General features: G+C 35.0%; 4 protein-coding genes across 6 annotated transcripts; 2 read left to right on the top strand and 2 right to left on the bottom strand.

Moving 5' to 3' along the window:
* The first annotated feature begins 869 nt into the window (after nucleotides 1-869).
* LOC123536195 (oxidoreductase HTATIP2-like) lies at nucleotides 870-10,320 on the top strand. Of its 2 annotated transcripts, XM_045319157.2 has the most exons (5): nucleotides 878-1,285; nucleotides 7,006-7,113; nucleotides 7,584-7,721; nucleotides 8,988-9,049; nucleotides 9,938-10,320. In XM_045319157.2, exons 1-5 carry the CDS (start codon nucleotides 1,124-1,126, stop codon nucleotides 10,149-10,151), a joined length of 684 nt encoding a protein of 227 aa, XP_045175092.2. In that variant the 5' UTR covers nucleotides 878-1,123; the 3' UTR covers nucleotides 10,152-10,320. The 2 variants fall into 2 exon arrangements, with proteins under 2 accessions (XP_053384877.1, XP_045175092.2); XM_053528902.1 differs by lacking the exon at nucleotides 7,006-7,113 and having other exon boundaries at nucleotides 870-1,285.
* A 6,438-nt stretch (nucleotides 10,321-16,758) lies between these two features.
* LOC128550249 (uncharacterized) lies at nucleotides 16,759-29,091 on the top strand. Of its 2 annotated transcripts, none has more exons than XM_053528896.1 (4): nucleotides 16,759-16,825; nucleotides 17,663-17,923; nucleotides 24,903-25,217; nucleotides 25,834-29,091. In XM_053528896.1, exons 2-4 carry the CDS (start codon nucleotides 17,785-17,787, stop codon nucleotides 25,896-25,898), a joined length of 519 nt encoding a protein of 172 aa, XP_053384871.1. In that variant the 5' UTR covers nucleotides 16,759-16,825; nucleotides 17,663-17,784; the 3' UTR covers nucleotides 25,899-29,091. The 2 variants fall into 2 exon arrangements, with proteins under 2 accessions (XP_053384871.1, XP_053384869.1); XM_053528894.1 differs by having other exon boundaries at nucleotides 16,780-16,918.
* A 249-nt stretch (nucleotides 29,092-29,340) lies between these two features.
* LOC123536045 (arylsulfatase B-like) lies at nucleotides 29,341-46,688 on the bottom strand. The gene is made up of 14 exons (XM_045318828.2): nucleotides 45,931-46,688; nucleotides 44,232-44,343; nucleotides 41,139-41,294; nucleotides 40,605-40,711; nucleotides 39,838-39,902; nucleotides 34,685-34,789; nucleotides 34,421-34,484; nucleotides 34,142-34,239; nucleotides 33,525-33,664; nucleotides 32,686-32,744; nucleotides 32,313-32,424; nucleotides 31,811-32,019; nucleotides 31,374-31,532; nucleotides 29,341-31,170 (listed from the first exon to the last, which is right to left on the bottom strand). The coding sequence occupies exons 1-14, from the start codon at nucleotides 46,082-46,084 to the stop codon at nucleotides 30,998-31,000; spliced, it is 1,713 nt and encodes a 570-aa protein (XP_045174763.2). The 5' UTR covers nucleotides 46,085-46,688; the 3' UTR covers nucleotides 29,341-30,997.
* An 8,889-nt stretch (nucleotides 46,689-55,577) lies between these two features.
* On the bottom strand, nucleotides 55,578-56,855 carry LOC123537404 (short-chain collagen C4-like). Its single transcript, XM_045321109.2, has 3 exons — nucleotides 56,617-56,855; nucleotides 56,302-56,373; nucleotides 55,578-56,095 (listed from the first exon to the last, which is right to left on the bottom strand). The coding sequence occupies exons 1-3, from the start codon at nucleotides 56,804-56,806 to the stop codon at nucleotides 55,611-55,613; spliced, it is 747 nt and encodes a 248-aa protein (XP_045177044.2). The 5' UTR covers nucleotides 56,807-56,855; the 3' UTR covers nucleotides 55,578-55,610.
* Nucleotides 56,856-60,948: the final 4,093 nt, after the last annotated feature.

Below are 60,948 nucleotides of genomic sequence, written 5' to 3'. Positions count from 1 at the left end.
TAAACAAATTAGGAGAAGAAATTTTAATGATGCTACAGACCAAGTTTGATGATAATCATTTCAGCAGATCATGAAAAGTCTATCAAAAAGCCTATGTTTTAGTTCTAACGATCCCTAAAAGAGGCCAAACGCCCATTTTTTGAATACCTTAAAATGATGGTACAAACCAAATCTGATTAAGATCCATCAAGCGGTTCATGAGAAGAAGTCCTTTAAAGATTTTTCTGGTTTAAACTCTAGCGATCCTCAACGGGATCAAGCGTTGCCATTTGGACAAACTTGCGAAAGGACATTGGCAGGATGTTGTAGACAAAGTTAAGGGGTAATTTTGACAAGTAGATTTGTTTTGTTAGGGTTAACCTCGCATCGATACATTTACAGATCATATGGCGACTTTTCAGCTTTGATGGTGGAGGAAAACCCCAGGTGTCCTTCCGTTCATTATTACATCACGGGCGAAGACCTTGGTAGAACCACCAACCTTTCGAAAGTCAGCTGGATGGCTTCCTCACATGAAGAATTCAACGTCCCGAGTGAGGCCCGAACCCACATAGGTGTAGCTCAAGTGATTCAAAGTCAGTGACCTTAACCACTCAGCCACTGAGGCCCCCAGTAGATTTGAGAAGAGAAAAAATGTTTATGTTAATTTCGGACTACGGACCATCCACCTAATTAAAAAAAAACACTCAAAGAAAATTATTTATATTATTTTTTTTGGCCGCTCGTTCATGTCCTGACACGGTAATCAAATTGTTACCTGACATAAAATGTGTATGAATGCTATCAATAATATACGGTTTAGTATTAATAAAAAGTCACGATTGTCCAAACGGAACACCGTAATATTATCAGTTACGGTACGGTCGATTATGCTATGTAAATGTAAACAGACACGGAAATATCTATGTCCAATGGCTAGGTCACAATGACACTAAACTTCAATCCTTTCGTTTGCATTTATAAGTAAAACTAATTCGTAAATATAATAGTAATGGAAATATTGATATGGTAGTTTAAAATTGCTCGTTACCTATTCTTATAGTTTTTGGATTAAAATGTGAAAATGACTGTAGGGTAAATATAGAATTAAGTACAGCAGAAATCACGTGACTGTGGTTTTAAAATGTCCTCCAGTGTTACAGCTTTTGTTTTAGGATATACGGGCGAGACAGGCAAGGCGTTACTTAAACAGTTGTCAGGGGATAATTACTTTTCCAACATTGTTCTTATTGGACGGAGACAGGTGGACCTTGGAGATCTTCAAATAGCAGATGACGGACGATTTGTAAGTTAACTAATAATGCAATCGATATTTGTCTTTATCAATTACTAGTACTTACTTGACCTCGATTTCAACAATAATTTATGTTGAATTAACATTCTTTAATTACTTCGGAAATTAAGTCTTTAAATTCCTTAATCTCTAAGCAGGGTAGATGTAAAACCATGCCGCACATCTTGACCTAAAGATTAAACGACCGCCATTTAATCTGCCAAGCTAAAACTGCCACTAGATTGCTATCTTCATTAGTCACCGGCCGACTATATTTGGTAACAGTCGCAAACCGTCTATATTTCCTAAGCTCTAGCACAAAATAGTTGACCACCAACTGCAGAACAAAACAGACTTCGGCTTAGCACTAGGATTCTGTCTCTGTTGGGGAAGATGTAAATTTAGATGATTTGATCGCAAAGTATAATCCTTTTTAATACGAATCATCAATAGTTAAAACTTTTAAAAAAAAATTCTGTGAAAATTGTATACAGTAAGCCATGTATTTGAAGACCATAGTAATACAAAGGTTTGGTTTCAAGGCTTGAACTACTTATTTTTCATCCATCTTTTCCGCCACAAGATTTCCCTTGATTTCTTTTGGAATATCAGACACAACCATTCAAATAATTCATTATAAATTATAACTCCAAGATATTTAAATATGTGCTTAAACTTAAAGAAGTTTCTACTGCCACTCGGATACCTTTAAGATCAATGCAAACTATGGACGGAATATTCACCCTGGTTTGCATTAGATTTGATAGTGTAGGTGAAAATCTTAAACTCTACTGAATCAGTTTATTTTCAACTACATTGACGCGTAGCATAAACATTGTACTTTTATGATATCGTTATTGACAAATATATTTATAAAGATTGTACTTAAAAATGTTCTATTTATGTATTTGTTATCTACGGTGTTCCGTTTGGATAATCGTGACTTTTTATTTAATACTAAACCGCGATGCACGATGGTACGATGACGAAAACGCGATGGCGCGATGGCACGATGATGAAACAACGATGGTACGATGGTGAAAACGCGATGGCACGATGATGAAATTGCGATGGTGCGATGGTACGATGGTGAAATGTCGATGTAATATCGCGTTTTCATCATCGTACCATCGCGTTTTCACCATCGAACCATCGTACAATCGCGTTTTCATCATCGTATCATCGTGCCATCGCGTTTTCACCATCGTGCCATCGCGTTTTCACCATCGTGCCATCGCGTTATCATCATCGTACCATCGCGTTTTCACCATCGTACCATCGCGTTTCCACCATCGTACCATTGCGTTATCATCATTGTACCATCGTGGTTTCACCATCGTGCCATCGTGTTTTCACCATCGTACCATCGCGTTATCACCATCGTACCATCGTGGTTTCACCATCGTACCATCGCGTTTTCACCATCGTACCATCGCGTTTTTACCATCGTGCCATCGCCTTCCGGTTAGAAATGCGTACTCCCGTGCACTTGTATTTTTGTCAACAATAGATGAATATATCTCAATGTATTTTGTGAGAAGAAATTCTGCTGTTTTGCAAAATGTTTTACAAAACGTTCAGTGCTCAGTTCATTAAAACTGTAAAATCTTCAAGGCCACGTTCTTCGTATTTTATGTATGCATGGAAGTAAATAATATAAGATTCTTTCACTGGTTGTAGGTGCAGATGGGAATATCCGGCCTCGAGGGTAACTGTTTAGGCGGTAACGAGGCTCTCTGCCGAGTTACCGCCTAAACAGTTACCCGAGAGCCGGATATTTCCATCTGCACCTATAACCAGTGACAGAATCTTTTTCTTGCATACCGATTTCAAGAAATGATAATAAAAATAAAATCAATCGAACGGCTTTCTTTTTAGAACTATTTCTTATGGCAATGTATTTAAGGTCAGAGACCACCAATTCAAAAAAGTACAGGGAACTTACTGGGAATGAGGTAAGTGTATACCTGGGAATAAGGTAACGTCTGTGCGGTCTGATTGGTCAGTCATGTAAACAAACCCAGGAAGTGATTATTTTTTCAAAATTGATATTTTTTCACTGCATTTACAGTATTTTATTATACATTTTGACAAAATTTACTAAATTTTATGTGTATTGAAAAAAAGTTTTATCAAACGAATTTCTCCCGCCATGTCAGTGATGTAAACAGGGGGTCATCTCATTCACACGAAAATTACTTAAATAAAATATCACTATTCATATGTTTTTCGTCCGATATTTTGGTAGAACTAAGATAGTTCTTGAAAAACTTGCAATTAGATATACATGTTTCGATGTATGGAAGGCCGTACACGCCATAATGTTACAATGTAAGTCTATGGGAAAACAATTGGTGGTCTCTTACCTATAATAGAGCTAAAACATGACTTTCGTCGGAAGTCATCACAGGTAATGTAGGCCTAAATGGCCACAAATCTGTTGTAAATGGTGTAGAAAGACGTTTTCGTGCAAAAATAAGCGTGAAATTTGAATTTTTTTTTAATTTGGCCTCTTTTTTTAACAGGTGTGCCCATTTTTATCTGAGCTTTTTGGACAAAAAGGATCATTTTTATCTCTGTAATGTTAGAGAATGATCAAAATTATTAGACCTTATTTCTATTTTTTACGGAATGAATCGTATTTCAGCTTCCAAGTCAAATCAAAAGCAGACAACTGAAATTTTCACGAAAAATTGCAATCTGACGACGACAGGGACTGAGCCTGGGCATATAAATCGACAGGGGGTGACCTCAGTAAACTGTCCATATCTTTCTTAAAACTGAACATTTCTTGATGAAACTTTGTAAGACATTTGGTATTGGATCATGTTTCACAATTTCGCTGTAAAATTGGAAAATTTGATACGAAACATTCATCTATAGGTCAGAGACCACCAATTCAAAAAAGTACAGGGAACTTACTGGGAATGAGGTAAGTGTATACCTGGGAATAAGGTAACGTCTGTGCGGTCTGATTGGTCAGTCATGTAAACAAACCCAGGAAGTGATTATTTTTTCAAAATTGATATTTTTTCACTGCATTTACAGTATTTTATTATACATTTTGACAAAATTTGCTACATTTTATGTATTGAAAAAAAGTTTTATCAAACGAATTTCTCCCGCCATGTCAATGATGTAAACAGGGGGTCATCTCATTCACACGAAAATTACTTAAATAAAATATCACTATTCATATGTTTTTCGTCCGATATTTTGGTAGAACTAAGATAGTTCTTGAAAAACTTGCAATTAGATATACATGTTTCGATGTATGGAAGGCCGTACACGCCATAATGTTACAATGTAAGTCTATGGGAAAACAATTGGTGGTCTCTTACCTTAATTAAACAAAGCGCGGGAAACCAACGTCCGTAAACAGGAAAGACGTCATGACGTTTCAAAACAAACAATAATGTTTAGTTCCAGTTTTGTTTTATCAGTTGCAGCGTAACGTTATGAATTTTTGATAAAATAACGTGATTTGAATCGAGAAATATACTATCAGGAACCAATAGGAACTGTCAAGGTAGTGAATTTTTATTCCGTTTTTTAAATAAAATATAAATAACTACATAAATCTTCTGCATATATGTAGTTCGTTATACGTCATTTACAGCACGAGAGTCATCTTACACCCCGGGGTGTTAGATGGATTTTTCCAGCACCGATAAAGATACCGGAAATCCCCGTCTGGTATGCAAGAAAAAGCTGGGTGTAATAGTGACATGGTATTATTCAAAGTCAGCTTATTCTTGTTAGGATGTAGAAGGTACATAGTGCAATGTGAAAATGAGATTTACTGACACATATAGGCCTACTGTACCACTGCGCATGACCACCGGAAGGCGATAGTACGATGGTGAAAATGTGATGGTACGATGGTGATAACGCGACGGTACGATGGTAATAACGCGATGGTACGATGATGAAAACGCGATGACACGATGGTGAAAACGCGATGGTACGATGATGAAAACGCGATGGTACGATGATACGATGGTGAAAACGCGATGGTACGATGGTGAAAACGCGATATTACATCGACATTTCACCATCGCACCATCGCGATATCATCATCGTGCCATCGCGTTTTCACCATCGTACCACCGCTGTTTCATCATCGTGCCATCGCACCATCGCGTTTTCGTCATCGTACCATCGTGCATCGCGGTTTAGTATTAATTAAAATGTCACGATTGTCCAAACGGAACACCGTAGTTATCGGGTCATTATATGCACAGTAATGAACAAGCTCAGCCATTAATAATATAGTATACTGAAGGTGTGTTCCTTTTGTTAGAACTCCGCCTATCCTCATGTTACAAATTTTTAAATAGCCAACATGTAGAACTTAGAGGACCCGAGCAAGTTAAATGTTCTCTATCTTGAGTTGACGGAAGTAACTTTGTCTAATGCTGTCAAATGCCATTCGTCTTCCGAAAAAGATTTACTGACTGCAGATACAAAACTTGAAATTGACCTTAAGTTCATATTTAAAAAGTACATTTGCATCAGACATGTAAATTCATATTTTTGTCAAAAATGTGCGTACTAAAGTTTAAACAGCTATGATAGCATGGACATAAGACATTAGAGCTTTCTTGCATACCAGACGGGGATTTCCGGTATCTTTACCGGTGCTGGAAAAATCCATCTTACACCCCGGGGTGTAAAATGACTCTCGTGCTGTAAATGACGTATTACGAACTACATATATGTAGAAGATTTATGTAGTAACATATATTTCATTTAAAAAACGGAATAAAAATTCAATACCTTGACAGTTCCTATTGGTTCCTGATAGTATATTTCTCGATTCAAATCACGTTATTTTATCAAAATTCATAACGTTACGCTGCAAGTTATAAAACAAAATCGGAACTAAACATTGTTATTTGTTTTGAAACGTCATGACGTCTTTCCTGTTTACGGACGTTGGTTTCCCGCGCTTTGTTTAAATACACTGCCATATGAAATAGTTCTAAAAAGAAAGCCGTTCGATTGATTTTATTTTATTTATTTTTTTTTTGAAATCGGTATGCAAGAAAAAGATTCTGTCACTGGTTATAGGTGCAGATGGAAATATCCGGCTCTCGGGTAACTGTTTAGGCGGTAACTCGGCAAGGAGCCTCGTTACCGCCTAAACAGTTACCCTCGAGCCCGGATATTCCCATCTGCACCTATAACCAGTGAAAGAATCTTATATTCTGTGACAACATCAGCGAAGATTAATAACGCTTTTAAGTGATGTATATAGCAAAATACAGGATGGCCAACCCACATGTCTTTTGCATACCTTACACACGGAGAGAATGTCCCGATTCAGGTGACATTTTGCCAATATTTTCCTTATTACCTGGCGAACATTCCTAAGATTAAGAGCGTCAAAGACAGAAAAAAGAAAGTTTTCCTCCGCACAAAACTTCAGCAATGAGTTATCAGTATTTCGCCAAAAGGCGAAAGTGTGTACGTTATCTACAAAGTTAGTCCACGAAAAGCAGTTGGGCGAAGTGTATGAAAAAAGTACTGAGAATTGATGGCAGACGCTTTGTGCGATGGAAACACTCATTTTGCTGTCTTCGACGCATTTCGTTTAATGAAAATTTGCCATGTATTAAGTATGGTCTCTAAAAGTCAAGTTCGCTGGCCACCCTGGAAATATCTATATATATACGATTTATCTGCGATTGTTGTAAGTAATACATATACACTGGTCATATATTTATTAGACACAACGAGTGATCGATTTTGATGAGGTGGAAAAATATGCAGACGACTTCAAAGGTTGTGATGTTGGCTTTTGTTGCATGGGGACCACGCGTGGCAAAGGTGGAGCGGTGAGTAGCGAAACATGTTTGGTTTGCATAGCCCTTCGTTCATTACAGAAGTCATGACCTACTAAGATCGCCACGGGAGTCTCCTAGACGTACAGAGACACATGAAGAGTTTCTTTTCGTCCCAAAGTATAACGCAATAGTGATACTTGTAGTTGTTATGGAGACTAGCATTTGATTTGTCCAAATATTGTAAAGTCTTTCTTTTCCAAATTACGTATGTAGCAAAACTTGAAGTACACGTGTGTTGCACAGATTGACCAGCCTTAGAAAACTATACTGTATTAATATTTTTTAGGACGCGTTTGGTTCATGATTACATAATTATTTGTCATTCAAATTAAGACTGCACATAACAAAAGATCCTAAGAAATAAAAAATCATTTAATGCGTAGAATATACGTATCTTCATACAGAACATATTCCATCTTGAATTAGATCTAGTGGTTGAACATGACGGGGTTACATTTCAGGCACACTTTGTGAAGGTGGACAGGGACTACGTTGTGAACAGCGCAAAGGTTGCTAAAGATGCAGGATGCTCCCATTTTCAAGTTGTTACTGCTTACGGAGCTGATAAAAATAGTTCTATTTTGTATAACAAAACAAAGGTGTGTTAACTCTATTTTGTATAAAAAAAATCTCAGATGTGTTATCTCTACTTTGAAAAAAAAAAAAACACAAAAAAAAAACAACCTAAGATATGTTAACTCTATTTTGTGCAATAAAATCAATGTGTGTAAACTTTAGTTTGTAAAATAGAACTAATGTATGTTAACTCTACTTTGCACAATAAACTATTTTGTAAAATAAAATTTAGGAATGTTAACTAGAGTTGAATAGTATTAGTTGACATGTGGTCATTAAGAAATCTGCAAACATACACAGTCCGCTTGTATAAATGAGCCGTGCCATGAGAGAACCAACATAGTGGGTTTGCGACCAGCATGGATCCAGACCAGCCTGCGCATCCGCGCAGTCTGGTCAGGATCCATGCTGTTCGCTTTAAAGCCTATTGGAATCGGAGAAAGTGTTAGCGAACAGCATGGATCCGCGCAGTCTGGTCTGGATCCATGCTGGTCGCAAACCCACTATGTTGGTTTTTTCATGGCACGGCTCAAATAAATCCACTTTGTTTGCCATATGAACTGGAAGTTTACATAGTTTATAAAAGGCAAAATGTTAATAATTTTCTAATAAATGAACCGCACGTCAGAGATTATCTTAAGGAAATATGTGTTGTTTTTTTTTCAAATCGGTATATTTGACAGAAATGTCACTAACATCATTAGTATGAAAAGTATATGTACTGCCAGTGTGTTTTAGGGCATCGAAACAATAATTTATGAACCTTTGCCTACATTTCGTATAATTAATACCCCAGTCACACATACGGCGCGGAAAGCTACGTCTAGCCACGGATAAAAACGTAGTAATCCGTATCTATCCGTATTGATACGTACCTGACACGTACCTAAACGTAGTAATCCATATCAATTCGTACCAATCCGTACGGCTCAGGTACGGATCGATACGGATAACTACGTTTCTATCCGTAGCTAGACGTAGCTATTTGCGCCGTATGTGTGACTGTGGTATAAAATAGTGTTTTAATAATTATGACGATACAAAATAACATTGTTTGGCGTAATATGATTATAGTTTTTCAAATCGGTATATTTGACAGAAAGGTCACAAACATCATTAGCATGAAAAGTATATGTACTGCCAGTGTGTTTGAGGGCATCGAAAAGATAATTTATGAACCTTTGTTTACATTTCGTATTATTGAAATAGTGTTTTAGTAATTATCATGATACAAAATAACATTGTTTGGCGTAAAATAATTATAGTAAATGATATATTACTACTTAAAGGGTGAAGTGGAGGAACAACTGAAGAATATAAACTTCCAGAGACTTTCAATATTCCAACCAGCGTAGGTTTTTATTATTTTATGACATATATTTGTTGTTTCATTTGTCTAACTGTTCTCTCTTTTATTTCCTCAAAGATGGTGGGATTGAAGTTTTTCACGATTAACGTGCGTTAAGTTCAAATGTGTACGTAACAAAACTCTTTGGAAATGTTTCATAACATGCATGACTCAACAAAAAGTGTGTTTTTGTGTACATATATTGCAGAAGAAAAATATTTTGCTAAAGTGACGTTGTCACTAAACTTGTTTACTAAGGTAGCTATAAGCGTGTGCATTGTTTTATGCCTAAGAAAATGTTTTATCAAAAGTAATGAAATAAAGCCATTACATAGTTGTGCTGTATTTACACTAGTAAAGTTTTATTTCAAAAGTGACATCGTTTAATGTTGATGGAAGACGTAGATCGAATTGGCTTTGCAGATAATACGTAAAGATCAAAGAAATTTTGACATTTCCGCAGGAAAAGTCTAACGTACTACAATTGTGTCTTTCAGCCGAGAGCCTCGCATCTCGGGCAGATGCACTAATGTAATGTGATATCCTCTGTATAATGTATGCTGCTCTTAACATTTACCCTGTTGAATTTCTAAAATGGACTGGTCTATCATTCAACTTGAGCAGTACCCTTTATTATTCAAAGGTGTGCTTACTGAAAATAAAGTGACTGAATAGCGAACAGTGCAGACCAAGATCAGCTTGCACGGATGTGCAGGCTGTCTTGGTCTGCACTGATGGCAAGGCAGAATCACTTGCCGCCAGCAGGCTAAAGGTTAATGAGGGTTTGTTAGAACTGATGTCAGAAGCTTCATTGTCTTCTATTCTAACATGTTACTTTTCTAAACAGTATTATAAATATTTCATAGCATTATTTTTTCTCCATTTTAATAGATTGTTGCTGGGAAAAAGAGAAGAAAGTCGGCCGCTTGAAACATTCTTCAAAGTTATCTCTTTTCCTTTTACCAAGCTGTTTCCAACACTGGGATCTGTTCACTTTGATGTACTTGCGAGGGCTATGATTTACAATACAAAGCAACAAACATCAGAAAAAGTAGAAGTCATTGATAATAGAAAGATACATGAACTTTCAAAGTTGGCAAAGTAGGGCATCGACTCTTGCCTGTCAACAAAGAGACTAATTCCTTACATGTGCAATGATGTATCAAATTAATAATAATGAGAACAATAATATTTTTAACATGAAAAGTTTGAAATTATTTCGTACACTTTGTATGTTATACTGTCCGCTATTTGAATAAAATGTTTAAGGTGAATATATAAGTTGGTGAATGTGTATATGAATAAAAGAAGATTATGCCGTCTGATCTCCAAGAATCTAAAGGGGCACAGTTGATGCTTCAGTAAACAATGAATAATTTGAAGGAATTGATAATTTCATGGAGGTCCGGCTAGGAACCATGCTGAATATGATGTTGTATTAAAGTCCGGTTTCTAGCATAGAATATACGTGGTAACAGATCTGAATCACCCAAGTGCAGGTACATTTGTAATACAAACCGACTGTTTCAGCATAACCTACGGTCAAGTTATAACCTAATATCTAGTTTAAAACACATCTCTGTTGAAGAATAATAATATTTAAAAAATTCAAAGGTATGAGAAGCTCTATGGAAGCATTTAGTACAACAAACACAGCCAGAACCGCACATGGCAAAGTAGGCCAGACACAAGCCGTAACGGTATTGGTAAGTAATAGTGAAATGATAGGTGAGTTGCTTCAAATATCCATTAATTAAATGAAATATAGTTAACTTAAAATGGGGATGGTGTAAAATATAGGGGGAAGGAGGAAGGGAAGTACGAATGAGGGAGGCATAAATGTGGGGAGTGGAGGTATACAGCCTGATGTATGGATCGGGGAGTGGGGGGGGGGGGGGGGGGGGGTAAATAAAAACGTCAATATACATAACATGAAACGAAAGTTTTTATGATATTTGTTTGGCTTAACGTGCGGCGCCCCACTGTGTTCCATTATTTTATGTTTTGTTCTCGTGTGTGTGTGTTTGCTGCGTTTTTGGAACGTGATTTTCCCTGTTGGATATTTATCCACTTTTTCTTAGTCTTATTTAAGTGAAGAGCGATCCACTTTGTTTAAAATCTCTATCCATAAATCACTATACTCCAAATATAAGCAAACTGTGCGATTTTTTTTCTTTTAATTTAGTGCACGGACGTACGGAATGGTATTAATTTCGTTTGGTGACATTTCACACATGAACAATGGTACCGCGATACAATGAGCAAACGCTATATCCAGTCTCTTCTAATAAGTGTCTGAGAGGAGAGGAGAGGAGAGGGGGGGGGGGGGGGGGGGGGGGTGAGTCATTCAGTTTGGGCAGTACCACTTATTATTCAAAGGGTTTTCACTGAAAATTTACTGACTGAATAGCGAACAGTGCAGACCATGATCAGCCTTTACGGATGTACAGGCAGATCTTTGTCTGCACTGGTCGTAAAGGCAAAAACAATTGCCGCAAGCAGGCTAAAGGTTAATGTAATATAATATAGCTTCTTTCACTTAAAGTGACTGTATCATTTATCTAGAAAACCATTCAAAATATCAACTTTTCAATAATTTCTGTTCTCAAGAGAAAATAAAAAACAACAAACAAAGCATTTACATAAATTTCAACTAAAGATTTGTTTGAAGTGTAAAATTATTGAGAACATTTTTTTTTTAGAATAAACTGGCAATTTTGTCATGCTATCCATAATTGTGGTACAAATTACTGTGATTAAACTTTTTCATAGACTGGGGTTTTATAAAATGGGTATAACTGCATAAAATCAGACTAACCACTATGAAATCTGACTAAAGTACATTTCCTATTACGCTACGCTTAGGATCTGACGACGAGCTATTGAAGGCCTCGTTCTGACGACCCTTCCGCTAGCCAATCAAAAGCTAACTTACAAAATTATGCAAGCTTTAAAAAGCCTTGGTTTTTGATATCTACAACTTTTATGTCGAAAGATATCAGATAGCCGGTTAGCTCAGTCAATAGGGCACTTCCTCTGTAAGCGAGAGGTCCCGGGTTCGAGCCCTGGATTGACTGCAAATTTTTCTTACTCTTTGACATTCGAACAAGTTTTCTGATTGGTTCAAATAAAAATAGATTTGCGAAAATAAAAATAGATTTGCGAAAATAAAAATAGCAATATTGGAAATCGAAAATATACAGAAGACGAATGTGAATGGGTCGTTCTCAGATCTTCGTTTAGAAGATCAAGACAGTAGAGAACATATCATTTTACAGGAGAAGACTGAAAACAATTAAACGGTTCACTAACAATACATACAAAATGTGTCATGTTAACTAGACGGTACAATGGTTGAAAATGATATATAGGAAATAATATGAACACAAATATACACATACAATAAATCTGAATACTAATATGTTTTATGTAATTTATTCATTTACTGATATTTTGTTAATTAATTCTATTAATTAAGATGGTTTTTGTATAATTTCGTGTAACAGTTCATTCTTAAAAAATTACTTATAATTTAACTCAACATATAATAGGATCTGTTAATAAAAACATGAGAGGTGAAAAATCATTCTTAAATCCTATATGATGAGATTAGTCATACATAGTGACTTCAATTTTATTTTATCTTTGTCAAGCAATCACCGGTGCATAACACATATCAGCAATGAGATTTTCCATAATACATTATTATAGGTCGATATCTTTCAACTTGCTCACCCCCTTGACCCTGAATTTTCATTTGTTTAGTTCAGACCTATCGATAGGTAATTTTTTAACGGTAATTTTAATGCACGTGCTTTTCCTGAAATTAAGCAGCATAAAATATGAGATTTTCAGCATAATTATACTTTAATACGTTAAGTATGAAGAAATTTTGATCAACGCGTCTTTTCAAAATAACTGAAAAGTAGTTTGAAAATGTTCAACATATCAAAAAGATCAAGTACTTTAGTCAGATTGAACCACTATCCAGTTTTAAACACGGTTATTCGCTAATTGACTGATTATTAAACAATAGAACAAGGAAATACACTAGACCAATCAATCAAAAATGTGTCCGTTCAGACTAGACGGTTACAATTTGGGTATATGAACAATGATATCATGATACCATGACCCAAAACTTTTCTACTTATTAATGTTTTCTTTTCAAACTGATCGCGGCTAATTACGACGGAATACAATGAGCCGCACCATGAGAAAACCAACATAGTGCATTTGCGACCAGCATGGATCCAGACCAGGTCAGGATCCATGCTGTTCGCTTTCAAGCCCTATTACAATTAGAGAAACCGTTAGCGAACAGTATGGATCCTGACCTGACTGCGCGGATGCGCAGGCTGGTCTGGATCCATGCTGGTCGCAAAAGCACTATGTTGGTTTTCTCATGGCGCGGCTCATGACTGATATCCCGTTGGTAGCAAAGTCACAGGTCCAGCTGACATTACCCAATGTACTGAGAGTACCAACATTTAGTGTCATTTGAATGAAAGATTTACTTTTGAACTAGACCTCTATTTGCTGATTTTGAATATTTTTTATTATCACTAAAATGCTTCTATATGTAAACATAACACTGGCTACAATATTTATGACTAAATGTCAAAATTAAATTAATAAAATCTATCAAAAATAGTGTCATTTGAATGAAAGATTTACTTTTGAACTAGACCTCTATTTCCTGATTTTGAATATTTTTTTATTATCACTAAAATGCTTCTATATGTAAACATAACACTGGTTACAATATTTATGACTAAATGTCAAAATTAAATTAATAAAATCTATCAGAAACACTTAAGAAACTTGGAACAATTAAGCAAAATAATAGCACACTTTGGTTGACTGAATCTGGGAAGTGTGCATCCTGCTTCCATGAACATATACATTGACCCTGGCAGTTACACCAAAGAAAGAAAATATAACAACACTGAGTCGAAGTACGGAGAAACATTTTACGATTTATAACAAAATAACTATAGCTATATGTCAGACTATAAGGATCTTACATGCCTGCCCGTGTAAGACGGGGTTTTCCCTACCCGAGGGACAGTGTGGAATGGAAAACCGAGCGTTAGCGAGGTTTTTTATCCATTCTGTCCCGAGGGTAGGGAAAACAGCTGTCTTACACAGGCAGACATGTTAGATCATTTTTCTTGCCTATCATGTTGAAAATAGATCGTGGAGACAAATAGGTTTGGGTATTTCTTGACATTATTTATAAAGTTTATGACGTCACAATGGTACCAGTACTATGTGACGTCACCTTAGTGCACGCTATTTTAGACAAGGTTTTTCCCTAGGGAAAGACAGGAATATCTATCCCCGCCAGGTAGGTAAGAAATAAGATATTTCAGCCGCGCCATGAGAATACCAACATTGTAGTTTTGCGAGCAGCATGGATCCAGACCAGCCTGCGCATCCGCGCAGTCTGGTAAGGATCGATCCATGCTGTTCTCTAACAGTTTCTCTAATTGCAATAGGCTTTGAAAGCGAACAACACGGATCCTGACCAGACTGCACGGATGCGCAGGCTGGTCTGGATCCATGCTGGTCGCAAACACACTATGTTGGTTTTCTCATGGCGCGGCTCCTTTGTACTAATCGATCTATATCTAACTTATTATTCTTAGAAGAGTGACATGTATTTGATTGTGGTCACACCAACAATGTTAACATCATTAACAAAACATTTATAGAATGTTAGTGATACCCGATAAACTTACCGATAGATCAGATTCACTTCAATGAGAGGCCATTTTATTTGACATTCTGGAACTTGGCATCTGTGGTAACTCCACTCGTCTGTTTTGTGGCGCTGGACACAACTTTGTGATCCCGGTGCTGGACACAACTCTGTGATCCCGGTGCTGGACACAACTCTGTGATCCCGGTGCTGGACACAACTCTGTGATCCCGTGTTGACTTAAGTCGTTGTCTACGCGTTTTCATTGAAATAGAAAATAATAAATATAAACATAGTCCGTGCCAGTGTGTGACGGTAACAGATGGAATGGAGTATTACTTAAGTTATGAAATGCATCTTTGAATACTAATTACCATCACTTTAGATGACGTAAGAAAAGTACAAAACAAATGATGAAACAATAGATACAGCTGGACATAGTGCGCATGCGTATTCTGTTCATAATAAAACATCACAGATCTAGATACTTCAGATTCTGAACATTACTTATTGGTCGGTTGTACGGATGTTCATTATGGTTAATCTATTTTTTCATAATTATATATTAGATATAATAAATTATATATTTCATATATTTATGACATTATCTTCAAATAAATCAATATTGAAATAGTAAAGGAAACACATGATATACTAAGTACTTGATAGCGTGTTCATCATAACTATAATTAGTAAAGTAGCGATAAACCACGCCGCGATTATGATCGCACTCACGCGTCACAGTTCACGAGACTTAAATAACCCAATAGGAAATGATACTTCCTTGTTTTTAAGTTTATTACTATAAACGAATCAATGAAAATCCTTGAGATATTTTTCAAGGTTGTGTAAAGACCAATGATATTAATCGGCGAAACCACCCTTACGTAAGAGCGATTTAATACTTCTCAAAACAAGTATGGTGTACTGGGGAGCACACAATAGGGATAGAATTCGCTAAAATATATAGGGTAACGGCTATAGGCAAACTGATCTCCTCACTTAACCCCATGACAATGACTGCGCTACAACTACATGAAAATTAAGTGATTTCCTTTAATGAAATGGCCCATATATCATTTTTCATACGGAACTATGCAGACACATTGAAATGTCAACATTGAAATAGTAAAGAAAAAACATGATATACTAAGTACTTGATAGCATATAACAACCTCAACATGTATCAATTCATCCTTGGTAAAACACATCGCGCAACTAACCAATAAGTTTTTTTTTCAAGTCAGTAGTGTCCAGGACAAATGATTTAATATGTTTAGAGCCAGGTAATTTGAATCTAACTGTTAGCTAAATAGATCGCCTGCTAAAAAATACTTAGTAGTAACAACAGAGTAGACAGGCTGCTGTCCTATGTTTTTGCAGTCATATTTCTCTTCGTTAGCAGTGGAAAAAATTCCAGGAAGTTTTTTTGTAGATTTACATTTTTATTTCCCCTTGCTTTGAACATAGGTTTGGTTTAGCCATCAGATAACATTGTGCTACTTTAGAGGCTCAAAATTTATTTATGAAATGAGTCGCACCATGAGAAAACCAACATAGTGCGTTTGCGATCAGCATGGATCCAGACCAGCCTGCGCATCCACGCAGTCTGGTCAGGATCCATGTTGTTCGCTTTCAAAGCCTGTTGCAATTAGAGAAACCATTAGCGAACAGCATGGATCCTGACAAGACTGTGCGGATACGCAGACTGGTCTGGGCCCATGCTGTTCGCAAATGCACTATGTTGGTTTTCTCATGACGCGGCTGCAGTATCGGTGAAAAAACAACCATGCAGCCAAAAGCCAGGCTAATAGTAGAGGAAAATTATTTATATTACTGAAACATGTCGGTTAACAAAAACCTGCAATCTCAAAACGTTATGTCCGTTCATGAACACCATATTAAGTATCGTGGGAATTTCTTATCTATTTTTAGATAATAAACAACTTATCAGTTTATGAATTGTGAGCGTGCACTGAACAGGAACCAGCCTAAAATTACTACGTAATCTTTCTCCAATCATTTCCTTGTTAAATACAAATTTCAAATTTCCCTAAAATAGGCAGAAAATCACGGTAAAAGTCTTAATTCTTATCCTTAACTAATGATAAAGTATTTGTCAAAATATTAACAACGAGAAATAATTTATCTGATAAAACTGGCGGCAGGTAACAAATTTTCGTTATTTTAAATACCAAAATATTTATTTTTTTTTGAAAATAAACTGAATACATTCATGCAATAGATCTACATAGTTTTTATGTTTTATTTCGATATTCTTTTCGTTTATTTATACTGATTTAAACTCACTATATCGGTAAAATGTATTAAAATAAGTATTAAATAAATAGCATCGAAGGAGATCCGTTTTATAGCATTCATTTGCTTGTAAAGATTTATTTAAAAATTTCGTTCGGGCTTATGGCTTTCGAGCTTGTTGGGCATGGGTGCTTATTCGTGTCTTATTTCAGGAAAGGGTGGGAATCTCGGAATAACCAATAACCTTTTGTTATTTGAATGGATTAGGACGGGGTTTAGTTCAACATTGTAACTGATGGGCGATTGATTGAAATACAATGTAAAATATAATATACCTCAAACTTTATAAATATTTATTTTAGACGAAAACAATTGTCAATATCAAGCTGGAGAAAGTTAGATTATGTCAAACCAAGATACTTCTTGAATTTGTTTACGAATAGTAAAATTGCCATAGCTTTTTAAGCCTAACCGTTGAAATATTGCATCCGCGTAAAACACTGAATATATATACTACATGTAACAAAGGCAATTGCGGTTTGACTCCGTTTTTAATTTATGAGAGACAGAAATATCAAGAAAATTAATGAGACGTTGAAAGTTTATCCTGTTGGCTAAATGAAATGATAATCATTTGTAAATTGTGAAATTAGGTGTAAGTGAATCACTATGGAATTGCCAACATCCGGAGAACTGGTCCACATCGGCCGTTCAAGAATGGATATCGTTTTCATCTAACAAATACAACTTCCCAGAGCATATTCGCGCTAGGACTATGGGTTGTCTTCACGGATACACGGGCAAGAGGTTGTTGGCTATGCTTCTTCCAGACTTTCGAATTCAGTTTGGAGATGTTGGCGAGTTGATATTTACAGCCTTTCAACAGATCCTAGACGTGGCTCCAAACTTCGAAGGTAATTCTTTTTTTTCCCCAACTTAGTGAGAAAGGAAAAAATGAATCAAATCAAAGCTAAAAGAATGTCATCTGGACCTATAGAATGTAAACAAGCCAGATATAACAGGAGACTTGGTTTGATCGAGTCTGTTCATGAGAGGTAATAGAATATACAAACCCCACTACGCCCGAAGCAAAGCCCCAGCCTTTAATAACCTTTTGTAGGAAGAGCCTATAAAATCACAGTGCTGCTCTGGGCTGTCTGTCAGCTAAAAATAGCTCGCTTTCAATGTCTTACAAGCAAATGTAAATAATGGGCAGTTGAAGAAGAAATATGAACATCATTCATGTTTTGTGCATAAATATTTGAATCAATCTTGTGAAAAATTCAAAGGTGAAACTAGTATTTCTGATATTTAAACTTCTTTATTTTTTTTTTGAAACTATACTTCACACTTGTTTTTGTTTAAAAAAAAGTTATTACACCAATTGATAAAGATGTTTACAATTTTTGTAACTTTTTTTTCAGCAGTTTATTTAAAATTTTCTAAAAGGGCTCTCAGATGTGAAGCATGCATAACTTTTATAAAAACCTGCCCCAGCGTCATCTTGTGTCTTTTATATGACAGTTTGGGGTTTAAATACCCTGTCAGTAATTTTTGAGGGAGTAGCATAGATCAAATAACAAGGCTACTCTAGGCTGTCTGTCAGCTAAAAATAGCTCGCTTAAAATGATTCACAAGCAAATGTAAACAATGGACAAGAAGAAATAAAATATGATCTTACATATTTTGATGGTTACAAATTAATATCATCCATATTTTGTGCATCCATACAAGAATCAATCTTATGAAAAATTCAAAGTGGAGACTAGCATTCCTGATATTTAAACTTCTTAATGTAAAGTGAAAAGTGAAACTTCAAAATCAAACATTCATTTAGCTTTTCTGTCTGGGATGTAGAACAATACACACAAATTAGCTATGAGTGTTACTATAATAAGGTCTCAAAAATGATAAGCTATTTGAAATAATTTGTCACTGTATGTCTGTTGTCTTGAATTAAAACTTGCTCTAAATAACATAAAAAATATAATTGCTGAAATGATTATGAAATTCTAATCAGCTTAAGAATTGAAAAACTAAATTTAAATCAGTTTAGATTTGAAAATAATTTTAATACATTAAGAATTGGATAACTAATTTCTAATCAGCTTAAGAATTGAAAACTACTTTTCTGGCAAAACTTTACAATGCACTCAGACTCTAGGTGCTAATTCCATTGATACTTATAAGGATTTTTGATAAAATTAACCATGTGGAAATTGGTTACAGTCTCTTTTTCTACAGGGTGTATGACCTCGTTAGCTCCTCCCAACTAATTCAAATTTGTAGCAGTTAGTTTAAACTACTTTTTGAAACTATACTTCACAATAGTTTGTTTTTAAGAATAATCACACCAATTGATAAAGCATGTTTTAATCTGTATGTATGCAATTTTTTGTAACTTTTTAATCAGAAGTTCATTTAAAATTTTGAAAAAGGACTCTCTGATGTGAAGCAGGCATGGTTTACATAAAAACCTGTCCCAGCGCCATCTTCCGGCTTTTATACGGCAGTTGTGGGTTTAAGCTGAACTCTGACATATCTGACATATAGAAACATTAAACTTAGACCTTAAAGCCACAACGTTTACTACCCTGGCAGTTATTTTTGTAGGAGTAGCCTATCGAATAACAACGCTACTGTAGGCTGTCTGTCAAATAAAATAACACACTTTAAATGATTCATAAGCAAATGTAAACAAGGGGCAGTTGAAGAAGAAGAAATATGATCTTACATGTTTTGATAATTACAATTTAATATTATTAATATTTTGTGCATCCATATTAGAATCAGTCTTATGAAAAATTCAAAGTTGAGGCTAGCATTCCTGATATTCTTCTTAATGTAAATTGAACTTGAACAGTGCAACTTCAAAATCAAACATTCATTTAGCTTTTCTGACATGTCTGATAGGCCCATTGATTGAGGTATTGTAGCAATCAATGTAGAAATATTGAAGCATTCAAATCTGGGATGTAGAACAAAACATACTGTGAAATCATTAATATTCGTGGGGGACTAATTTTCGTGGATTTCGTGGTTGAGTCAATCCACGAAATTTTATCCCAACGAACAAGTAAATTTCCCATTCATTTTATGTTCAAAAGTTGAAATCCACGAATTCATATCCCCATGAAATTGCCGTTTTGACCAAAACCACGAAATTTCATACCCACAAAATTAAATGATTTCACAGTACACACTAGCAAATGTTACTGAGATAAGGTCTAAAAAACGATAAACTATTTGAAAGAAAAATATCACTGTATGTTTGTTTAGTTCTCTACACCCTGGCTTAAAACTTGTTTAAAATAACATAAAAGATATAACTGCAGAAATGATTATGATATTCTATTTAGTTTAAGAATTGAAAATTACTTTTCTGGCAAAGCTTTAATGCACTCGATAAAGAAATGTATATATGTTATTTGTTTTTCAATATTCATATTGCTATCTAAGTTTGAACACCAAAAAATTATTTACAGAAACATACGGAATATTCATGGGTGTCTGGTCAATACTTAAGGACAATAATACGAAGTCTTCAATAAACAAAATAATAATAATTAGTTAGGTTATTCAATTCGGGGGAGAGGGGGGAGGGGGCGGTAATCCACCAGTCAAGAGAGGATCCTGGAAAACCATAGATGGGCTCGTGGGATGAGTTCAACAACATGCCCCCATTTTTTTTCAAATTCTGGGTTTCTTAAGGTGAAACATATCTTTACAAGAATTACAAAACATCTTCTTAAATGGGTAAATACCAGTAATTACAATGAAAATGATATTCATTTATTATTTATTGTTTTTATTCTTTTTAACATTATTGATCTAGTCAGTAGTCAATTATTAAACAGTAATGATTTTAAAGTAATAATTTAAAAAAATCCAAATAGAAAATAATTTTTGTACCATGAATATGTATATTTTATGAAATAGCAGTAAACTGATGTAATGGAGAGAATGAACCTACTCTGATTTTCTTTAACATTAATTTCTTAGGAAATAATTTAATTCTGAAAAGAAAAATAAGTTAATGAAAATGAAAAGAAAAAACAATCACAAAATTCAATATAAAAAGGTCATAAACAATAAATTTGGATATATTAATCATATTATAACATACGAAAACGGGGATTCTCAAACGTATGTCAATTATCAATTTGTTGAATATAAATCAAATAAATAAATTTTGATGTTTACATGAACACCCTGTGGACAATGAATGATCAATATTTTGTTACTAAATAGTAGAATTTTGGTTTTACTTATGTTAAAAAAATAGTCCATTAAATTTCATTAGTTACTGGTATATGAAAGAGTGAAGAACATTTGATGACTTAGAGAATACTTGGTCATGACTTTTGCAGCATCACCATCAAATTTACATACAGGCTTTCTCATAGTGCTAGCCTAGTCAAGAGTCAATAGAGAAGCGAACCCAGAATTAGTCATACCAATTATCCACGCAATCAACCTGATTTATAATGTTATATGGTAACGACATTTCAGTAACTTTTCATTCCAGGATATGAATTTTGCTTAGGTGGGAAAATAACCACCGAATCCAGGCATAGCAGCTGGCAAACAAAACGGGGATGGGACTGTAGGATGACTCATGGGATGGGTTGGGATGGGCTGAAGGCATGGGCATCTTTGCCCCAAGGTTCTAAGATTTATAGTCGGGAAACAGTTGTAAAATAAAGATTCCAACTGGGGCATATGATAAGAGTCAGTAAGGATAACAAGGCTACAAGCTCTGTACAGTACAATTTCATAGTAGTGAGACCATCATTGTATTCGCTGCCAGAAGTGAACTTAAAAAAATAAATATACTAGATTATTACTCTAAAAACTGTTAGAATATTCTTACGGTTTCAATTAAGTAATGAACTTTATGACAGTGATTATTTTGACATAAACTATTGAAACAAAAAACAATGTATATATTATGAACAAAATTAATCATTATTGTCCACTGGAGTTAAATGTAAACATGCTGTTTATTATGAAAGTAGAACTGAAAACCTGGCATTGTTTGGATGGGCCAATATGGGTATTGGATTGTGCAGTATTGTCGTTAATAGTATAACATCGATAACATATTTATTATCATAATCAATAAAATGTAAATATTGCACATGTGTTTGAGAATTCCCTAGTTATGTATTCTATAAATGTACTAAGAATTAACATTCTTTTTCTGTTATCTTTTCGTATTGAATATTATGTAATTAATGTTTTCTTTTTATCATAGTCAGTAATTTTTTCAGAAATTGATTTATTTCCATTTCATTTTTCTGTCATCAAATTAATTTATTCATTTAACATAATTAATGATTGTAGGTTCATTCTTGATTTTGTTAGTAGGTCAATGTCTGAATTATCTAAATTTTCTGTCCGTAATTATATACATGTAATTCTAACTTTTCTCTTCATAATTTTCATTATACCAAATTGTTTATTTTTTTATATCCAAATACATTTTTGTTCCTATATAAGTCTACTGTTATTTCATAAAGGTATTCATTACTAAATACATATTCAAGCGATATATATATTTTTATTTTTATATTTATATAATTATTATGTTTACTTTTTATTTATAATATTACTTTAAGTTAGTATGTTATAAGTGTACCACTGACTGGATCAAGAAATGATACAATAATAATGTAAACGATAATAATGAATAATGTTAATTACTGTTATTTGCCTAATAATAAGACATTAACCCATTTTGTTACTGTCGACCAGATCTTACTGGCAGTATGGCATGAAGTCCCAGGAGTATAATTTATTTTATAGAGAACTGTTCACTTTAAGAAACCTTAAAAGATCTGAGAAAATTATAGGGGCAAATAAGTTCAGCCCATGTCCTTGAGCCCATCCCATCCCATCTCACGAGCCCATCCAATAAGCCCATCCCAGGTTTTTCAGGATCCCACCAGTCATAAAGTATTTATATAATGCCTGCACTATCTAAACGTATTCCGCAATTAATCCCGAAGTCAGCTTTTAATATGCTACAGACGGGGAGCCTAGAAAACCTGGGATTGGCTCATGGGATGGTCTCATGGGATGGGATGGGGTGGGCTGAAGGTCATTGGATTGTTGGCCCAAAGTCGAAGATATATACAGTGATGAACTTGAATTATAAGATCAACTGAGCCGTTAAATGGTCAGCTAAGGATAACAGAGATACAATTTGTAATTACAATTCCCAGAGTGAGTGTATTCGCTGCCAAGAAGGGAAACGAAGAAATAATACCAGTACTTCGTTCTTTTGCTCGTTAGAATGTACTTCTACAGTTCCAATATAAGGAATGAAAATGTATGGACTGTATTTATCATAAGTAAAGCAAAAAAGCAATAATTTGGAACAAATATTTATAATTTACTGTCCACTTACTTTAAACATAAAAAAAATATTTATTTTATTTATATTCGATAAATTGAAAATTGACATACGTTTGAGCATCCCATTTTGTGTATTTTAGAGTATGTCTAATGTATCTAAATTCATTTCTTTAATCTTTTTACATTGAATCTTGAATTATTTCCATTTCATTTTCTCTCAAAAACTATTTTTTTATTTCCTAACACATTAGTGTTAAGGAAAATCGGTGTAGGTTCATTCTCTGACGTATTTTAGAAGTCAGGTGCTGAATTCGTCATTTCCCCCCGGTGACATATATTTTCCTAACCTTTATCTTCATAACTTTCCATTATACCGAATTGTTTATTGTTTTGATATTCAAATGTATTTTTCACTATGTAAGCTTAAATAGGTCAACTGTTATTTCATAAAGGTTTCAATTACAAATACATATTCAAGAATTATATTCTATGTGTTTCTATTTCTTATAGTTATTCCTTTAAAATTAATACTGTTATAATAAGTGTACAACTGACTGGATCAAGACAATTAATAATGATATTGATAACAATAATAAAACTATACTATTACTGTTATTTGCCTATCGAAGAAGGCATTAACCCTTTCTGTTACTTTTGACCAGATCTTACTGTCACCATGGCATGAATTCTCAGGAGCATAATTTATTTTGTAGAGAACTGTTTCGCCATAAGAAACCTTCGAATATCTGAGAAGATTTTGGGGGAAATGGGTTCAACCCATGTCCTTGAGACCATCCCATCCCATCCCATCCCACAAGCCCATCCCTGGGTTTCCAGGAACAACCTCAGAAATCGCTATCATCATTTACAAAATTGAACACTATGACCATTGATACATGAAGCCTTCTGCCTATCAGGTTTGTTGATAAAACTAAACACGTAGGAATTATTTACTTTCTCTATTTCTCCAAGGCTCATGACCTCATTAGCTCCTCCCGGCAAGATCAAACTTTTGGCAGTTAGTTTAAATTATGTTTTGAAACTATTCTCCAAATTTTTTTATTTTAAAAATACATGTAATTACACTAATTGATACAGAATCTTTCAATGTGTATTTATGCAATTTTTAACAACTTTTTATCCAGTAGTTTATTTAAAATTTTGAAAAATAATTTATATCAAACGCCTGCCCCTGGGTACCATCTCCTGGTTTATATATGGCAGTTGGGTGTTTAAGCTGTCCAAAACGCTACTATAAAACATATTCTTTGGATTACCTTTAGGCTTCCATTGTATGCCATGACTCTTTCAATCTGCACTCAGTCTCTTTACAAACTTCATGAATTTAGTTCTAATGTCTAAAACAAATGAAATATCATAGTATTAAAATTCAACGTTTCAAGTACAAACATAGAAGCTCTTTTAATGTATTACCAGATTACTCGTCGGAACATAACGTCTACGTTAGTTCAGAATTATTTCCCTTGCGTTTCATATGCAACTTATATCTACGTATTTGTTATTTTTCCCCAGTCAGATCTAACATTTATCAGTCCAAGATCGCCCGTTTACTTGAAGATCTGGCAGGCGCATGTACCAGTCAGAACACAGTTCCTCTCTGGAAGTCGTTGCACCTTGAACACTGGAGCAGTATCGAAGTTCATGACTGGATAAAAAGTGCAGCGATTGAATATAATATAGACACACGTGATCGGAAGCAACTATTGGACATGTTTTCAAGATATACTGGTGCTGATCTTATTAAAATGACTGTTGATGACTTTAAAGCAATCAGTGTTGATTATGGTGAAACACTCTTCATGACACTGCACAGTCATAAACAAGAAGGTAATTGCTAATTTCAGTATTTGTTTTAAAGACACATCCCTAAAAATTTCGTACAATCGTACAAAGAAAATATTTTTGTAAACAAAGGGACTGTCGCAGAGACTGACTTTGATTTGAAGTTCTCAGTGATCAAAAATTTTTAGATAGTGATTTAGTGCGTGTGTGTGTGAGTGTGCATGCGCGTGCGCCTGCGTGCGTGCGTGCGTGTGTGTGCGTGCGTGCGTCGATCGTGTGTATGTGCTGTGAGCTGCGGTTTTAGCAGCCTGCGTGTTTGGAACGTGCCATTCCCTGTTGGATATTTATCCATGTATTTTACATGAGGTTCAATTTTATAGAAGTTTCGAAAAGGAAAGTGATGAGTATAAACAGTTTTTTTTTTTTAAATAGATGGTAGATGGCGTTTGATTTGTGCTCATATCCCGTCATACCTCTTATCTAGCTTAGAATTTACTATTAATCTTTCCTTATGGTCTATTACAAAAAGAAAAAGTGGATGCATTTATTATTTAATATGGATTGTCTCATAACATAATAATGATGATGATAGTTAATAAACTTGATTTCCAGTAAGTGATCAGTCTTGTTTTCTTTTCAGTAGGTGTTATTTTCTTTTCAGAGGGTGTATGCAGAAAGCGGCATCGGTCAAGTACTGAGCTACCTTCAATACCAGAAAATGAATAATGTGTATAGCGGATATTCACTCAAAACGCATAATGAAATAGATATGGTACTTCAAGATGTATGTGTCAACTCCATTGCGCATGTCTATAAACATTTTAAGTTACCATAACATCAATTAAATAGATAGTCCTGAGTCGTCTGGACGTCAGTGTTTCATCATGAAAGATTCAAGAAAGAAGTTTCATATATCTTTAGTATGACTGAAAGTCAGTGTAGTTTATGCAATAAATTAATTTGATCTTAAAGTGTGATAAGTTAACCAAATTTAAAAGGATTACCCAAGTATCTATTGTTCCCTTATTAACCCATATGATAATCATTTAAAGAAATATTTTCAATTACGTTTTCTGATCAAATTTAAACTTTGGAAATTATTGTTTAAACACTACTGTTACATTAGTCATTCCATTTTTTATCTGTTCGTGTGTTTATTTATGTAAAGGTGTAAATAAGGCAGCATGATTTTAGTTTGTTAATGTTTACTTCTGAAAGAAGTTCTCGGTAATTCACTTTTCAATATTCATTTTATGTATACTTTTGAGCAGTTATACAATAACAAACAATGTTAGCTCGTGTATGTACATAGTAAAGTCGACAAGTGTCTTTTTCGTCCAAGTTCTTCGTGTTTTCATATGTATACATTTTCCATTGTTCCTCGTGTCTTGGACTCAGTTGTTATAATTTCTTGTCCTTTGAGATGGTGGAGAACATCTGATTTTATTGCAATAGAAGTGTACTAAGGTCGGTGCTAGTGGTTCGTTGCTGCATTCTATTCACCCAAATGATATTTTCAGAGATTTTATTCATATGCATACATTACTTCATTAACATGTTATTCATGTTTTCATATGCCTAAATTATTACATTTTCACTTTTGTTTACATATGTACATATCATAGTATTTTCAGTTGTTCTCTTTGTTCTCCTCATTTTGTTTTTGCCTTAGTCGTTTGTCCATCCTTCCGTCCGATATCGGCTTGTCAGCGCTTCTCCAAATTCCCTGATCGGATTTCTGTTTAATTGGTATGAAGTCAAGGTGTGCATTCGTCGGCAAGTCCTGCTCAAATATTTTTTCTGTGGAGTTGTGACCCCTTAAAAGCTATTCACGAATTAAATTTGTCTCGATGACTTCTCCTTCACTATTGTTTGGATTGTTAGTATTTGATTGAAACTGCATAGAAATGATCAACACGAAGCTTATTTTACGGATTCATCGCATGTTCTTTCATTGAACTACAGCCCTTTGATTGGTATACATAATGTCTATGTATAAAGTCTTGTCTGCGCTTCATTTCTCAAACTACTTCCAAATTTCAAATGGTACTTCACATTTGTGATTTGTATAAAGCCAAATTCAACAAATCTTTGACACAGTCCGTTTAGATTTCAGTAAAACTTTACCAGAAGGATTGCTATGAAGCATAGTTGTGCACAGCGTAAGCACATCCTGCTCAAATCATTAGCGGAGTTACGGCCCTTTACAGGATATTTTTGGATTCAATTTGTCTGGACTGCTTCTCTTAAATTGCTGGATTTGATTGAAATTTGACATGAATGATCATATGCTACGGGTCTTAAAATGAATCATATTTATTGAGCTATGGCCCTTTGACTATCAAAGTCCATGCAGAGATTCTTCTTTCATCTTCAAAACTCCCTTCAGATTTCAGTTAAACTTTACAGGAATTATTGGTATAATGCCTTGTTGCTCATGATTATTTTTTGTAGAGTTATGACCCATTAAGTTCATTTTAAGGAAATTATTCGCCCAGACTTTTGACGGGATTTGCTGTAACTTCTAGGAATGACAAGTAGCAAGTCTAGTTATACATACTAGTATGTTACAGGCAGCTGTTATGGGTAAATAATTTTCCAGTGAGTTATGACTTTGAATTTTTTTTGCGTAAAATCTGCATAGCACCATTTGTTTCTCTGCAACAAGTTAAAATTTACTTCCAAGTTCTATTTCCTAAAACACTTGTTTTAGCAACATCAATTTCATGGGGAGACATACGTTTTTTTTTTCTTCTCAAAAACAACCATCTAGTAAAAAGATGTTATGACCCGATTATATTTTAACCATACCGCATGTTTGGTGTTCAATTTTTATGGAGTTGTAAGCTACGTTTTTGTCTATGATTGGATGTAACATTTCATGAAAAATGTTTTGAAAACCTACTATGGCTGAGATGCTTTAATATTTGGGTTTGTTGGGTCCACAGTAGTATTTATTTCGTTGCTACACTTTCTGCAAAGGAATTGAGTATACGCATATATAGTTCATAACTTTTAGTTTTTATACATTAAACTACTTACACGTGCATGTTTTGATTATAAAAGATTCTTTTTTGTATCATTATGTGTGTAAGTGATTCACCTGGCGGAGAGATCTTAAATCTACAGTGGTATTTTCGCCGCTGACCGCTCCGCTGTGGTGACCGCTGTACTCCTTTATTTGTTTGTTTTGAACTTGTTGTTTATTAAAAAATTTGTTTAACTTTGGCTATGTATTTTTTGAACAAATGTTTATTATTTACACGTTCATATAATACATTGCTATAGGGTTTGTTTTCGAACGTGGATGTTAGATGTTTGTCCTTGTTCTAATGTTCATGTACCTTTGGTGTCAACCTGCGGCGAACCCCGAAAGGCAATTGTTGGGAATAACGAATAAGGCAAATCATTACAACACATTTACATCGTTTTAAAATAACGAACGTCACATGTTATGCGATTGTATGGAGGAAGACATATCATATCCATGTCGTGTTTTTCAGAAAGGATTTATAGATTTGAAACAAGTTCTGTGATTTTTTAAATTCAAATGAGAATGTCTTGCATATTGTATATATTTATATCATATATTACATTGTTTAACAAAATCTCAATATTTTGCCAACTTGTTTAGATGTACGGGGAGTACATATCTTTTATGAAATTACGCAAATGATTTGAACAAAAGTGTCTTGCTGACGCACTAGATTTTCAAGAAAGTATTATGTGATCATATATTTGTATGCATTTACCGCCCTCACCTCATTATGAAAGTCATTGAAATACATTTATATTGTTTGCATTTATCAAACGACAGAAAAACATTTTATGGGAAAAAGTGCAAATATTGATTTTCATCAAGCTTTGAACAAATGTATATAAAAAAGATCAAACAATAAAGGTATTGCAGGACAACACATTTTGCTTTGTTTTTATAGATTTGTTACATTCTATGTGTAATTTATAACATTTAAAGATTGGTTGGATGTCGTTAAACGAATGGAGGGACTGACTCTGTGGTTATAATTTGATTTTGCTGAAATTTGGGTATGTAACCATCAACATATCTTTGTTAATCAACTACTAGCTACCGTGAAGGTAATAATGTGATTTACAGATTTATAAAACTGTTTTGTATTTCATTCATATATGAAAACGTAAAGAATACTGCATTTGAACCTTTGTTAAAAAGGTTATTTTATTCTGTTTTCCAAACACATAAAAGTTGTCATCAAAACAGGTATATAAGCATAATAAAACATGATACATTTAAACAAAGAGATCATTTCAACAATGTATATAAAATAACACTAATATAAAAGAATCTCTCCAAATCTGACTTGTCGATGCGGGTTATTAATACTGTCTGCCAAACAGTAGATTGTTTACACATACATATAAGTAATATTAAGTTATTTAACATTTAATTGTACAATGAGGCGATATATCTGGATGAACACCCATTCGGAAAAGACATATTGGACTAGCCAATAGATGTGTCAAAAATACTTCTTTTGGATAAGGTACGAGTCCATCCCGTAATATGCAGGACAATGTTTAATAATCTTTTATATTTTATGCATATTTTTTTCTCATTAATAAGAATGAACAACTAGACGGACAAGATTCCACCTTTTCAATGTACTTTATACAGAAACATAGCCGCATGCTGGTATTCATGTGGATACTTTTATCGGTCAACGGCTTTTATAGAGATCTGGATCAGTTGTTGCATCGTCCAATACCAAACATAACGTATCCAACACGAAACTATAACGGATGGCCACATGATACAAATGCGACTTTTTGATCGGAAGAGAAAAATAGGTACAGAATTGATAAAAACATAATGCATTATTTCCAAACTGAAATTAAATCAAAACAGGATGACATCATATCAAACAAAGCAATATTTAAACTGTCTAAAATATCTAAAACACAGAAACACATATCTCACTCGAGCTCAGTCAGTTAAAGAGCCGGTCGTCATGACAACAAAAAACACCGGGTATATATTTTCATATAAAAGTAAAAACAGAGTCTATACTTCAATACGATCATTTTCATGCATACGTGTAGCAAATACCATTGCAAAGTATTTATCATCGACAACATATTGTCCAGTCAGTTAGCTTACACGTATTATGTGCCTTTAAAAATTTGACAGTTCATGTTGTGACGTAAATTGAATGTCTCCTATGTAACATGACTGGTAAATGATGTTCAATTATTAATACGCGCGCAATGTGAACGACGGTTTCTTTTACAAATGTTTGTACTCATCGTCGTAAACTCTGATCTTATCCACAGTAGGTGTTTTTTTTTAATTTTGTTATAAATGCAATGTTTTAATTCGGCGTTCAATGCGCTTTTTTAAAACTATTTACTTAAATCCTAAAAGGTATTCGCACATATAATTACACGCGTACAATTCCAGTCCGTGGAATACTAATTATCCTGTATATCTCTTGTTTTCATTAGCTGCATTGTAAGTCCTTTCATCTAACTTTGACTAACATGCAGCATATTTGAATACAGATATTGCATTTCATATATCTGTCATCTTGAGTCCATCTTTAACGCCAGTATTCTTGAATCAATGCTAATATTAGCGGCCATTCCGATCCACATTTATATATACACCTCTCATATTTTCTTGGTTTATTCATTAAACTCCTTCTAAATTGCAACCGGCTTCAGGTTATCTCAGTTTTAAATACAGCTGCCACCTCTTTGTAATAACAAGCATGTTAAAAAGTGTTTGACCAAAACGCAGAATCGCGAGATCATAATTGATAAAAAAGAACAACACTAAGCTAGTAGCTTCAGCACCAGCCTGGAGACCATATATTGTCGTAATTTTTTGGATGAGCAAGCTTTGTGTGTGGCTGATTCTGGGCCTTCACTAAGGTCTTCTTGTACGCTTTCAGCTTCCTCATCAGCTTCTTTAGCAAAACAGGCTTCTGAGCAGCAATATTATTTTTCTCCAATGGATCATCTGTGTCAATAAAAAGTATTTATGTACAAACTCGTTTGAATAGATTAGAATCTGTTTTTCACGGCAATAGTTAAAGATTTACAAAGCAACTGAAGAAGATACAATTTACAACAATATATTGTTCGAATTGTCATTTTTCATCTTTTGTAAATATCTAAAAAGCTGATGACCGAGTGAAAGTCATTGAAGTACATTGAATATACCTTTTAAATTGAACAGTTGAACTGAAGGTGGTTTTAAGGCTTTTTCTTCTCTGTCATGGGCTTTCATAAACCTGTCACATCTATACTGTTCATACCATTTCCCCATTGACTGCCAGGCCTTAGATGCTCCTGACACCTCTACTGCCTTGTGTGCAAAACCTAAATAGCACAAAAAAGTAAAAATAAGATTGTGATGAAATAATTGACATAAATGTTCTTAAAGAGAGAGATATACGTAGAAGAATTCGACTTTAAACCAACACTGAATAAGTAAATCAAATTTTGTTATTTTTGAAATGATGAACACAGAAAAAATTGACAATGAACGTCTTTCCATGCACGCAAGTAAATGTAAAGTAATGCTGTTTATTTATTTCATTTACGAAGACACTCAGGCTAGAAGAAGTTTCTGGATAATGATAGAAAATTTGACAAACCTCGGATATATCTAAGCGGTGAGGTAAACCACCATCCTTGTAATGACTTTTGTTCTTTGATATCCATTTGATCGTCATGCTTTAACTGTCTGTCTTCAAACATGTACCCTTGTCTAGCCTCCTTCGAGTTACAAGCAGGCTTTGTTTTAGCTGGATACCAATTATTATATCTACCCGGACTTCCTACAATTAGTTTGTAATCTCCTGACCTGTGGAATGAAAGAATGACACACGTTAAGCTGTTGCCAGGAGTTTGTAAATCTTTAGAAAGCTTGGAAATGATTCTTACTTACGACAATCAAGGTTTTACAAGAGCGTTAAGGCTTTCTCCGCATGACGTTGCAGTGACAAGCCAAACGCTAATTGGAGACAAATTTACCTACAAGATAACTGCAATGATAACTAGCTGATATTTTGTCACACAAGATGTGCACTTCGTCGACTTAAGACACATACGCATATCAATTTTGAGATTATTATGAGTAACAATATATAAAGTTGCCTTATTGCTGCAGTTCGTTTCACATCATTTATGTTGTAGACGAATTCGTGTCTCGGTGATGGCCATCCTCGACTTAGGGTCAGCCATTGATCAATACCATCTAGAAACGGACCTGACAAACAAAACAAGGTTTGTAATAGGAATTGGTAACTTAAGATTCAATTCCATTAGTATGTTGAATGAATATTCTTTATTTATAAATACAGTATTCAACTGAACTGCAGTGTAACTTTTCAAGCATTACGGAATAGTAAAGGTAAAACTGACCTACAGTGCTAACTAGTGCAAACAATTATGAAATAAAATATGATAAAAACTGTCAAGTTTCTGAATAAATTCGTAGCAAAAGCGAAGAATATGGAAATCGAATTACTTGTTTGTCCTCCAGCAAGTCGTACAAGGGTAGGGACCCAGTCTGTGACATGAACCAAACTGAAAACAAATAGGATATAAAACTTAACTTTATTAACTCCCTTTGCATCAAAATTAATCTTGTAATTGTTTAAAGAATTCACATCGGTAAATAGATATCTGCTAATGGACATAATTAGTTTTGAGCATTTATGAAACGAATACATTAATGTCATTACTATGTCTCCCACCACACAGTGGTGTGGGAGACATATTGATTTACTCTTCTGTGTGTGTGTGTGTGTGTCTGTCTATGTGTCCGTCTGTCTGTGTGTCTGTCACATATCTTGTCCGCACTCCAAGTCGAACTTTTCTCATCCGATCTTCACTAAACTTGAATAAAATGTGTTTGCCAATAAGTCCTCGGCCACGTTCGATAACTAGCCAAATCGGCCGAGGCACTTCGGAATTATGGCCCTTGAAACTTGTTTTTGATAACCAAAACAGTGGAAGTCTGATAAGGCAGTTGAGGTCTTGGTGCATGGTTGACTCATATACTACTATTCAGATGGTTATGTAGTTGTGGGAGACATGGGCTTTTCTAAAAAGCAGCTCTAGTATATTTCTAAAATCCACAGAAAGTAAATTATTCTTTGTTTTTGTCAGATAACCATTATAGTACGTTTGTTACGAATGGACCTTAGATGTCCACACACTAAATACATTTTGTAAACGATCTTAAGGTACTGAATATTGCCTTCAGATGACGAAAATGATTTTAAAATGTTATAAAATAATTACGAAGTCCACTAAAACGAACTTCTAAAGGTGAAGCAATATGACGTCAATGTTGTTACTAACCCATTTTGTGTAATGCCTGTTTTCTTGAGAAGACTTTTGCTGTAAATGAATGTAGGTACTCTGGTACCACCTTCCCATACAGTAGCTTTTGATCCCCGCAGAGGCCAGTTGGAACCAGCAATGTATGATGCTCCGCCGTTCTGAAAATTTATTATAGATTATTTGGAAACAGTTTTTCTATTAAGAGTTTGAAACCCAAATAAAAACGTCTCTGTATGTAATGAACTTTTCTCATGTTTGTTACCATATCTTTTAACAATACTGTCGTACAAACTGTCTGATTAGAACTATTTTAAAGTTTGTTTGTTTTGAGACATTTTAATTATGTAACGGCGGGCAGTTATGTTCCTGGATTCTATACCGGTATAAAACCTGTTTTCCGCAAGTAACTGCCAACTTCGCCACATGAATTAGAGGTGGAGGACGAATGATTTCAGATACAATGTCTTTTGTAAAATCTTCAAGGAGACATTACGCTTCATTCGGGGACTGAACTCACGACCCTGCGATCCATACTTCTGCGTCCTCCCTTATTGAGTTAAGGAAGCGGGCTATTAAGGTACATGAAGTCATATTATTGTGTATATTTTTTTTCTTTTCACTTTTTATCAACTTACATCTGATGTAAAAACAACAAGAAGGTTGTCCATATACTGCTTCTTCTGGAACGCTCGCATTACAAGACTGACCGCGTCATCCATGGCAGTTATCATACCTAAAATATAGCATGCAACATAAAGAACTGTGTTAATGGTAGAGCAACATGCATAAAAAAAATATTTAAAAAAATGTTTCGAAGCCTTAAATAAGACAAACAGAGCATATATAGTGTGGTTTGATTGTAAGCCTACATTTCAATACTAATATTTGTAATTATGTAAAGAAAATAAATTTACCGCTATATATTCGCCGATTTTTGTTCTTGATGTGAGAGTATTGGTTGGAATACTTCTTTGGAACCTGAAAATACAAATAATAAAATTGAACTTATTTAGCTCATACACTGTGTTGACACTACTCTTCACAAATTCCTGTTCTTGATAAACAAAAGAAAACAGTTTGATTAAACATTTTGTATGTATCATTTTTATCATTCGGTTTGGACTGAACAAGAGAATGCAATTCAATGCTACAAGAAAGTAGTCCCAAATTAAATTTACCTGTAGTGGCGTATGAACACCTTGGAATGACAAGTATAGAAACAATGGTTGACTATCGGGATCGTGTTCCAAAATAATGTCGGCTGCTCGTCTTCCAAATAAGGCCTATAATGTAGAAAAAAGGTAAAATAATCAAGATATGCTGATAATTACCCCATAAACCATATTACACCGGTTTGGAATTAGACAAATATTGATGGACGGCGAAATTTCTGACCATAAAAGCTTGAGTAGAATTAACCTGTACCCCCTTCCATTACAATTATCATAAAATGTTAAGGATGAGAACGAATACTGAAATCAATATTCGAATATTTGGTTTGCAATATTCGAATATTCGGCTTGTTTTTAAAAATATCATTAAAAAGAACAGGATAGATGTGTTTTTCTATACAGCTGAACTTCGTTCACTTGAACTTTGATAATTCGAACACCACCCCTCACTCAAACTCATGGTCAGGTCTCAGCAAAATCCCTTCATCATGTATCATTTTCGATGACTCGAACTACTGATAACTCGAACACAGAAAAAATCCTAAATAATGTATCATTTTTGATGGCTTGAACTACCGATAACTCGAACACAGACAAATCACCTATATAATGTATCATTTTCGATAACTCGACCAAATTTTGCCGGTACCGTTGTGTTTGAGCAACCAAAGTACATCTGTATATGTAAACCAAATTCTCAATTGAAATTATAGATTCCTTCACGCCCCTATAATAAAGTCTTGCTAACAGTCAAAATTTAACGTCTCAAAGCAATCCAGCAAAACTATTTTAATTTCTTAGGGATCGTTTTAAAGTAATTTAAAATGTCGAGACAACTGAAGCTTAATCAAATGTTGCATTGTTGAAACAATGTATGTATTTTAACAGGAACAAAATGGCCAATATGACACTTTGTCACTCTGCTGACTTATTTCTCACAAACAATTTGATTTTATGAAAATATTTATTTAGATCAGGTACATGTATAATATAAAACGTTAACTGTTTTTATTTCTATGATTTAAGCCAGTGTATTGTTTATTTACAGGAGTCAATTTTTGAAATCACTAGGGCGTGAACGGTATGTTTACGTATCTATACAGTAGCAGACGATGACCTAACAACAGGGAGCTGCACCCTGAGGTGAGTCATCAAGAAACAATAGACGTGATCCAACACGTTCAGGGATAATAGCATAAACAATAGAACGGATTCTGTTTCAAGGACCTAAGCTCAGTTTCACTTTTATATTATTACGATCTATTCAATTATGAAACGATATTTTATTTCTTTTGTATTTTACTAACTCGGTGAACTTTTATAATGGTTCTGTAGAAATGTGTATAATAATAGATCCTCTACTATTCTGTGAAAAGAGATATGGTTTCATTTTGAATGTTTAAAAATTATTGAAATAAATAAGTTATATCGAGTGTATATAAAATACCGTCGAATATATTTAGGAGTGGCCCTTTGTTTAAAAATACAAAAGAAATAAAATATCGTTTCATAATTGAATAGATCGTAATAATGTAAAAGTGAAACTGAGCTTAGGTCCTTGAAACAGAATCCGTTCTATTGTTTATACTATTATCCCTGAACGTGTTGGATCACGTCTACCCCCTATTGTTTCTTGATGACTCACCTCAGGGTGCAGCTCCCTATTGTTAGGTCATCGTCTGCTACTGTATAGATACGTAAACATACCGTTCACGCCCTAGTGATTTCAAAAATTGACTCCTCCCAATCCAAAATGGCGGTTTATATAGAATATATAGGATGACCTAGATCTATACGTACGGGGTTAACTACTCAATAAAATGAGAAAGTTAATGTAATGGTTTCTGTAACGAGGATGCAAATATGTACTTTACGCATGTATACTTCATGGTACTTGTAAGATAATCGAAAATACAAAATGGGAATAAAATGTAATTTTGACAGGATTGTTCCGCGTAATAAGGAGCATAAGTTCTATTAAAGGATCCTTTTTCAATGATAGATCGCAAAAATGTAAACTAATAGACTGGGTTGGCTCACCAGAGGTAAGGAAAAGTGCCACACACACTAATATATAGACTGGGTTGGCTCACCAGAGGTAAGGAAAGGTGCCACACACACTAATATATAGACTGGGTTGGCTCACCAGAGGTAAGGAAAGGTGCCACACGCACTAATATATAGACTGGGTTGATTCACCAGAGGTAGGAAGGTGCACAATAATATAGATGGTTGACCACCAGAGTAAGAAGTGCAATTAATATATAGACTGGGTTGGCTCACCAGAGGTAAGGAAAGGTGCCATCGCACTAATATATAGACTGGGTTGATTCACCAGAGGTAAGGAAAGGTACCACACACACTAATATATAGACTAGCATCAGTAGTGAGAGTCATTAAATGTAAAGCCTGTAAAGCACTTGGCCATAAAATAAATCCTCTCTAATAACACTTTATTTTGTAATGGGCCTGTTGACATGTTTTAAAACTAGAATGGGAAATGCTTTCTTTTTAAAATCTCAACAGACTGTGTAAGTCTAACTCATATATTCTAGTACTAGATGGACACCGTGATCCTAAAACCGATGTAGCAGTAACATACGCATATCGCAATCTGTCTTTTTCTCACAGATATCACGGCTGTTTACATAGTAACTTAAGGTAGCAGACCCACACTATCAATCGGAAAAGTACGTTTTTCTCCGTATACGATTTCGGCATTTTCCATTGAATTTCCATGTGCGCGTTCAATTACTTTTGCATCCGAAGGATGTCGAATGGCTTAACGGGAGTACGTAATTATACGAAAATTTCCGATTGCCATTCGGGTCCATCACCTTAACCCTTACCCTGCTAAATTTCTATAATGAACTTGTCCATTTTTCAATTTGGACAGTACCCTTAACTGTTAAAAGGGAAGATACTGATTGAATAGCGAACAGTGCAGATCTCGAATGTACAAAACATGTTCTAAGAGTGCATACTCGGTATTCCACTAAACATAAACCATACACTTTATCAACCACAACTCTAAAACTGAAGCCAGCTCAGCTTCCTGGTTTCACTAAATGAATGGTTCATAAAAACACGTTTGTCTGTTTGATTAGTTTGAAATAGAGACTGTTATAAATGACGATCCAACACGTAATCATTTAGCAACCACTTCTCAATACAATCAAATATCAACTTCTCTGAGAAATTAAATTTAATTTAATGGTTTCTGTTACGAGGAAACAAGATCATGTTTGCAAATATGTACTTTACGCATGTACTTGCTGGTACTTGTAAGAGTGTGAAAAATACGAAATTTGAATAAAATGTGTATTTTTTCCTTCTTGTCAAAAATGAGCATGTGCGCATTGAAAACTCGACAGGATTGTCTCGCGTTATAAGGAGCATAAGGCTATTAAAAACTTTTTTGAAGGATAGATCACATCAAAGTAGCCTAATGGACTGGGTTAGCTCACCAGAGGTAAGGAAAGGTGCCACACACACTCATATATAGACAAGCATCAATCGTTACAGTAATTAAATATAAAGCACTTGGCCATAAAATCAATCCTTTCTAATAGCACTTTATGAAAAACATTTACAAAATCTCTTACCTCTGACTCGAACGATAATCTATAGTAAAGGGTGGGGGCACAGAAAGAGGAAATGAGGATTTTGAAATGGGCCTGTTGACATTTTTTCAAAATTAAAATGGGAAATGTTTAATCTCAACAGACTGTGTAAGTCTAACTCATATATTATAGGACGAGTACTGGATAGGCTCCGTGATCCTAAAGTCGTTAGAGCAATAACATACACAAATCGTAATCTGTCTTTTTTCAGAAATATCACGGCTGTTTACACAGTAACTTTAGGTAGTGGATCCGCAATAGCAACCGGCAAATTAGGTTTCTCTCCGTGTTCGATTTCGGCATTTTCTGTGGAATGACCATGTGCGAATTCAATTCCAAAGAATGTCGAATGGTTTAACGGGAGTACGTTAACTGTTAAAAGGGGTGCTTACCCAAACGATACTGAAAGAATAGCGAACAGTGCAGATCTTGAAAGTACAAAAATATTCTACGAGTGCATACTCGGTACTCCACCAACTTTATCAACCACAACTCTAAAAAAAGCCAGCTCATATGTCCGGTTTCACAAAATGAATGACTCATAAAAACACGTTTGTCCTTTTTAATCAGAGACTATTATAAATGTCGAACTAACACGTATTCATTTTACGCATGTATTTCCTGGTACTTGTAGGAAGGTAAAAATACGAAATGTGAATAAAATATGTACTTAAATGAGCACAGTTTGTTTCGTGTAATACGGAGAATAGGTCCATTAAAAGATTTTTTTGAAGGATAGATCGCAAAAAGTAAACTAATAGGCTGGGTTGGCTCACCAGAGGTAAGGAAAAATGCCATACACACTCATATATAGACTAGCTATAGCGTCAATCGTTAGAGTCATTAGATGTAAAGCACTTGGCCATAAAATCAATCCTCTCTAATAGCACTTTCTGAAAAATAATTACCAAATCTCTTACCTCTGACTCTTAACGATAAGCTATAGTAAAGGGTGGGGTGTGGACACAGAAAGAGGAAAAGAGGATTTTGAAATGGGCCTGTTGAACTTTAAAAAAAAAATAGAATGGTAAATGTTTAATCTCAACAGACTGTGTAAGTCTAACTCATATATTATAGGACGAGTACTGGATGGGCTCTGTCTTTTTCTCACAAATATCACGGATCCGCATTAGTAATCGGCAAATTACGCTTTTCTCCTTAATCTTCCGTGGAATTTGGAACCATGTGTGCGTTCTATTACATTTGCATCCGAAGAATGTCGGATGGCTTCACGGGATTACGTCGTCATCATACGGACATTTCCGAGTGTCATTACGGGTCCACCACCTTAACCCTTACCCTGCAAAATTTCTATAATGAACTTGTCCGTCTTTCAATTTGGACAGTACCATTAACTGTTAAAAGGGGTCCTGACCAAAAAGATACTGACTGAATAGCGAACAGTGCAGATCTTGGTCAGACTGCATCATGATCTACACTGATCGCAAAGGCAGAACCAATCATTTCCAGCATGGTAAAGGTTAAACGTGATCGCCAGAATTTTAACATGTATCCAAAAATAGCTTTCATACTTACTGTTGAGTAGCGCATTTTAGGAGGGTGATGTACAGTCTTGTTGAAGCGGAAATCGTAACCTCCATCTGTAAAAGAATGACACCAAATCTAAGACAGTTCAACTAAAACATCTCCTAAAACACTTCGCACATACCTCAGTCAGATTCAGTCTTAACCTTTAGCCTATGAACGTGTCCATCTTTCAGTTTGGACAGTATTGTTAACAGTTAAAACGGGTGCTTACAAAAAAGATACTGACTGAATGGCGAACAGTGCAGATACTTATACGGTTTCTTAGTTTGGGAACAAACTCTAGATGAGCCGTGCCATGGGAAAACCAACATAGTGGGTTTGCGACCAGCTTGGATCCAGACCAGCCTGCGCATCCGCGCAGTCTGGTCAGGATCCATGCTGTTCGCTTTTAAAGCCTATTGGAATTAGAGAAACTGTTAGCGAACAGCATGGATCCTGACCAGACTGCGCGGATGCGCAGGCTGGTCTGGATCCATGCTGGTCGCAAACCCACTATGTTGGTTTTCCCATGGCGCGGCTCAGATTATCTACATAAAAACAGAGAAAATATTTTAAGTTAATCTATATTCCTATCAGCAATAGAGTCGATGATTATCTTTTAAATATCCCTCATTGATGACATTACTACTTCAACGTATTAATGCCAAATCAACAAAAAAGAATGTTTACAGCAATATTCACTGAAACTGCAACAGCAGAACAACTTTACAGAATGAGACTGGTGTATAGAATAAAACTATTTGTTATTTTCTTACAGTGTTTGTGGGTGTAGTAGTTCTGTGCCCCTGAATAGAAGCCATAGAAACTGTCAAACCCTCGGTATGTGGGTGTATAATTCCAGTTGCAGAACCCTAAATGCCACCTGAAATCAAAGACATGTTACAGAAAATAAGAGGTGGGGGTCTGGTATCGATAGAATATATGTAATAATGTGACAAGAAAGCCCGCAACTTCAATTTTCGTCCTATTAGACATAATTGTTTTTGTGGCTTAGTTCAATTTTAGTCGCTATACTAAACGCCTAGGTGAGCGCCCTTAAAATGTTGTGTCAATGCTTCGTAAGCGGGGACGCTCCAAGTATGGCTAACACCCTATACAGTACATCAATCTGTGAACTAATGCAAACCACATTTGAAAGAATATTTATACTTTCTTAGGACCAAATACCATATGAAAGAACGTTTGAATTATTATAACTGATTATAAAACAGCGTGGCTTATAACTTGCTTATCAACTCCCAAGATTTAGATTAAATATGCTATGGTGCTTTATGAAACATATTACTTACTTTCCAACCATATGTGTCGCATAGCCAACCTTCTTCAGTGCCTCTGGTAGTGTCTCCTTATCTTTTGGCATGAATTTTGGTTGATATTTTTTTACAATACCATGTTGCATTCCGATATGGTAAGGATAATATCCAGTCATTAATGCACCACGTGACCTATAAAGATAATAATTATCTTTATACATTTGTTAATTGTCACACAAGAACGATTTTGCAAAATGGTAGTTTACAGCGATGACGTCATAACATTTTAATGGCAGCTTCGGAATTTGAATTGATTATAATTTTTAATGGCATTAAGTTGAGAAATACGCTTTAAGCACACACGCACACGTGGACATTCGGACAAAAAAAAAAAGAAAATTGGACATCTGAACAATTCACCTAGATGGATTTTTGTAACACGACAGCTCATATCAAATAAGTTTACCGCTAGAAAATGTAAGTCTGTCTGGAGAAAAGACAAATGAAGATTTACTTTTATATACTAAATATTAAAAAAATACATTTCACATCAATTATATACTTTTTTATTTTACTATAGATACAATTCAAACTAGCACCATCTGTTAATTTATACGAATTTTATACCACCTGTTGCAAAATCATGTCCTGCTGACAATCGATACTTACATAATTCTATTAATAGTGTCGAACTTTTCGCACACCCTGTACGTCAAAGGCAATGTCGAGATAACCTACATTACGTTATCTGTATTTACAAAAGAATTTTTTTATCTGTTTTAGTGTTTACATTCGTTCCTGCTAGGGTCGTTATGCCTTAGATATGTATATATAGTGCTTCATAAATCAAGTAAATGATACATCTGGTAACCGACTTCTGTGGATTTTTTCTTAACCTTTGAAAATACATATTTCTTTTATCACATGGTCTTTTATTTTGTGTTTTACGTAATTTGTTTTTATTTCTAATGCTTTTGACTACGGCGTTATTTATAATCAGTTAACATAAAATGTTGAATTGAACAAAGATACAAGTTAAAGCATACCAAAAGTTCCTTCTAGGGCATATCTATATAAATATAAAATGACCATCTTGTAAAATTTTGGTTGCAATGTCTGTTTTATACTGCCAAAAAAATATCAGGTAAGTATTTACGCTAGTTATTTAACATAAATTGTTAAATCCAACAACAAATTAAATCTGTTACCTCTTTCAGTAGAGTAAATACGGCAATAAGACATTGACCTGGTATTCGATGTGGGAAAATTTTACACATAATTAGAGGGTCGCAATGGGGTTTGTTTTCATATATTAACCATGCATTTGAAGGTATAGTGGTCGCAACTTGACCGCGATGGTTGACCTTAGGCTGATTATTCATATCGATTATTTCATTAGTATGAATAAGGGGTGCTTAGAGTATCCATCTATATTTATGCAGTAAGTTTGTATACAATGCACTCCTTTTCAATAATAGGTTGTGCCTCGTTATGTATTATTATACAAAGGTCAAGTTGCGTCCACTATAACGATAACATTTGGTTGTTAACATTTAAATTTGCTGATATATGTCTATCTGGTGAATGTACATATGTTATGTTCAGGAGGAAATAAAAGAATCAATTAATCATCGTCGGGTATAGTATTGTGTAACCCATGGATCCCCACCCCCCAATTGAGAAAGAATAGTTATACGTCAGAGGTTATTTCTAAGGTCACGGAGTTTTTTATTGGCCGGCTTGTAATGACAAGGCTTGCAATGACAACAGCTTTCGGTATCAGTAGCTCAGTCAAGTGTGACTTATTGAACTGTAATATTCCTTCTCAAGAGAAGGAATAATAACTTGTTTTAAAGGGTAAGGAAAGCCTAAAAATGAGTTAATTTTATATGAAAGCCACCATCAAGCCTTTCATTACGCTGAAAGGTTTTTCAAAATCGGACAACTATTGAAAAAGATATGGCAGTTTAAAATTTAAGAAAATGGCTGATAATGGAGGTAGCCATTTCAGTGGGTTTATGACGTCATTTACACACTGTGAATACTTTATTTAGCAAATAACCTTTAAAATGACTAATTTTCTTATGATTGTAAAGTGTAAAACATGATAATTTCTTTCATTATAGCTGGAAAAAGTAGAGAAATTATTTAACAGTAATAAGTAAATACAGTTCAAATGTGTATCTAAAAATTTAATAAATCCACCATTTATTTTTGTTGCCAAGGAAACAAAATGGCCACCAATTTGACCAAATATTTAAATGCTCATAACTTTCTCATGTTTTCTCCGATTTTGAAAATTCTTTCACTTCTTTAAATGATTTAATAAGAAATCCCAGCTGACAAAATCAAAATTAGAATAGCGTTGCCTTTCCCTCTAAATAACTAGAAAAAAAGCATAATATTTGTGTTATTTACATTTTTATTTAAATATGCTCATCAAGTTTTGCTTGTAAGACATTCTACATTTTGAAGCTCAACTCAAATCAGTAAAACATTCGCCTCGGTAGCCTAGCGGTAGAGCGTCCGCTTCGAGTGCGGGAGGTCGTGGGTTCGATCCCCGGCCGCGTCATACCAAAGACGTAAAAAATGGTACTAGTAGCTTCCTCGCTTGGCGCTCAGCATTAAAGAGGGTAGTGCTAGGACTGGTCAACCCGGTGTCAGTATAATGTGACTGGGTGGGGTATCATGTCACGTGTCTACGGCGTGATATTCCAGTGAGGCAGCACTATAAAGTTTGGCATTGAGCTCACTGCTACAAGTAGACACCGTCGTTTATATGACTGAAAGACTGTTGAAAAAGATGTTAATACCCCCCCCCCCTCCAATCCCCCCAACACACACACACACACACACACACACACACACACACACACACAGACACACACACACAGTGACAGTCAAACATTATGTTAGGTTTTTGATATGTTCAATAATATGTCATTTCTGATATAAACATGTACAAGAAAAGGTTCGCGAAGTAGCAAAGGCAAATGATCTGTGCCCATGAACAGTCGGTCATCAGAAGTAAACAGTACGTAAAAATCATCATGAAGAAAACAATTAGTGCTCCCTTAGAACTTAGAAATCAACGTACATTGAAACTTGGCGCATAAATATATTACTTACGGACTACATGTTGGTTGTACGTAAGACGAATTGAGGATGACGCCTTTTCTTGCCAGTTTATCTAAAGTTGGCATCTTTATATCGGGATTGTTCCAGGACACGTCATTCCAACCTACAAAAGAATGTTATGTACATGTATTTTTTTTTCTTTTTTGAGTACAATGTAAAAATGAATTGATCGAAGCAAATGCCTGTTTTTCTTTTCAGTTTCAATTCATATAACAAATAATACAATATGTTATTTTGCAACTTTGTCTACATTTTGTACTAAGGTTCATTTCATTTTTGTAAAAGTTATTATACAGTTCAAAGTGCTTTTTAGAAAAATAAAAAAGGAACCATTTAAAAAGACCTTTATGATGAATACATATATACTTTTCCTGTTCGATACGAGACATTCTGAAATCAGATGTACTAAAATTGAACATCAATAGTGAGAATAAAAATATGTGTTGAAGCGAAATATTCATGAACATCCTTCAAAACACTGCATGAAAGCTAAATGAGCCATGCTATGAGAAAACCAACATAGTGTGTTTTCGACCAGCATGGATCCAGACCGCTAACGGTTTCTCTAATTGCTATAGGCTTTGAAAGCGAACAGCATGGATCCTGACCAGACTGCGCGGATCCAAGCTGGTCGCAAACCCACTATGTTGGTTTTCTCATGGCACGGCTCAAATATCATTTTAAGATTTTAAAAGGATGTCTTAGTCTTTGCATATATTGAAAAAAAACATTATTTTGTAACATATCATTATTGCATTGACAAACCCTTACAGTTGTTTACGTGATTCTCCGCATGCAATTGTATGACTCATAATTAGAAACAGCGCCGTTGTCTCAAAATAACCCCTACAGACAGATTTTATGGCTGGTAAAGGGATTATGTATTATTGCAATCGTGTGACTTTGGTATATTACACTAACTTGTTAAAACCTATTAAACAGTTGATTTGACATCAGAAATTTTGATTATTATGGTTAAAGTGTTGGTAGAAACACATGATGAAAACCCAAATGACCTTAGTCAGGTCAGTTAGATACCAGCGGGTTGAGCAAGTTCACTCTTGTATTTGATGGTGCGCAGTTTTATAAGATAGTGACCCGAGATAACATTTTCAACATCGTATGTTTAAAGATAAATGGACCTCGTGCGATCTTTTTGTAATAAAACGTTCAACTTTTAGTTTGTTTATATCGTAATGTAACAGCCTGCGATTTGTTAAATTGAACGTTTAATAATACTGCTTAATAATAAACACTTGTGGCCTGGCATCATCACTGCATATTAACAGAGACGGAAACGCACTTCTGTTTTGAATACATACAAAGCGGAGAACACTTTCATCAACTGCCTGTCTTCTGTTTTCGGTATATCCATAAAGTCAACACAAAATCAGTATCATGAAAATACAAAATTAAAAATAAAAAGACCGCCATTTGCGATGATAATATACAAAAATTATTTAAATAATTTCATTGTTCAACTTCCAAACTTTTGATGGTGGAGGCAAACTTCTGGTACCCCAATATTTTTAGCACGGACGAGCACTCCGATGGAACCACAAACCTTCCGTTAGCCAGCTGGATGGCAACTGCGGTTTCGAACACTCAGTGGCGAGGGGTAACTGATTCGATCCACTCAGTCACGGAAACCCTACAGATCTGTTGACGAAACATGTACTTTACGACTTACCTAAATCGTCAGCAAGGATGAACAAGATGTGCGGCTGCACTTTCACATCAATGGCGAGTATTAAAGTCGGCAGCAAAGCTAATCCCAGGATTATATTAATACATGTACTTGACATCATGGTGTGTCTTAATTTTAACTGGGACAACTTTTGCATAAGATTAAAATCACAACAAAATTGTTATATTCAGAGTATAAAATTGTTCCAAACAAACTGCTTTCACATCCAACTTTTAAATCTAAAAATTAATTTTTATCATTTTTGGCTTATTGATTATCGATAAAGCATTTCTGCAACACCAAACAAGCCGCCTGCTGCAACTCGTGTCGCAGTTCCACCGAATATGTCAAGTAGAGTCTGTGAATTTCACGTCTTTTGCCAAGAATTTCTAATTATTTTCTTAAAATCCTGATGTAAGCACTTTTGAAATGATCCCAGCAATATTTGTAATTCCCCACGAGCTAAGGCAGCTGTTTAATCGATTAAAAGGCACAGGGACTAGAAGTTTACAATATGTAACGTAACGATCTATGACATCATAATGTAAAACATAACATCGCTTTATTTGTGATTTAAATCATTCGAGATTCTTTCTGATGATATAATAAGAAAAATAAAAATATACAAGTAATTTAAATCAATGTCCAAATTATACTTTTTAGCTTTTATTTTAGACTAAATAACAAATCTGTCCGCTAAAAACGCAGTATTTATAATTTTACAAAATACCACTTGTTTCTTATTAGATAAATCTAATTCATATGACTCCTTTGACAATAAATGTTGCTTTTTATACATTCACTATAGAAAGCTTAAGGCTAAAGATAACCAAAATAGAAAAGTCTTTATAACTGCTGATGATTACGCCATAGAAAACTCAGATAACATTATTAAAATATCCAGTTGTTTTATAGCTTATTTGAAAATTCTTTGTAAAAGAATTTCGCTAAAGGAACAGGATTACAGATTTTTTTATGAGAAAGCGTTCTCATTGTTAGTATATAATGCAAATGATAAATACGAACAAAAATGACCCTGTACGTACTAGGCATCATTTGTTTATATATGTGCGGTTATAACTTAGGGATAGCAGCTCGATTAAATTCTGGGGGATCAGCGGGTCCAGGTAAAAGTTATGTGAACACCGCCTTACTACTTCCTTTTACGTCTTGATAGGTCGGTTTCAAGAACTATCAAGACTTTTTTTTTCAAATAAAAACAAAAGAAACAACTAAAAACACTCGTGTAGATAGTGGAATACGTAGAAATGTTATCTAAGTTGCCTTAGCCGCACTTTAGATCACACAAGAGCACTGAAGTATCACTTTGATAGTCATCATTGTTTTCCCGGAGGAATTTCGAAAGTACTCACACATGTCTTTATCTTTGCGTTAAAACATTAAAAAAATAATCGAAACGCTGCGTATGTTATCTGCACCAAGAAATCAAATAATTCAACAATCTTTCCTCGGGCGCCATGATACTTTGCATTTATATCTTTTTTTATTATAATTTTTAAAATTTAATCCCTTAATTGTAGATTTGTGCGACATTAGGACCAGACCAGACATAATGCACTAACCATATGTCAATATAAAATTTATAATTTCGTTTTTCAAGCGTGACGTTGCACAATAAGACCTACTCGTATATCTATCAAGACAAAAAAAATCGAAGTTAGTGCATCGAAGATTAGAAACAGGGGTTGAAGAATTTAATTCAACACTAGACTAATAAAAATATGATTACAAGATATGCGTGCAGTTTCATAAAAGGAACATGCAGTAAATGATAAAGCACTTCTCTTTTAACTGAAAATTAACAGTGAACGTTATCATTAATTTTCAGAAAGGGTAAAGGTACGGTCTGCAAACCTTCAAAATCGCGACTGTTTGTTTACTTTACTGTACGTTTCAATAGTTATCTTTGTATTTGTATTTACTTTGTGATTATTTACATCTGCATGCATATTTTGTCTTTACCACTAACTTTGTCAGAAAAAAAGTTACACAATTTAATTGACTAGCTCCTAGACTATCATGTACATGTATCCTTTTACATTTTTATGCTTTAATGTAGTGAACTGAGCCAGTCTATATCCTATGTCCAATATCATATGATAATTTTAACATCGTTCGTCTTTGAAAATATCTCTAAAATAGACATGCTTTTGTCTCTACGACATAGAATTAGACAAAAAAAGGGAGAAAATTTAAGAATAGCTTTATTATCAGTCTAGTGGCTAGTCTAAAAATTTAAGTAACAGCTCTCAAAACGCATTAAACATGAGAAAATGTTTTATCTATAGGGTGTGTCTATCTCTTAATGAGATGGTGATCTGTTCAGCGTGGATTAAAAGAAGACAAACTGGAACATGTAAAAACCAAGGTGAACATCTGGTACATGATAATTACAAACGATTTACGTAATCATGTTAATGTCGATGTACCTGATAAAAATTCTGATTTCTATCAAGATTTTTTTTTCATTCTGCTGGTAATCTGAATTTATTTATTTATTTATTTTATTTATCTGATTATGTTTATCATGGACGTAGAATTGCAAAGTTAAGCTGTAAAATATAGGGTCTAAAATAAAAGAAATCGTGTGTTATATTGAAAAAACAACAACAACAACAACAAAACATAAACGTAAAAGACTTTTTTAAAAATTATTTTTACATTTTAGGATCTAAAGCACTATACTAGTCGACGTTTATGTGTACAAGTAAATTATGGCAAAATTTCAGTAATGGTGTACAACTGCCTCACGGTAATACCATTAACCCAGTTTTATGATAGATAACATACTGACCGAGAAATATGAACAAACGGGTGTTCACAATCCGTTCTGTTTTTCAAATTACTCAGTTTATTTTCGTATAACTGCGATAATTTTGATCAATATCATGGAAAAAAGTTTTGTTTTTCGAAGAAGTACATTATTTCGCTGGAAAAAAAATGAGTATTCATCTTTAAATAACCTAGCGTACTGAGAAAATCGTAGACATTGGTAAAACAATTAAATATGTGTTTAATGCTTGAACTTTTAATCTGACATTTACGTTTTTAAAAGCATTATTAAGTGCATGAAAGCGAAAACATGCCACTTTCAGTTAAAAAAAAAAAAAACTATTAGTCACTTTATTTTCTATATGGGAGACCCAGTTTCTTGATACTGGTAGAATACAGAAGCATGTAAATGTCGGCATGCCACAATGTTATAAGAACCATATGTATCTAAAATACATTTAGCAACAAAAAAAAAAAAAAAAAAAAAAAAAAAAACATGAGGAATTAAAACAAGATATTTCATTCATAGGAAATCCCCTCCTATAATATACGTTCCGCAACAAGTTTAGTTGGTCAATAAGAGGGACTATAACCCACTGGCTGCGATATAGCTTATCAATATTAGCCATTTTGTGTTTTTTTCTTGGACACCTTTTTTTGTTTTGTTTTGTTCCCCTTTAAGTGTCAAGTTTAATTGACTACATCTTCATTATTAACTAGCGAACTTTTGGAAAGGAATTTATATACTAGTAAGCTATCAGCTTGTTTTCCAATCCATGTATTTGACCTGTAAAAATTTGTTGTACATGTTATGTGTATTTTGTATCAAAATAAATATTATTTCAACTAAACTAGCGAACTGTTGTAAAAACGTTCAATCTTGATAAATCTAAATGTGATATCGTTACAAGTAGGTAACTGTCCTTCTAATAAGTTTGCCCAACGTGTATGATACTTAATTTTTTCCGTTTTCCATAAGTTTTCGGGAACTTTCGGCGCATTAAATTACTCGTTGTTCAACTTGTTGCTCTTGTTTATTATGCGACTTATATAATGGCCAGTATAGGATTCCGTACATTTTCATTGAACACTGTCAGCTCATAAAACTCCGGGATGTTCGAGTTCATTGTCCGAGATTAAGCGCAACGAACGCTCGGCATATACGTGTGTTTTACGCAAGCAGATTTGTATCTACAGGATTATGCTTTTTAGTCGATGATTTAGCGGTCAAAACTATCCTATTAAAAGTTCATTTAAGGTTACTTTTTTGTTATTTTGTTATATTATTAAACATAAATAATTTATCTGCTGACCTGACAGTTTTTTTTATATTTTTAAACCGGGTATTGATCCTATGGTCTGTCACGTCTTGGTACCATGACAATTTTGTAAACATAAGGAGAACTGGCCGAGTTTTTCAAGTCATTGACTTCAAACAACTTGCTCCTTGTCGCTATGTGTTCGATACCTCCTCTGGGATAGGAATTCTTTCATGCAATGAAGCCAAACAACTGTTTTACGTGATGTCTCAAATACCTCCCTTAGTGTCACCTGTGGTCTTCCTCCACCAGGAAACGCTGGAAAATCGCCATATGACCAGTTCTTGTATTTTTGTGACATTAAACCCAAGGAAAATGAGGTTTAATAACTATTTTTTTTCTATTCAAACATATCCAATAGTTTCTATTACTAGTCGTTTACGCTCATGTTTAAGTAGGCCTTGTTATCTAAGTGTTTTGTTAGAAAGTGTGCTCCATGAAAACTTAAAATTACATTTTCTACGAAATTTTAGCATGCTAAGTGCATGTTCGACTATATAGATCTCGACTTGACATACACGTTAAGTGTTAGTACAAAGACTATACAATAATTATTACTGATTATGTACTTTAAAGACTGAGATGCATGACTTATAGAAACACAAAACTGAACCCTTTGACAGGAAAATGTATGCTTTTATTTATTTTTTTATTTGTATGCTTGTTGTTGTTGTTGTTTTTTTTTCGGAAAAAAAAATCCGCTGGAAATATTATAAATAAGAAAAATCATAGACAGCTTGGATATTTAGAAATTCCAAATTAAAGTTGTATTTCAAATAAAAATATAATTTTGCAAAATTTCGTTTCTTTTTATTATTCAACCGGCTCGGTAGCTAGGTGGTAGAGCGTCCGCTTCGTGTGCGGGAGGTCGTAGGTTCGATCCTCGGCCGCGTCATACCAAAGACGTAAAAGATGGAACCAGCAGCTTCCTCGCTTGGCGCTCAGCATTAAGGGGATAGTGCTGGGACTGGTCAGCCTGGTGTCAGTATAATGTGACTGGGTGCGGGGGGGGGGGGGGGGGGGGGGGGTATCATGCCACGTGTCTACGGCGTGATATTCCAGTGAGGCAGCACTATAAAGCTGGTCATTGTGCTCACTGCTACAAGTAGACACCGTGGTTTATATGACTGAAAATTGTTGAAAAAGTCATTAAACCCGAACACACACGCACACACATATTTTTTATTATTCAATGACCCGAGGACCTTATTGTATACTTAGATTTTGGTATAATCGCTTTGAACTCAATGTTTTAATTACTCGGTAAGATTTCTAAATATAGAATTCTGATTTCTGTGACCTATAGTTTTGACAGTTTTACATAGTATTATAAATAAAATAATATGTTTTCCTTTCAAAGTGAAATCCGATTAGAAACGATAGACAAATAATGACAAGCCGAATAGCGCCGGGCTGACAGGCGGCTACAGCATTTCATGAGGATCTTAGTAAACTAGAATTATTACAAAATTAATTAACAAAAGCAACCTTACAGAATAATAAGCTGTTTAGTGTAATACATTTATTCGTAAATGTTGCCTTAAGACTATTTTTGTAGAGTAATATAATCCGCGCAATGCTATGTGAATTACCTGACGGTCATTTGTGTAAGTTTTGTTATCTCGACTTCTCAAACCCTAGCAGAAGGTGAAAAATTGTAAGCCATGGTGTCCGTGCATGCGCGTTGTTTTCGTCCGCGCGTACTTTACATACTAATTAAATAACTTCACAACCTTGATAGGAGTTTAACTCTTCATATATGGACAAAGGGCATTCAGTGAATGTGCAGTGTGAAAAATCATATCTCCACGTTGTTTACTTTTGAATTTTCTCTCTCTTAAAGTCTAGAGGGAACGTAAACTGTATATAAATGGGGAAAAGCAGTGCCAAAGAACCATTAACATATATCAGGTGCACCTTTAGGCATTATTTCATGTACGGGTGGATACACTGGTAGACCTTCTGTTAGCAACTAACACGGCGTCATCTCATGAATGAATTCTAAACCCCAACTAAAATTTCGAACCTACAGCGGTGAAGGGCAATGATTCGGGGTCACTCGCTCATATATATTCCTCTAGGAATTGGAAGACAACGACTTTGGAGACCCCAAAATCGCTGATATAAGTAAAGAAAATTCATAAATAAAGTTTCACAGTAATGTTTTATCGATAAATCTGCAGCTAATCAAAGTCACAAGTATAATCGTTTTTAAATTACTGAAAAATCAGATATTTCGCCAGGATAAAATTTTGCTATATTGAAACTGTTCACTGTAAGACTAGTCAAACCCTTTACACCACTTGATATCACATTTAAAACGATGCATGAATCAAGCTTTTCGTAGGTTAAGCTATACATATGATTTCCTATGGTTTGAATTTGAAATAACTAAATGTATTCAAAATAGCTAAATCATTTAACTACAAAGTTCAGCAGTACGCGAGAACGCAATTGGCCTCATTTGAACTGTAATATTTAGAGCAATTTACTTAGGCAACTGCCAATGTCCTAACCGATTAAGTTTACATGCCCTAGTGTTATCAAGTGTGATTCAAATAGTGATACCTATAATGATTTTGTGACCTAACGTATTATAATGGGGAACCAGTTGCATGTAGAAGTCATACAACTTTGTGCTATTGTCACGTGTCACAGAGAAATTTTCTGAGGTCCGTTCTTTTTTTTTAACTACGTCTGTTAAAAAAGATTTCATCTCTGGATAAAATTAAGCTTTAGTATATAGATCAACACCTTTTATCCGAATTCTTGGATTTGACCGATTGGTGAACCGCCTCGGTAGCCTAGTGGTAGAGCGTCCACTTCGAGTGCGGGAGGTCGTGGGTTCGATCCCCGACCGCGTCATACCAAAGACGTAAAAATGGTACTAGTAGCTTCCTCGCTTGGCGCTCAGCATTAAGAGGATAGTGCTAGGACTGGTCAGCCTGGTGTCAGTATAATGTGACTATAAAGTTGTGCATTGTGCTCACTGCTACAAGTAGACACCATCGTTTATATGACTGAGAAATTGTTGAAAAAGACGTTAAACCCGAACACACACACACACTTGACCGATTGGTATACGATATGTGTAAAACAAATAATGAGGCCAGTAAGGCAATCCTTTAAAAACATAATACACAACCAAGCCAAACGACAGTAGATCGGGCTTTGATTGAGTCTGCTCATAAGGGTTAATGACACGAGCCACACACTCATACTCCTGTTTTAATAAAATTCTGTTAAATAGACATTTCACTGGACACTTAGTACCAGAAAATGTAATAATGCCGAGTCCAGATATGGCACTGTAAGTAAAAAGATCCATGATGGCCCCGAATCGCTTATCTAAGATTCACAGTTTGCTTGAAACTGAAAACGTTTTCGTAGAGGGTCACTCAAGTTAATAAGTCTGTGAAATCATTTAGAAATAGGCCATTGATTCATGAAAAGTATATTATTTTTTTCATGACGTTTAGGCGAGAAAAGATTAGTGTCTGTTGTTGTGATGTCAGGAAAGGGGACAATTGTTACACAATATATTAAAAGGCAGTATCAAGAAATAGTAAAAAACATGGAGTTAAGGTAATTTGTACGGTGGAAGATGGTGTGATACAAACAGATAATATGAAAATCATATAAAACTGAAGAAAAAAAATGCCGTTGGGGAACGAGGGAATTGCGGGATATGATGACGTAGGGGTTGAAGGAATTTCGAAGAGATTCATCCAAGACACTTTTGGTTCAAATTATTTTCAATCGGGTCAGCAGCTTCAAATGGAAGATTTTTAAAGTTTTCCATAAAACCATGTAGAGAAAACTAGACTCGAACCGTCGTCTTTTCGACAAATCAACATAACTAGAAGGAATTTGGTAGGGAGTCACTCAAGGAACATTTCTGTCAAACTGGTTTGAAATCATAAGAATTTTCCGTTTAGCTATAGATATAGAGAGAAAACTGGTCTAGGAACCTGGCGGCTATGTTGTTTAACGAAAACGAATAATTTGAAGAAATTCTGTTCAGGGTCATCGAAGGAATATTGCGGTCCAGAGGGAAATAAGTTTTTCATGTAGCTATATTTGGAAACTAGCCTCCTCACTGACGACCATGTTCTTTCTAGCGAAACAGAATGATTTGAATGAATGTGGTGGAGATACACCAAATGAACATTTCTAAACAAAGTATTTCAATGTCAGGTCAGCGATTCCTTAGAAGTGTTTTTATTGACACAGAATTTATGCAAGGATGACCAAGATTGGAAAAATTTAAAAGGGGGCCACCCTTAGAAATTGGGTTGAAATCATGCTTGGTGGTTTAGAAAAGATATTCTAGAAAGGAATTGTTGACAGACGACAGACGGCGGACGGACGGCGGACGGACGGCGGACGTACAACGAATATTCAGGCTGACCATGAGCAATTCTTGCTCAGGTGATTTAAAAAGCCGAACATTTACGTTTTGCATTTTCTTTTTTTTCTGTCAGATCAGTGATTTCTATTTCGCACGTTCTGAGCCCTTTGGATAAGAAACAAATGACGTACATATATCGTACCAGTAAATATAAAATGACTACAGCTCCGGTATAGTTTCGTTTCGTGTTTGTATTTGATGTTCTACAAATGGAATGCCAGGGATTTACACCATTCCAACGTGTTTGCGATTTCAATATACACACATGTACTCAAAATTGCGTATCAATGACCTCTTATAAAATACCTAGACCCCCAAAATCATTTTTTTTTTGGAGAAGGAAACAAACTCGTTTTTATCTTCATACGAAAATAGAATAGGTCGCCCTACCCGACATAAACGAAAATGTTGCAGGCTCGGCTTGATATTGCCTGTTCGTGGACGGTAGTGGAAATGCAAGCTACCGTCTACGCCCTCTAACCCCGGTATTTGAAAACGGCATTTTGTTCAATTTCACGCGATTGTAAAGTGATGTGTTGTTTATTGAATATAAATAATATTTATGCGCAATTAACCATTTTTATGCATACTAAATAGTTTCGGCAAACTAAACATGCTATTCTGTTACCATTGGTTGTTTGCAATGTATGTTTTATTTATTAAAATGCTGAAATAAAGATAAATTATCATTTTTTTGTAGATTCATTGCTGGCAGTGTATTGGAATAGCAAACAGGTTTTTATAAATAAAGATACAGCTGATGTTCTTTTTTTTTTATCTTTATTCATTTTTTTTTATTTCATGTTTCTTTATAGAACTCAGCCGTTTTCAAAGAGCATGCTTTAAATACAATTTCACGCACATTTCTGAAAAATGACTAAATGCTTCCATTTTGAAGAAACAGAAATCAAGAAGTAGGAAAAACCGGATACACTGTCTGTCAGAAATTACGCTGAGGCGGCTCTGTTTAATTTAATCGTCTGTATTATTTTTCTTCTTCGTGGCCTACTGAATTTGTTCTCCGTATTGCAATGACTTAGAGTATTATTGTCCACAGCATAATTGTTCGGCATAAGAATGAAGCGAAGCAGGAAAGCAATAAAGAAAAAAGTGATAACACGATGGAATATCATGAATTCGTTTCTACTTTTCACAGATATCTACTTAGAACATACAACACACGCAAGCTCACGGCCATTCGGATATTCTTGACATGGAAGAGAACCGCACTCCACCTCTGTGAAATATAATACTTTTCCATTTTTATTGTCTTCGCCGTGAAAAACAGCTTCCGGATCGGCATCAATGCACGAGTACTCGGATGATGCCTTCTCTTGGTTGTATCCAGTCATTATGTAACCCGTGTATTCAAAGGTCCAACCTGCATAGCAGCTAGTTTTTCCAGGCATCATAATGGTCGTGGTTCTTGGACTTCTACAAACTGCACAAGGGACATCTTCGTCGTGCATTGGTTGTGGGAATGGATCAAATAGATCAGGATGATGCATTTCATACTCTGTCCCATAAATGCGTCCTCCAATATTTTGGATTCCATCAACATATTTTGCCCAGTCAGGGTTTTCAGGAAGACACAGGAAGTTGGAAGGACCGGCCGGAAGATTATATTGTTGCCCTGCCGCATATCCTTAAAGTAAGAAGATATTTTTATGAATGAACTAATGATTTACTTGTGCTATAAATTGTTAACAATTACGTAATGATTCGGATATTACATTGCTCTCTCTCCCTCTTTCTGTGGGACTTTCATCTGGATATTCATGTTAATGCCAAACAGGCCAATTTTTGTTTAACTTAGAAAACTGTACTGGTATAATACATTAAAATACCTACCAGAATAAACCTTTTCTGTATCATTTGCACCACACGTGGTTCTCCCCCATCTTGTGTATAAAGAACCACTGTCTGTGATAAAATAACAACATACTTTTGTTCCTTTATAGATACGAAAGAGTATCTTTAACAAATGACTTCTACAGATCTAATTACCACATCACAAGAAAACTACACAATTATTACAGAATAAATATATAAGTCCGAGTTTATAAATCAGCTGCGTTGAATAGTCAATATAAGTTTGATGACTTTCCTAATATAGGACTTGAGATCTTTCTCAGTTTATTTCAGTTACTGTAATATTTGACTCACCTCTTTTTAAGGCGCTTAGTGATGTCTTCAGCTGCGAATTTTCGGCCTTAAGTGCTTGAATTTCTTGTCGGATGTTTTGCAGTTCCTGGAAAACATCATCACTGCTATGTAGAACAAGTCTCTTTTCACCATGAAAGGATTGTCCTCCTGCAAAACGATAAAAGAAAAGAATAACGAATCCAATATTCATGACCAACTGTCGTAAGTATGTCACATACTAAGCAGAAATTATACCGACACATTATGTCAGTAGAGATATTATACATGTAAAGATAAAACCTGAACTCAGACACACAGTGTTTGATAAGAAGTTCCCAGTCCATTTATTTATCCATTTTTATACGTATCTTGTTATTTACTCAAGAGCTAGATCAATATTTTGGGGAAAAAATCGAACATCATCGATCACAGAAAGAAAGTGGAGTTTTTGCATGAAAATTAAACAGCATGTAAAACATGTATAATAGTCAACAAAACGATTGTCAATTTACTCATATATGTATTGAAAGGGTCTGCATGAAAGATCGCATTTCAGGACTGGTCAACGCTTTTAAAAACTCACCATTTTTCAAAGAACTGCTGCATGTCTTCGTTTTGATTCATTTGCAATAATGTCACTGTGCTAAAACTTCACACAACTAGGTTTAACATAGCTTTCAACAATTTCTTTAGTCACTTCCACTTACTGGCCATTATGTATAACTTGGGCTGAAATTTGGTCGTGTTATATATCCTTTTGCACAAAGTTTATATCTCAGAAGTTAAATATAAGTATTTTTCTTGTAGTACGATAAACAAAATCTCAAAATAAATACAGCAATACTTGATTTCCTTCTTGCTCTGGCGCTGTGACTTGCACCTGTTAAAATGTAAACGATAAAATAAAAAATATTGAAAGTATTTGAGAACATTCAAAGAATTTGGCGAATCGCTTTTAGCAGAACATAAACAGACTGAATAATTTTATAATGTTCTTTAAGGTTATTGCATATGAAGGTTACGGCAAGTGTTCGATTTACCAGGCGTTCCCAAGCGTGTCGCCATTTAAGTTCATATGGTTTTACCAACGTCACGTGATTTGCTTGTAATTAGGATTACAAATAGTACGGAACGGTACGGGACAGTACGATAAAACATGCACTTGGATAAAGAGTTTCGTATTTGGCCCGGGTACGTTTAAAGGCATTTATATTCAGCTGGTTATTCATGATGTTTACAGAACTAAGTATCCATGCGTACGAGTTAATATTGTGTAAAATAAATATATGCTTGAATCGGTGTAGACGGCCGGGTCTAAAATATTACCTGAGGTAACAGAGGTCAGACGAAAAGGAAACGGTCATCCATCCATCCGGTATGAGCTCAAATTTGCGGAAAAAGCAAACGGTTATGAGAAACTTTTCTTCCCCCCCCCCTCCCATTATTTTCGCCTGGTCACATGCTTTATAGAAATATACGCATGTTTGAGGTCAGTCATTTGCAGATAATACGGTACACGTCGCGCAAGGTGTGCATTTTGGGCCATTTTTTGCCACAAAATTTTGTGTTCTGAAACCGGCGTTTTACTCGTTTTTATCATAGAAACAACGGAATCGGCAGGCTGAAAATGTCACATGATGAAGTGCTATGTATATGCAATACATTTGCTCAGCACTTCCCTGGAATTTTTCTATATTGGATGTTTTATGATTTTTTTTCGCACTGGTATCAGCGCAGATTTGTGGAATTTTCAAATTTATTGTCCCTTGCCCCCCAACTACAAAATTTCGGTGGTTTTGAGATATTCTGCTAAATCTTAATGTCTCCCAAAACAAAGTTAGTATATGATCAGTTAAAAACTCTACGGTTATGTATGAAACTATTTATCTTACGGATCTTGAAAGTTACCTAGATAATAAAGTTTCGTAAAACTAAAATGATAAACTACATAATGTAATACTGGCTTACAAATTTGTTTTTCAAATTAAGAAATTCAGCTTGCTACGGAAGGTTTAGCAAGCAAGGAAAAATACAAAAAAAAAAGAGGATTTCTTCGCGATTCTTAAATCCATATTTCCCGACAAAGGTACACCACCTTAGATTGTACACGGTATTAAAATATGAAACAGAAGTAGCCAGTTTCTGTATCTCATGTCTGACCCGATGGTTAATCATTACCCTGCTAAATTTCTATAACGAACTTGTCCATCTTTCAATTTGGACAGTACCATGAACTGTTAAAAGGGGTGCTTACCAAAAGGATACTAGCTGAAGAGCGAACAGTGCAGATTATAATCAGACTGCAGGGATATGCAGGCTGATCATGATCTACACTGCTCGCAAAGGCAGAATCAGTTGTGTCAAGCATGCTAAGGGTTAATCGAAATGATTTTATCCGGTTTTATCAAATCCTGCATTGAAAAATAATCTTCTTATTTTGTGCAATAATAAATCGCTACGTCCATTGCAAAAGCAACGAGTAGAGATGCACAACTCAAAAGTAGGCAACACTCTAAATATGTTTGCAGAGCAACAAGAGCTCAGTACCCTTGTAAACTCCTCTTGAGCATGCATAAGATATGTTTCAGAGAGGTATTTCGTATTCGCTAACTCATAATAAGAAGTCTTGTTTAAAAGTTCCCCAAATATGACTTGGGAACTTTCGCCAGCATGGGAAATTGTACAACACAGCTGAAGAAATACTTCATTGAACATTGGCCTTTCATGTACGATTGCTTCATATTCATGCTAATGTTATCGTGGACTATTTGAAAAAGAAGTTGTGCTTCCCATCCTTTATATTCGTCTGGCCTAACTATTTGCGAGTTCTTTTTTCCCATAGTCTAAACATATACGATGTATATTTTAACATCGAAAATATCTCGGATCTTCAATATTCCAGTGTCTGCACAGAATAATGAAATAAAAGCAACATTGAAAGACTTATTAAACTATGTATAAAAATTGCTATATATTTGCCCAGTTGCTTCGCGTAAGTAAAGTAAAAACGTTTAATTTTTATGGCCCTCTTTCAATGATACATACATGTACGTAAATTCGCTTCCATTTTGTACATTCTCTGATCATGCTGATCTAAATAGACATAAAAGTGACATCTAAAGAGCTGCACTCGGGTCCAGTTGACTGCTCCGAAGTTCAGCAAACTGAACTGGAAGAAAATTCTCTGGTTCAGCAAACTTATATTCGGGTTCAGGAGACTTCGCATGTTTCTTCGCTTTTTGAAGAGATATACGTACACATATTGTTTACAGGGTTGTGCTGGGACCCTGCTGGAGATGATTTTGTCATGTTGTCGGCGTCTTGGTATCCCGCCGACGGCGTCGGAGGTCTGCAACTCGACAGGGCTCTACAGAATTTTAGTGCCAATTTTTGTCGCTATTGATGTAAGGTACGAAGACAACTGTATCAATGACGTATATTGGATTCTTCTGGGACCCGTTACAAATGTATTGGGTATGGTCCCGGCGCCGACGGCGTGACAAATAATGTCGTAACGGAGAATTAAGGTCACTGTTCTGACCTGGGACTTTTCCAGTTGTTTGAGCTGGGCAAGAACGTATTCGGGGATGCGCTGGGACCCCGTATAGTGTATGTACAGCTTGTTTCCGACGCTGACGCCGACGGCTTTCTAAAAAACGGCACTAGAGAGCTTCACAGCAGTTCACTTTTTAAAGCTAAGCATGAATGAAAACGGGGGTTTGCTGGGACCCCGCGAGATACGTATAAGGCATAGAGCCGGCGCCGACGGCGTGATTAAAAATATATCTGCGGTTTATAGGCTGGTTTTGCATAGAGTGTTTGTCAATTTGTTATCCGCATACTTGTGAGAATGTCTCCTTCTTTTGCAAGTGCTAGGGGGCGTAAGAGTTGAAATGAACTCATTATGAATAGACTTAATGAAACCAAGCCTGCTATTATATATGTATATAATAGAATTCCGCTCAAGCCTGCTTAAAATGTTTTGCCACCAAGATACATGTAACAGTCACTGGTATCTGATGGAATATTGAATCTTCTGATTTCGGAATCCTTTTTTACAAGCCAAGTGCGACCACTGTCGTGATTGTGGCTAAATGGCTGTTGGTTACTATATCCTCTGCTACAGGTAACTGTCACTTGTATCTGTTGGTACAGTAAATCTTCTGATTTCTGAATCCTCTTCTACAAGCCAAGTGCGACTGTCTTGAATGTGGCTGAATGGCTGTTGGTAGTTGAACACCAAGCTGGCCTCTTCTCGCTTGGTAATGGGCAGGATTTTGCCATGTGTCTTTTCTTCTGAAAATAATAATGATAAAAAATAAATAATAAATGAATAGAATGCGTAAATGCTAT

This window comes from Mercenaria mercenaria, chromosome 17 (genome assembly GCF_021730395.1).
Source record: "Mercenaria mercenaria strain notata chromosome 17, MADL_Memer_1, whole genome shotgun sequence".
NCBI lineage: Eukaryota > Metazoa > Mollusca > Bivalvia > Venerida > Veneridae > Mercenaria > Mercenaria mercenaria.
The sequence above is the reverse complement of the archived record's forward strand: the minus strand, read 5'-3'. Positions and strand labels throughout refer to the sequence as shown.

What these genes read in the sequence shown, in the direction of transcription:
- LOC123536195 (XM_045319157.2), top strand. Translation starts at nt 1,124, where the DNA reads ATGTCCTCCAGTGTTACAGCTTTTGTTTTAGGATATACGGGCGAGACA. An exon ending in TAGCAGATGACGGACGATTT is followed by an intron (nt 1,286 to 7,005) that starts GTAAGTTAACTA and finishes TATATTTATTAG; the next exon opens with ACACAACGAGTGATCGATTT. An exon ending in CTTTCAATATTCCAACCAGC is followed by an intron (nt 9,050 to 9,937) that starts GTAGGTTTTTAT and finishes CCATTTTAATAG; the next exon opens with ATTGTTGCTGGGAAAAAGAG.
- LOC128550249 (XM_053528896.1), top strand. Translation starts at nt 17,785, where the DNA reads ATGGGTTGTCTTCACGGATACACGGGCAAGAGGTTGTTGGCTATGCTT. An exon ending in CGTGGCTCCAAACTTCGAAG is followed by an intron (nt 17,924 to 24,902) that starts GTAATTCTTTTT and finishes ATTTTTCCCCAG; the next exon opens with TCAGATCTAACATTTATCAG. An exon ending in GCACAGTCATAAACAAGAAG is followed by an intron (nt 25,218 to 25,833) that starts GTAATTGCTAAT and finishes TTTTCTTTTCAG; the next exon opens with AGGGTGTATGCAGAAAGCGG.
- LOC123536045 (XM_045318828.2), bottom strand. Translation starts at nt 46,084, where the DNA reads ATGCAAAAGTTGTCCCAGTTAAAATTAAGACACACCATGATGTCAAGT. An exon ending in ACAGGCATTACACAAAATGG is followed by an intron (nt 32,745 to 33,524) that starts GTTAGTAACAAC and finishes ATTTGTTTTCAG; the next exon opens with TTTGGTTCATGTCACAGACT. An exon ending in TCAACTGTTCAATTTAAAAG is followed by an intron (nt 31,171 to 31,373) that starts GTATATTCAATG and finishes TTATTGACACAG; the next exon opens with ATGATCCATTGGAGAAAAAT.
- LOC123537404 (XM_045321109.2), bottom strand. Translation starts at nt 56,806, where the DNA reads ATGAATATTGGATTCGTTATTCTTTTCTTTTATCGTTTTGCAGGAGGA. An exon ending in ACTAAGCGCCTTAAAAAGAG is followed by an intron (nt 56,374 to 56,616) that starts GTGAGTCAAATA and finishes ATTTTATCACAG; the next exon opens with ACAGTGGTTCTTTATACACA. An exon ending in TACAGAAAAGGTTTATTCTG is followed by an intron (nt 56,096 to 56,301) that starts GTAGGTATTTTA and finishes TCTTACTTTAAG; the next exon opens with GATATGCGGCAGGGCAACAA.